Genomic DNA, 67,146 nt, shown 5'->3' on the forward strand with positions numbered 1-67,146 from the left:
TCATCAGAACATCCGTTGAAGCTTTCATCCGTTGATGCACTCATCCGTTGAAGGATGTTATCCGTTGAAGCTTTCATCCGTTGATGCACTCATCCGTTGAAGGATGTTATCCGTTGATGACTTTATCCGTTGAAGCTTTAGAGACATCCGTTGAAGCTTAGCTTCTCATCCGTTGAAGGTCTTTAAGTCATCCGTTGATACCACTTCACTTATACAAAATTACAAGGCATGAAGTATTTACAATTGGCCTTCCTATCTGCATATCATCTAGTAGTCAACATGACTCATAGTTTCTCTCAACTTCCAAGAATTACATTTTAAATACAGAGACTGAAATATGCTACAACACTAGACTTATTTCTAAGTAAAGCTACACCATCAACGGATAGCCAAAGTGGTCTTATCCGTTGAGGCTACAGACACTAAATTTCTACTTAAGTATTTTGTTAAACATATCATCAAACTAATGCACATACATTCCTAACAGTTCCTATGCTCAGGGTGTCTGAGTACCCTGTATGGAGTGTGAAGATGGCCATGTTTCTGGAAGCTATAGATCCAGAATATTTAGACAGAATTTATGATGGTCCACACAAGCCCATAAAGCTTTCTGTTGCATTTGGGAATGAGCCACAGAAGATGATTCCCAAAGAAAAGAGAGAACTCACCACTGAAGACATCTCTTCACTAGGAAATGATGCAAAAGTAAGACACTTGCTTCATAGTGCACTTGACAATGTCATGTCAAATAGGGTGATTGGATACAAGACTGCAAAAGAAATCTGGGATGCATTGGAAGTGAGATGTCAAGGAACCAATGCCATCAAAAAGAACGGGAAGACAATACTCACACAGGAGTATGAGCACTTTGACTCAAAATCTGATGAGCCACTAACTGATACATAAGACAGATTCATAAAGCTGTTGAATGATCTGTCACTAGTGAATAAGGAATATGATCCAGAAGATTAAAATATGAAATTCCTACTAGCTCTTCCTGAAAAGTGGGATTTGAAAGCTACTGCAATAAGAAGACAACTATGAACTTGCTAATATGTCTCTTGATGAAATCTATGGGATGCTCAAGACTCATGAACTTGAGATGGAGCAAAGAAAGAAGAGGCATGGAGGGAAGTCTAAGACAGTTGCTTTAAAGACTGAAGAAAAGCCAATTGTCTCTAGGAAGGCAAAAGGAAAGGCTCTCATCATACAGTCTGATTCAGAGTCATCAGATTCTGATGATGATGATTCAAAACCTGAAAATTTATCTGAAGTGGATATTGATGCAGAGATGATGCAACTGTGTGCTCTTATGGTGAAGGGTATCACAAAGATAGCCTACAAGAAATTCAGAAAGGGTAAGAACTTTTCCAGGAAAGGTGGAAGTTCTGAAAATAAAGGATTCAGAAAGACTGAAGGCAAAGGAGGAAAGTCTGATAGAGGAGAAAAATCAAATGTCAAATGCTACAATTGTGGTGAAAGAGGCCACATCTCTCCTGATTGCAAGAAAGGAAAAGGTGATAAAGGCCAGACACTTATCACAAAGAAGAAAAACTGGGCAGACACTTCAGAATCTGAAGAAGAGGTGAACTATGTCTTAATGGCAAATGCTGATAGCAGTTTCGATGCTGCTGAACTAAAGGTACCTCTATCAACTCTTGCTTTTGATACAGAAGATATTACTGAGTTGAGATTATTTTTGAAAAACATTTATATTAGCTATAGAGATCAGACTTTAGAGAATGAAAGATTAAAATCTAAAAATCTAAAGTATAAAAACAGAAATAGCTATCTTGAAGAAGAGTTAGTCAAGATGAACACTATTCAGACAGAGAGAGATAATGATGTGTATGTTAAGAATGAATTGCTTAAACATAATGATTATCTAAAAACTGAATTAGAAAAAAAAAGAAAAATCATCAGGACTTGGATTAACTCAGGCAGAATAACTCAGAATATTCTAAGTAGTGGAAACTGGAAAGAGGGGTTAGGTTATAAAGATGGTAAAAGTGAGAAAGGGACGTTGCCAATTAAGCCAATTGCTATCAAACAGACTGAAAAGCCAAAGGTAAATCCTATTAAATTTGTTGTAAAAACTGTTGTGTCTGATTCTGAAGAGATGAAAGACTCTAAAATAGAAGTCAAAGAAAAGTCAACTTCTGACAAATTAAAACAGGATAAACCAGCTTTGGTAAACTTTGGTTTAATGACAAAGAAGCAGCTTAAGTATAAGCTGAAAGAGATTAAAAATGTGAACAAGGTAAAGGAAGCTAGAAAAAATAGGAATGGAAAGGAAGGTGTGAATAAAAGTAATAATTGTATGCATGTTCCTAATGCTCCTAGAAAGAAATGCTATAATTGTGGAAACTCTAACCATTTTGCTTCTTTTTGTAGGAAAAATAAAGATATAAACACTTTACCTCCTAGATCAGGAGTTAAGAGTCAGTTTGTTAGGTTTAAACCTCAAAATCCTTGTTTTCATTGTGGTAGTTTATGGCATTCTATTTATACTTGTAAGGAATATCATAGTTTGTACTATGATTATTATGAAATAAAACCTTCTTTAAAGAAAATTAGTGTAATTCCTTCTAGTGTAAATTCTGATGCAAAGTCTGATATAAAGTCTGATAAAAAGCATGTTAGCATAAACTCTGAAACTATATCCGCTGCAAATGCTAACAAACTTAACAAGGCCAAAGGATCCAAGCAAGTCTGGGTCCTTAAAACTAATCAATAGTGGTCTTTGTGATTGCAGGGCAACAGGAAAAACATCCTGGTTCTGGACAGTGGATGTTTAGGACATATGACTGGCAATAAAGCCCTGCTATCAGACTTTGTGGAGAAAGCTGGCCCAGGAGTTTCTTATGGAGATGGAAACATGGGAAAGACTCTGGGATATGGCAATATCAATCTTGGGAATGTCATAATTGAATCAGTAGCTCTTGTCTCAGGACTTAAACACAATCTGCTAAGTGTGAGTCAAATATGTGACAGAGGTTATCATGTGGATTTCTTTGAAGAACACTATGAAGTTGTAAGTAATTCTACAGGCAAAGTGGTTCTGAAAGGTTACAGACATGGTAACATATATGAAGCTAGACTTTCAACAAATTCTGATGGTTCTACAATCTGTCTGTTAAGTAGAGTATCAATTGAAGAAAGCTGGAATTGGCACAAGAGACTCTCTCATTTAAATTTCAACAACATAAATGAGCTAGTAAAGGAAAATCTTGTGAGAGGACTACCAAAATCAATATTTGCTCCTGATGGTCTTTGTGACTCATGTCAAAAGGCAAAACAAAAAAAAATCTACATTCAAGAGCAAAACTGAATCCTCAATTCTTGAGCCTTATCACTTACTGCATGTTGATCTATTTGGTCCAGTCAATGTCATGTCCATTGCAAAGAAGAAATATGTTATGGTTATAGTAGATGAGTTCACAAGATACACTTGGGTGTATTTCTTGCACAAGAAGAATGAAACTGCATCTACTCTAACTAATCATGTAGTCAAAGATTCTGTTAAAATAATAAGAAGTGATAATGGCACTGAGTTCAAGAGTTCAATCATGGAAGCAGGAATTTTCTGCACCTGGAACTTCACAACAGAATGGAGTTGTAGAAAGAAAGAACATGACTCTTATTGAAGCTGCACGAACTATGCTTGATGAAGCAAAGCTACCAACCTATTTTTTGGTTGAAGCTGTGCAGACTGTTTGTTTTACCGAGAATGCTACACTCATAAACAAGCATGGAAAAACATCATATGAGATGGTGAATAAAAAGAAGCCAAATCTGAAATGCTTTCATGTATTTGGATGCAAGTGTTTTGTTCTTAAGACTCATCCTAAACAGCTATCAAAATTTGATCTAAAAGCTGATGAAGGAATTTTTGTTGGATATCCACTTTCCACAAAAGCCTTCAGAGTCTACAATTTAAGAACAAGGGTTGTCATGGAATCTATCAATGTATCTTTTGATGATAAAAAGATTACCGGACTTGAAGATTTCAATGATCATGATCAACTGAGATTTGAAAATGAAGATGTAAATTCTGATGACCTAAATCCTGATCCTGTAAGTTCTGACGGGTTAAATTCTGATGTCATTGAAACTGTGGTAACTGCTCCAAAGGAAATTGTACTTGTTCAGGGGGAGCAAGCTGATAATCATACCACATCTCAAGACTCTCAAGAAGCATCAGAACCAGTCACTAGCTCTTCAAGGTCTGATTCATCAAGTTCTGATGAGCCAAATTCTGACAATTTTGGAAACTCTAATTCTTCAATTCCTGAAGGATCCAACTCAAATTCTGGAATCTCAGAGAGCATAAATTCAGGGGGAGCATCAGAGAATGCTGATGGAGACAGCATGGATCATGGGGGAGGATCCAGTTCTAGAGATCAACTTCCATCTGCAAGGAAGTGGACTAAATCACACACACCTGACTTAATAATTGGAGATCCTGAAGCAGGTGTCAGAACTAGAACAACAACAACAAATGAATGTCTCTATCATTCCTTTCTATCTCAGACTGAACCAAAGAAAGTGGAAGAAGTTCTTCAAGATGCTGATTGGGTGCAAGCAATGCATGAAGAGTTAAATGAATTTGAAAGAAATAAAGTCTGGACCCTAGTACCAAGACCAAAGGACAGATCAATTATTGGTACAAAATGGGCGTTCAGAAATAAAACTGACAGTGATTGCATAATTACAAGAAACAAAGCAAGGCTGGTTGCTAAAGGTTACTCTCAATATGAGGGTATTGACTATGATGAAACATTTGCTCCAGTTGCTAGATTGGAAGCCATAAGAATCTTTTTGGCTTATGATGCTCACAAGAAGTTTAAAGTCTTTCAAATGGATGTGAAAAGTGTTTTTCTCAATGGAGAATTGGAAGAAGAGGTATATGTTGAACAACCACCAAGCTTTGTAGATCCAAAATTTCCAAATCATGTCTATAGGCTTGACAAAGCACTTTATGGCCTTAAGCAAGCTCCAAGAGCATGGTATGAGACTTTAACTCAATTTCTTCTGGAAAGTGGATTTCACAGAGGCACAATTGACAAGACTTTATTTTATCTCAACCATGGAAAGGACTTACTTTTGGTACAGATATATGTTGATGATATCATCTTTGGCTCTACAAATACAAAAATTTGTGAAAGATTTTCCAAGTTAATGCAGTCAAGATATCAAATGAGTATGATAGGAGAGTTGAGTTATTTTCTGGGACTTCAAGTCAAATAAATTGAAGAAGGTACTTTAATCAGTCAATCCAAGTACACCAGAAACTTACTCAAAAAATTTGGAATGCAAGACAGTTATACTGCATCAACTCCCATGGCCACTGCCACTAAGTTAGATAAAGATACTGGAGCATCAGTAGATATTACTAACTAAAGAGGTATGATTGGCTCTTTACTCTATTTAACTGCAAGTAGACCATATATCATGTATGCTACCTGTCTCTGTGCAAGATTTCAGGCTGATCCAAGAGAACCTCATCTAATAGTTGTGAAAAGAATTTTCAAGTATCTAAAGGGTACAGCTGATCTAGGATTGTGGTATCCTAGGGAATCAGATTTTAAGCTAATAGGTTACTCAGATGCAGATTTTGCAGGATGCAAAATAGACAGGAAAAACACTAGTGGAAGCTGCCAATTTCTTGGAGGCATATTGGTTTCTTGGTTTAGCAAGAAACATAAAATAATTTCCACATCAACTGCAGAAGCAGAATATATTGCTGCAGGAAGCTGTTGTGCACAGATTCTTTGGATGAAGAACCAGTTACTGGACTATGGGTTAGAATTTTCTAAAATACCTATTTACTGTGATAATCAAAGTGCTATTACTATGACAGGAAATCCAGTTCAACACTCAATGACAAAGCACATCAACATAAGGTACCATTTCATAAGGGAACATGTGATGGAAGGTACAGTGGAATTGCATTTTGTTCCAACAGATCAACAACTAGCAGATATCTTCACAAAACCACTATATGAAGCTACTTTTACAAGACTGGTAAATGAACTTGAAATGGTTTCAGGTTCTTTTTAAAATTTGTTTAGTTTTTGTTCTCATACATCAGACTTTATGATTAGTGCTTACAGATTTCTTATCTCAATGTAATCTGTGCTTAAATTGTAACATATTAAACACTGCTTATTATCTGATGTGATTCTATAAACTCTGAAAGTGTTTTGAATGTTCTGTGACTATTCAATCTAATGAGGATTATTTTGTGAGATGCTGACTTAGTAGTCTTTAACAAACTATGTATCCCATGTTTGAATTAGTTATTTATGTGGAAATCACTAACACAAGCAAATTCTGATTTTGATCTTAGTCAAACTTACTTCCTGTATCTTATTACTAAGTCACAAACTAGATTATTGCTTCTTATTTGTCAAATTCTGATGTCAGTAAATCTTAAGGATGAACTACATGCTTGATAAGCCTTACTTATCTGAAGAAAATAAAAGAAAAGAAAAATTGAAATCAGGTACTCCTTTGAGATCTAGAGTAAATGTGTGAAAGTGAAGATCCAAGTGCATTGCTGGTATTAAGTAATATGCATTAGAAAAGCAAATTAATTTTTCTTGGTGACTTTTCATATTCTCTAATTACTGGAGAAATATTCTGATAACAACATTAATTCTGATGGCAGTTGTAACTCATTTACAGTGAGAAGCCCTTGATAAAAGAATTTCAAAAGATGTATAAAATAAGCACAAACAGTTGAGGTGGATTCTTGCATAACTTTATTCTACAGTAGAATTCACAATTAAAGATTGATTTTAAGCATTTTTCTTAGTTATGCCTTATTTTTAAGATATACTGAAGTTTATCAGACTTTAATCTTTATCTGATCATTTGCAAATACATACACTCTCACTCCATATGAATGATGAAAATTACTGTGGTGATTAAGTTGTTTCTGATAAACGGTTAAGTATCATTTGCATAATTTCTGAGGACAAGTTCTGATTATGTTCTGATGACTACACTCTGAAGAAACCACAAACCAGTCAGTATTTATGTGAAGAAACACAGAAACAATCATTCACCTTTTGAGTACAGAAGCCATGTTCCGATGACCGTTAAATTCTGATAATAGTCAACTTCTGATGCAAATTGTGATGCTTACGTGGCATTATTTATTTACTTGACTTATTTTTAGTATTTATTGTAACAATTATATTTCATAGAAAAATAATTAGGTGAGATAAAAACAGTCATAATCATTTGTTAGTGGGCTGCGTGTTGGTTTTGGTATGTGCATGTGTGCAATAATTACAGCATGTTTATCGTGCCCACTATTTATGTTTTGACTGATTACACGCTGCCAAGTGTAAAAACTGCCGGTTCTAATCCAAAAGAGACGTTACCATGTGCAGAGTATAAATATCAGAGATAAAAGATTATTCAATCTTTTACCCACTCTTTTACTCTATTCTCTCTCTCTTTCTCTCTCTCTCTCTCTCTCTCTCTCTCTTATTTTCTTACTCTCTTATTTTCTGACGTTCTCTTACAGGCATTTTATCAAACACTTTGCAAACACAAAATTTTCACTTGATTTTTTAACAGAAATGGCACCAAAGGATGTTATTTTTAATGGAGCTAAGTTTGTCCCAAACAACAGACTCAGTTAAATGAGATCCAATCTTCAGTGGAACTCCTTCTTTCTCTACTCCTGACAGATGATGCCAAAAAGGGGGAGAAGGTAGTTAAGTCCAAATGCTCACCAAGCCAAACACTGAAGAAAAATGATGATCATGGAGATGACCAGGGAAACTCTGAAAAGAGTAGAGGTCAAAGTCAAGGGAAGCAGCTGAGCTGAATTCCCACTCAACAGACAAGTTCTCATCAGAGAATGTATGGTAGCAAGAACTCTGATAAATCTGCTATGCAAGGGAGGAATAAGGAAGGAAAGAAGCCAACAAATCAGGATGTTCCTTTGTTGATCACAAATGCTGATACTTCAAATACTGATGATCAAGTTCTGACAACTACTTCTGATGTGATAGTCCAAGCTGGAAGCCAAGAGTCACAGAAGTTTTTGCAGACTTTGAAATTCAAAGGAAAGAAAGCAACATTCTTCTACAAAGATCCCAAAATTCAATCTGTTGATGAAGAATTGGCCAAGAGACTATTCCTTAAGGATAATCCAGGAGTGGATTTAGAGGAATTAAGAGAAAAAGAAGCTAAATTTGCTGCTGAGAAGAGCAAACACAAGTCAAAAGCTTCTGATGCTAAAAAGCCACCAAGGCCAAAAGAAAAAGGGATTGTGATAAGAGAAATATCTGCCACAGAGATTTCTAGATCAAGGACTAGATCTCAAACTACTACTGATCCCAAAGACAAGGGAAAAGGAAAAGTTGGGGAGACAGTCAAGAAACAGAAGATGAAGATTCCTCAAATTCTGATGGATCTTGTGTGCAAGATGGTTCAAGTCTTTGATGATGCTGTTGCTGAAGATGAAACAGTTGAAACTCTGAAGAGAAAGAGGATGACAGAAGAATCTAAGACAACCTCTGACATAGCTCAAGTTGTTCAGAGTGAAGAAGTTGAGAACTTAATAAATCCTGAAGATATTTCAGAACAGCAAGCTACAGATGAAACTACAAATCCTGACCGATTCATCAAAACATCAACCTCTGACACTGCTCAAGTTGACATAGACAGCTTAACATTAGAAGATAAAAAGAAGCTACTATGAAACAAGTCTATTCCAGTTCAGCCTAAGACAAATCAGATGTTGAATCAACTTGTAGCATTTGGGGTAAAAGCCAAGCAAGCTAGAGACACTTCTGGATTAGGTTCTGACAGAGAGAAATTCCAGACTGGGATAAAAATTGATATTAGAGATCCATTCACATTGACTGACAATCCATATGAAGAGATCACACAGAAGCACCTTGACAAAGTGCTTTCTATTCAAGTAGTGATGGATACTCATGACGGTTATGAAGAAAAAGAGAGATTGGTCTTATTTCTGAATGATGGCAAAACTTATAGATTATCTGACTCTGATGTGCTGAAGAAATCTGTCAAAGAGCTCCAATATATTCATTATCTACTGGAGGTAAATTCTGATGTTACCAGGAAATGGTCAGAATATATTCCGAAGATAATAAGAGATTTACTCATAATTTTTGGTACAAGAATGACAGAGTATACTCCAATGATGACTGATGATGATGGAAGAGAAATTCCTATGAGGAAGAATTCTGCTATGGTAGAAGTAATTCTGAAAGGAAGATGCTTATGCTATAATGAAGATTCTACACATCCGAGGATAATCAAACTGGGATATGGACTTGAAAGAAATCCAATTTCTGCACTCAGAGCTGCCATATATCAGATTGGTGACAATGAAGATGAAGAACTGCAACAAGTCAAAGCTCAGTTACTTGAATGTTAAAAGAAATACGGTGACCAAGCTGGTATCAGAATTTGTAAGGAATCATTATGGATTCAGGCTGATTCAGTGATTTTGGTAAAAGCTGCATGGACTGTAAATTGTATTTAGTTGTACATATAAACTCTCATTGCATTTGTACTTAAATGTTTTTGACATCATCAAATCTATAAACTTGTATATTTTATAATTTACAAGTTGGGAGAGATTGTTAGATATATTTGTGATGTCATGTCTAATCTGATTTGTTTAGTTTCAGAACTTACTATCAGAACTTAACTGGAAATCAGAACTTACTGAAGACTGGAAGTTATCAGAACTTAAGCCATCAGGACTTATATCAGAACTTAAGTGCGGATACACTTCAGGGATGAAAAGCGGCTGATTTATAGGAGAGGGTCTGGATTAAACAAAAGAAGATATGCTTAGAGAGTTGTACATCTAAATGACTACAGTAGATAATCTCTGATTGATGTATTTTAGGAAACAAAACATATCATATCAATTAGGAGATATCTTGTAACTGTGTAGTATATAAACACAGATTAGGGTTTACACTATATACTATATGTGTTATCATTTAAGAGAATATTATTCATTGTAACCCTAGCAGCTCTTAGTGATATAATACATCACTGAGAGAGTAGATTAAACATACTGTAACAGAGTTTGATATATTGAATAAACTTATTTTCTGTTACATACTTGTGTTTATAATCGAATTGATTGTAGATACTATATTCAACCCACTTCTATAGTATCATTGAGGCCTAACAATATAATACATGAATACATATTGCATTTTACTTTTTCTAAAATGAAACTATTATCAAAATATGTATTATGGTTTAGATTTTACGATAATAAAATCTAGAGTAATTGACACTTTATAACCCAATTCCTTGGGCGTTTTTTCGATTCGGTTCTATATTTTGTTTTCTTACAAGTTGCACATTTAACTTTGAATTTTTGTTTTGTTTTGTACCCCCTGGACCGTTTTTAACTTTTATATTAGGGGTAAAATCAGAAATTTCTGGTATTCAAAAACAAATCGCCGGATCCTCCGATTTCTCCGTCCAAACCTACAAATAAATACATGAATCGATTGCAAATAACAAGCAAAAGCTATATGTAATATCAAATTTCATGAAAAATACCCGGAAATCAAACCCCCAATTCGAAGTAAGAACCCTACAATCGAGTTTAATTTTTATTTTTTACCTCTTTTAGTGATTTTAAGGCTATAATCTGTTAGGACTTGATTGAAACTTCGATTTGGGTACTCAAACTTGCGATTTTAGCTCAATAACATCTTTAAAATCGGTTTTTAATCTTTGAAATTTGAAATTATAAGGTGTATTTAAACTTGAATATTTTTTTCCGATTTTACCCCTGGTGAAACTAACAATTTCAACAGAATTTTGTTCCGGGAGTACAAAACGAAGCGAAATTCAAAGAGGATTAAAAGAGGTGCAACTTGCAAAGGTGCAACTTGCAACTTGCAAGAAAACATAATATAAATCCGAATTAAAAAAATGCCCAAAAAAGGGGTTATAAAGTATCAATTACTCTAAATCTATAATTTTACTAAAACTTATATACACAATACTAGCCTATACCCCGTGTCATGCACGGGCTACCTAGTCAAGTGTTAAATGATTTACTTTTTTATATATTTAATTTTTTTTTATTTCAATTTATTTATCTTTCAACTATAATGGCCTTTTGTGTTATTTTTGATTGAAAATTAATTTTTTTTATTCTATCTTGAGAGATTAAAAAAGTTAATAACAAAACTTTTTATTTTCTTAAAAGCTTTAGTTTCTTCCTGCTAAAAACTCCATTTAACAATTTTTATAGTTGTTATAGTTTTATAGAAGGCATATATATTCTCAACAGTTGAGTTTACTAAATTTGATTTTTTTTTTCATTTTCCCTTTAATTCGTATAGATGTACAATTCGTTTATATATCTCCACTTAATAAGTGTATTCATTTTTTTCTATATATCTCCACTTAATAAGTGTATTCATTTTTTTCTTTATGAATAACAACTATGTAGACATGTCTCCGACAAAATAAATATAAGAAATATAGTAAAGACTGAAGAGGTTGATAATAGTAATTTATTTGAATTATTATATATTAATTAATAACATTAATTAATAACATGCGAAATATATGGAGGGTTTTTGCAAAAACTTATTAGTAGAGTTTTGGCTATGATGGGAGTGTGCAAGTGTTGGTAGTTATGTAGGATATGTAAGTTTACCTTTAATTAAACGAAATTAACGTGTTTCTAAATTAATTATATGCATATTTTAATTTTTTTGGAAAGTGTTAATAATCTTTTTTGAAAAGTGTTAAACAACCAACCAAATTATCCTATGTTTTGTTTATAATAGTATAGTATATTATAGATAATTTAATATACGACCAACCATACATAAATTGATACAAATGAGACATTTTTCACATATAAATCTTGTACGAATTCGTGAACTGGTTTGTTCGTGTAGAGAAATTCATGAACAATATTTATGAGTTTTCCGTTTCTAACTTACGAAATATGTTCATGAGTTATTTGTTTCACCAACACATTTTTTGTTAGCAAGTCGGTACACAAAAATTTTATTTGATTGGATTTAAATTCGAATTCGACAAACTTTTAACAAGTTAAAATATGAATAATCGAAATTTCGGCTCATATACAACCCTATTAATCACACTATAATTTAATGTAGTTATCTGATGTCTTTCAAAATTCAACCCATCTTTCACAAAGAGTTTATTGAGTTTATATTAAAAATTAAGTTTATTACTCTGATAAACTTAAGATTCACAATTCGCACTTATGAAAGAGGGCAAAGGCCAAAGGCTAGAATTATGTTACGTGTACACAAACACAAGTGACCACCTTAAGAGATTGCATGGATCTTCTTTTGTAAGGGAAGACATAAAAATATAGTCCACGATAAACAAAAATTAAACTTAAACATGTAAAGTGTAGACTAATTAGTAGATGATTGCACCATTTTCTAAGGTAGAAAATGAGAAATGAATCTGGTTTATAGATATATACATGGCCTTGTCTTCCTCCTCTTTTTCTTCTGCTTTGGTGGCATCAGAACAACCTTTATGGCAGCATCAAACACTGCCTTCACATTCTGCAGAAAATGAAATTAAGCAGGTTATCTGAAAAGCTCCAGGCTACTGGATATCATGTGTTTGTGCGAGTACTTATAATTCTGCAATCGACCATTATCATGTGATAAAAATTCGAAAAACATTATCAGCATCTTTCGATCTTGCATTTACAAGCCAAATTTTGCTGGAAAAAGAATATACAGGTATGGTTTTAACCTGTTGAGTCTTGGAACTGCATTCTATGTAAACAGCTGCACCAATCAATTTCTTGAGTTCCTCTCCCTGCTCAAATTTCTCTATCATTAGTTTCAGCATTTTGACAAAAATGAGTTGCATTAGTACTGTAACTTACCTGAGCAGGTGTGATCGGAGTTGCATTGGGATGATCACTGAGAAACTGTCTGTCCTCGCGTAAATCTGCAAAAAATGTTCAAAAGCATCATACACTAGTCTATTAGTAGTCATAAATTTCTGAAACACTTTGGTTAATTAACACTATTAGATGGTTAATGCAGGTGATAATGTATTTACTTACCTACTTTAGTTCCCACTAAGATGATTGGCACAGTTGGAGCATAATGCCTCAGCTCAGGAATCCACTATGATCAGTAACCACTTGTGAGACAATTTAAAATTAAATATTCGGGGAAAAAAGAGAACAGAGTTGATCTGCAGACTTAAATACTTCTGAATTTCTAACCTTCTTCGCGATGTTCTCATAGCTGGCTTTACTAATGAGGGAGAAGGCTAAAATGAACACATCGGCACCTCTGTAACTGAGAGGCCTTAGCCTGTTATAGTCCTCCTGCCCTAAAATGTGAACACGGAAATTTAAAGAACTAAGATCAAAAAGGGGACATGATTCTTGATTCTCAATCTTTGGAAAGTCCATTGGAACACTATGGAAACTAGCTGTAACAATGTTGACAGAGAATAAATTGTGCTAATCACATTTGTGTTACCTGCAGTATCCCAAAGTCCAAGATTAACAGTGTTACCATCCACCACCACATTAGCACTAAAGTTGTCGAAGACTGTAGGCACGTAATCCTGTCAGATCGAATAATGAAAGAAAATTAAACTTAAGAAAGGTAACAGATCAGTAGTACTAATAAGCAGAGACTATGATCATAATTTTATCTGTAAGACTACAAGACTATAAAATTGGTCTGTTCCTACAGTTGGAAAGGTGTTGCTGGTATAAGATATCAGCATGCAAGTTTTCCCAACAGCTCCATCGCCTACGGTGACACACTTGATGAATCTGGTAGTGTTCATCCTTAAATGCCTGCTTTCTAATTTCAATCTCTTGCAATGAGGATCAAATAGACGAAAACCGAAACTTTACTTCCCAAATGCATAAACAGTTTCCTCTGGACTAAAACTGAAAAATGTGTCTGTGATCTACTTTAGGAACCAAGAAGTAATTCCAAAGTTTGAAATTTGAATAGACATGGAGGGGGGGATGGAAGGTATTATATTAACCAAAGCATGCAACAAATTACCCACTACTTTAAATTGAAATGTGGGCCTAGTTGTTCTTTTTATTGCCTTTAGAATGATTGTCAAAGGCTATCTGTTTCTTTAAGGAGAAGGACAAACTACATAGAGATATAGAATCTATCAAGCATCAAAGGTGGGGATGTTTGGTGATGGTGTAGTTAGTTGGTTAAGTGTACAACAAGGGACATTCTTTACAATGATGCAGATTAAGAAACAAAGCAATATCTTCATAATACATATCTTGCTTAATTTGGTCATAAAAATGATCATTACTTTTTTTTTAATTACAAGGATCTTGTCTTTTAATTTCTTTTTGTGAGCAACCTAAATATTATTTGACAAAGATGAACAATTAACCTAATTATATCCTAATCACATTTCTTCAATCATTTTTTTTTTTAAAAAAAATAAAGAGAAAAAATCTCCCTTGGTGTGGTGACCATCTTTTCATGCACTACCTCTCTGTTCAGCACTTTATTCATTAATCTTCTACTCCTCTTTACTATCCTATAATTTTGTTATGCCTAATATACATGTTTACTGTAAATCAATATCATTAGCTATAAATATAATGTATGTTCTTCTTCAACATCTTCCTCCTTTTTACTTTGATCTGGTATATACTAAAGGTAGTTTATGTACATTTACATCTAGTTTATATTTAACAATTTGCGGATTATGTTAGGTAAATTAAGTACTGAACATGTTGTTCTCACGCTAAAATGTTCAAATATGGACGTTATGCAAATAACATTTATTTACTAATATTATGATTAAAAACTTGAACTCTGTTCTTTTTTTTGTATAGGTTTTATTTAAGGTTAACAATGCAGAGGAACGGAGGAGGAGCTAACGGTGCAGGAGCATGCGCATCATGCAGGCACCAAAGGAAGAAATGCACAGAAAAGTGCACATTAGCACCGTTCTTCCCTGTAGATAAGAACCGAGAATTTCAGGCAGTGCACAGGGTTTTCGGTGTTAGTAACGTTACAAAGATTCTGAAACGTTTAAATTTTGAAGATCGAAAAAGAGCTGCAGATTCACTGGTCTGGGAAGCGTTTAGCAGACAAAGAGACCCAATATTAGGCCCATTTGGAGAGTACAGAAGAGTTTTAGAAGAGCTGAACTGGTATAAAAATGAATATCAGGCTTATAAATCATCATTAACAGCATCAGGCGGGTTGATTAATGGACTGAATGAGACTGTGATCAGTAATACTGGAGGAATGATTAATTATGATGCTAATAAGTACAACAATATGAATAATAAAGGGAATATGGCATCTGCAGGATTAATATATCCCAGCTACAATTATTATTCATGTGTACCCAACAATAAATTAAGTGAAGAGAGTGATAATAGTTGTGTAATTATGCCTCATCAGCCAGGGATGAATGGTAGTAGTATTAATCAACACTCCTACCCGTTACCAGGTATATATAAATTACATATCCTTTGCATGAATTTAGAATTTGCATATACCAAGTACGTACTTATTTGGATCATGAGATTTCAACTGGGTTAATGTGACGGGGTTGAAATCTCATGATCCAAACGTATGGTTTATGATTAGTATGCAATTTGTTAGTATTAATGATTATGAACAATGGACAGGTCAATATGGTGCAATTGATGCAAAGGAACTGGAATGGAATGGCAACTCATGACTTCATTGCTGCTTCACTTTATGATTTCTATTACACTAGTGCCCATCAAGGCCATAGTAGATATTAGGAAAATCTGGATTTTATTTATTATTTGATTCATAGATGCATATAATAAATCAAATATTGTATTTATTCAATTTATATACTCGTCCAAATGAAATATTACAATTCCTGTTATTAATACGTCCACTGTTCAAGTAAATGAGTGAAAAGCTTAGTTGAATGGTTTATTATCTTTTTACTAATTAGATATTTTATTTATCTTTTTCAAATATTGGTCAACAAGTCAACAACATTAGAGAGTTTTGTTAAAAAAATGACAAAATAATAATTTTCTAAAAGAACTTGACATGGGAGATTTGTCCAAAATACCCATCATTTGGGGAGATTTGTCCAAAATACCGACGAAATACACATTATCATCTTGCGTATTCTAATTTTCAAAATTTTTACAAAGAGTACGCATGTCTGATTACGCATGTCAGACATGCGTACTCTTTGTAAAAATTTTAAAAATTAGAATACGCAAGATGATAATGCGTATTGCGTCGGTATTTTGGGCATTTTTCCCGTCGGTGGGTATTTTGGACAGTTGAAACTGGAAAGTGGTGTATTTTGGACATTCTTTCTTTATAAATATGGATTAGTGTTTGGAATCGGAATAAATCGATAAAGTTATCTTATAGCGATTAATTGAATAGTCGTTGATTAACATGAATAATTAATCAGAATATTAATCGAATGTGTTTAATAAAATATAAAAATATTTAATTTATTAAACTAAATATATTAATTTAAGAAAAAATACAGTAATTAATCGATTGATAAAATCTAATCCACGAAATATCTTATAACGATTAATTAGGTAATAAAATCGGTGAATTTTAAAAGCGGGCTCAAAATTATTTAGGCCAAGCCCATGGTCATCACCCCAACCCCAACCCAACTATTATGAATTTTAGAAGTATCTATTTCACGGAATAAATCATAAACCAGAAAAAAATATATTAAAATTTCAAAACACTGTTTAATTTACTGTATATTCTCCCGGGTAAAATCATTCCTAGCTGTAATAAAGGGTCGTTAGTGGTTACCGTTATAGAATGACTCTCAATTCTCTAACCCTCCATTTAAGAGTTGCACATTACATGCTTGACAATTTTACTCTGTGAATTTATAAAGAGACTCTGTTCACTATATATACAGCTTGTTATGCTATTATTCATTTTTATATACTCTTAACAATGTTTAAGTTAGTTATTCCCAAAAGGCTTTGTGTCTCATTCCATTCTTCAGGATACTCTTTTGTTAGATTTTGTTCGGTTAATTCTGAATGTTTATCGCTTGAAGCATCCGTTAGGGCAGCTGTCGAGTCAAGAACCTACAGACAAATTCCTGATATTTTTATTGGTTCAAAAGAGTCTTGTCAGAACCCGAATCCGTTTTCGTTTCTTTCTGGTTTTTCGGTAGCTCGTAGGACGCAAGTGATTGATGAATTGTTGCAGGATTTTATTTCGATTAGACCTCGTTATCGCCCTTATGCTACTTATTCGTGTCTTCTTACTTATGTTCTCCAGAGTTCTGATCCTTTTCCGATTGCTCTTGCGATTGTCCAACGTGTGATTCGTTCTGGTTGTGTCCCTGTTCCCCAAACTCATCTTCTGCTTTCCAGTGCATGGATGGAAAGGCGACAACAATGTGAGTCAGTATCGAAAATGTTAATGGAGATGGAGTCGATTGGATATTGTCCTGACTGTGGCACGTGTAACTATCTTATTTCATCTCTTTGTAAAGTTGATCAGTCGAACGAGGCAGTTCTAGTTTTGAGGGGAATGTGTAAAGCAGGGTGCATTCCTGATTTAGATACGTATGGTACTGTTATTGGTGCAATGTGCAGAATTCGAAGGATCAATGTTGTGGTGGAGTTGATGAAGGAAATGGTCCAATTTGGGTTGACCCCGAGACAGGAAATAGTGGTAAAAGTAATCGTAGCAATGCGGGCGAGAAAAGACGTATGGAGGGCCGTTGAAATTATTGAGCTTCTGCAGAGTGAGGATATTCTTGTGGGATTCGAGATTTATGAGTCGGTGCTTGAGGGATGTCTAGGTTGCGGGGAATATGTTTTAGCTGGAAAGGTTGTGATGGGAATGACGAACAGAGGATTTATACCATATATTAGAGCAAGGCAGAAGGTGGTTGAAGGATTGGCTAATGCTGGTGATTGGGAACTTGCGTATGCTGTGCGCCAGAGATTTGCAGAGTTAAAGTCTTAGCATCTAAAAAACTGCTCACTTATTTTTTGGGAATGAGATTGGATCAGAATTTAATAAGTTTGTCTTTTCCCATGTGTCAAGTAGCTAATCATTCACTTCTTCTGCTACGACTCTTTGAAAACTTGACTACAATCATAACTTTAACAACTACGTGGAGGGTTGAGCCGTTGAGGTCACAATTTGACTGCAAACAGTGGTGACATGCTGCCATGTGTTCTTTAGCAACTTCTTAAAGTTTATCATAAACTTAATGTAAGCTGATGCTAATTTCTGAAAAATAGTTGCTTTATCTTCTAGACAAGCACAAAGCTTTTATCAGAATATTCATGTTTTTCTTGAAATAAATTTTTTGTGCTCGTCTTATTTCCAGCTACTCATCTTCTTCTTCACCGCTGTTGTGACTTGTGAAAAAGTACTATAGTAAAAAGATCAGTATGGGTGTTTGCTTTAGATTTCTCTTTAACATTTTACTTTGAGTTTCATTTAGTCATATTTGCAACTCTGGGATGCCTCAGCCAGTTCATATTTTGAAAGCTGTTGCACACGGTTTAATTGCATGTTCTTTACATCTCATCGTATTAGTAAAGTTTTCTTATAAGTTTAGAGTTATAGACATTGATCACTGATTCAATGATTATTCACAAGTCATACCATTGTCCTATATGAACTTGGAAATGGTAGTATGGCTGTATGGTTCACTGCTAAGATCAGCTACATGATACTGCCTGTGGTCATGGGGATGGTCATCATTATATATAATATGTCTAATTACTCTTCTAGTAGATGAAATATTACTCTGTCGAAAGAGAATATAAACTCGTATAGGGACACTTTGACAGAAGCTTTCTATCAGATGTAGAAATGAAGTTGAACCGGATTCTTTTAGCTGTAAAAGGGGAGGGAAGATCTCTAGTGATGCTACAACTTAACTCTCTTATACAAAGGCATGTTATATTTCCATGTTCGATACCATATGAAATTATCAGAAATCAGTGGTTGTCACCAATTCGTGCTCCACAGCCAATTAGTTGTACTCTATGATAAAAGCTATTTATTAGTAGCCTTATAAAACTTCTAAAGATGCATCGTGGAACTAGTCTATATCCTAATTCTCTATAATTTAGGAAAAGGAAAAAGGGGAACCTATTCCATGTAATAAGCAAAAAATCTATCTTTGGCACACTGCTACTGGCGGGAACTTTAAGGCTCCTTCATCTTCAGGAGGCACTTGTTTGTAGCTACCTACCATTAATGTTTGGTTTAACTTTTAACTCATGTTACATTTACCATTTTGTCATGTATGATGTCTTTCTGTGGTGATAAAACCTTCTTATAAGTGAATTTTGTATTTTTCAGCTGTGAGCTTCTGTTGATATTTCAGTAAACAACTGGCGTTACAGAAACCCGTTTTCTGTTTTTGATTGGTTGTGAAATCATCTATGTTGCTGGTGCGGAGAATTCATACAAGCTTCCTGTGATTAAAGGTATGTAAGGTCCAAAGCTATGTAGAATTTATCTCTAGCAAGTTTATAGGTATTCTGGTTACAACTGGCAGCACCTTGATCATTTGAAACCTGTATATGTGATTGCAAATATATTTTGGTGATAATAACTCTAATTTTGTGATTGTTTTGAAGTGGTGAATATTAGTTGCTGAATGTTATGTAGAGACAACAAAGTGAGTTATTGCTATTGGTCTCCTATGCTGAATTGTGGACATTTCATAGAATTTAATCCCTTTTTCTATATAGAGGTCTATGTATAATCACCAAGATGCACTCCCTTGTCCCGTAATATACTAGTTTGACTTTTATGGTTGAAATGACAATTCCACAGACCAAAGATCAAGCAGATTTATTTAAATTTGAATTTGTAAAAGGTGGGTTTCAAACAAAACTTGAAGTTTGCATCATGCACTCTTCCATGTTAATATATTATATGTTATGTTTATGAATAATACAATTATTGATTTTAGATCTGGTAAATAGACTGTGAAAATGTTTTTGGGAATATTTAACAATGACATGGAGGGAGTTGGTTCTTTCGGAAAACTTTATTATTGCATTTACAGCTCTTTCTCCAGTCCAAATCCAATTCATACCGGGTGGGCACGGCCTCATTACAGGTCAATAGAGACTTGTCAAACCTGTGCTTTAAAAGGTGGTTAAAACAAAAAAAAAGTTAATTTTTCTTGTGTGTCTATGTTGTCATTTTTTCATTTGTAAATTATTGCAACTGCTATATACTTTCAATGAAGTTTGTCCGAAAAGAGTAGGCAATGGTAATGCTGTTTTGCCCTCCAAACAGGAAAATAACAGTGACTTGAGAAAAAATGTTGGAATATTCCACTCATTATATCATATCAGCTGCAAATACATGGGCCAAACATCAATGTCAAATGGATCTAAAGGGACCTTATTTGATTAACCATAATTCGATACTTACTGGTAGCTCAGTAATAGCTTCTGTTCTTGTTGATAACTGTATCTTCCATTATTGACTTATTGTCATCGTACATGTACTATGTCACTAGTTCCTCCACATTACTCTGCAGCGAAATTAGATACCATGTTGATTTATGTTCCCTTTTCCGGTGAAATTTTGCAGGGTTTGCCAGTCCCAGTCTTGCCACAGGCCTGGGGACTTGTAGTTGAGGAACATTTCTCGGGGCAAATGCATAAAGATTAAGTTTGTTAGTCCCTTTCTGATAAATTAAACTGCTTTGTGATTACTGCCTAATTATATATTACCAATGGAAGTACTCTGCATGTTAGCACACACTAGAACAGAAGATTCACTTTCCAGAATTGCAAGGATTATTCATTATTACGCACTTTCAATGCTTAACTCCACTATTATTAAATCTAACAATGTAAACTGATCAAGCATGTCAGGAATTGAGAAAAACCTTAGCTGTACGATTTTGAACTTGTTAATAATTTCATTTCCATTGAGTTGAGTATTACAGCTAGGTTCTGAGAGGAGAATGTGCGTGTAAAAGTAGCAAAATAATATATTGGAAGATACTTGTACAGACCAATAAACATGAAGTTATAGAGGAGATGCCCTACATGTGGCTAATGGTTTGGAGACAAAGTAAAAGAAAGCTTAGAGAGTGCGCGTTCTAAACACTTATCCGGTACAATATTTCACATGGCATGACATGTTCTCTAATTCTCATAGTTTCTTCTGCTCCCGTACAACCTCCAATAATTCTCCCCTTATTATTTTCAAACATTTTTACAGACATCCTCATGTTTGTTTATATTTCTGATCCCAAAGTCATCACAAACATAAATTTCTTTTATTTTTATTATCATTTTAGTAATGATAGACATAAACAGTCGAGCTCTGACCCACTAAACTTTTAATGTTTCGGTTTTAGTAATATAACACTAATAGATTTGCTTGTGTTAATGTGTTTGTGTATATCTATGTATGTGGGTGTACAGAGAACTCTAAAATTTTCTGTATTTAATGTATATCTATTTTTCTCCAGACTTCAATAATTTTCTGTATGTGTATGTGTACAAAGATCTCTATAATATTATGGGTTTGATAAGAAAAACTTCAAAGGGAAGATAATAAAATATGTATGTACATCTAGTATATAAATCTGATAAAAGATGGAAGGATTCTATTCCAATAAGTCTGAGCACGTGGTCTCTGATTGCTCTTGTTATATATAATGGAATTAACTAGTGCACATATGCTACTTTCCCAGTAATACAGTTGAGATTCAACCTTCTTATATACCAGCTGTTGATAGCTGTCCCAATCTGCCCATGTGACCCCACTATCCATCTATCTATCTATATATCTATCACAAGTTAAGATTATGATGATGTTCTGATGTCTATATAATATACTATATACATATGCACACTGTTTAATTACTTATACAATCTCTTTAGCTACATTGCATTGAGTTGTGACCAAAGAAATACTAATGGCACAATTGCCTCCTAAAGTCCCAAACATGACACAGAACTGGCATGATGCTTCCCACCACCAAAGAATGCCGTCCATGGATAGTTTGGGATTGGCCGCCTCCAATGGCGGCCCTTCATGGGCTGATGAGTTCCTCGATTTCTCGTTGACAAAGCGCGGTTCCCATCGGAGGTCTGTCAGCACTGACTCAATTGCATTTCTTGATCAAATTCCAATGGCGCAGATGGAACAAAAGGAATCCAGAAGGTCCTCTGCACCAGGGTCCAGGAGGAGTGCGACCGAGTTCGATGGGTTTGATGAAGAGCAGTTCATGGCTATGTTTATTGATGATACAACTGCCGTTCCAACAGTCTCTTGCTCCAATCCATCGTCACCTTCTGATCACAGTAGCATGGATGACGATAAACATAATAATCTTGTGCCGCTCAATTATGATCAGCAGATGAAGAAGCAGCAGAAGACACCAGTTGAATCTGAGGAAATGGAGAGTGCATCTGACGGTCAGCATGAAGCCACTGGCAATGCAAGTACAGACAATTACAATGATAAAATCTTTGATCCAAAAAGAATTAAGAGGTACACATTCGTTAATCATGCAACTCTTTACTAACTGATTGCCAACTCAATCATTTAGTTTAATTAATGCAGTAACGCCCGTCTTTCTTGTTCATAAACATTCTAGGATAGAAGTTGTATCCCTTATTCAACACTGATTGATACAATGTGTGTTTTGAATTTTGATGTAGCCAGAACTCCGTACTTCTTCTTAATCTATCTTTTCCTTATGCGTATACTCCATCTTATTGGTATTTATTATTCATCGACCAAATTAACTGTACTGAGAATCCTAAGAACATGCATTCTATAGTGTTTCGCTAATTAATTTACATTTCTTTTTGTGTCCACCACCAGAATATTGGCCAACAGACAATCTGCACAGAGGTCACGGGTGAAGAAACTGCATTACATATCCGAGCTAGAGCTTGGCGTTAATTCATTACAAGTACGTACACAATTTAGAAACGAATCCAATCATGTGACCAGGAAAAAACTGTCACTGCCTTCGTAATTTGTTTTTTTAACAATAGTTGGTACATATTTTTATGTCAAATTATTAAATAAGACTATATATTTACACTGAATTAATTTCTTGGAATAGGCTGAGGTCTCAGTGTTATCCCCAAGGGTTGCATATCTCGACCATCAAAGACTGGTTCTAAATGTGGACAATAGTGTTCTTAAACAAAGACTTGCAGCTCTCGCTCAGGATAAGCTCTTCAAAGATGGTAACTATACTAAACTGCTCAGAACTCAAAATTTTAACAGTATTAGTGCTTCCACCATTCACAATATAATTTTAGTAACTTAATGTCTAAATTGCTACAGTCTGCAAAATCATTCTTTTGGAAAATAATTTAAATGAAGATTTAGTTTAAAGAATTTTATCAGGCTATCATTCTTTAAACCATATAACACTTTTAAGGATTTACCATTTAACAGATGGAAGCATTTTGTTGTATAGGAGTCCAACCTAGTATCTTCTAGTTCTACTTTGTTGGTTAACTGATAATTATATGCTTATATGATTTGTTTGAACACTCCACTTTGCCTTGTATAATCGGACTTCATCCTACATACATGGGCTTTAGCTGTCAGGCTGATGCTATCTTCATGTTTTCCTGCTATAACTGCGATTCATAACGCTATTCGAAGTATAGATGAATTCTTGGTGGGGGTGGGGGGGGGGATGTACAAATTGAACCCGAAAATGATAGTTGTTAGCTTCTTGATTAACTCCCTCTTCCACATTATGGTCCTACTGTGCTTGGCTGCCTGTTGTGAATTACATACTATGGGATGCATTTATTGATAATTAATAAAAGGAAAACCAAAAATTTGAGTTTTGTACCTGCACCTGGATATTAACCAAGTATCCTAACTTTATCACATTACATATTCCGTCTATTAGGATCACAAGAAGTATGATTGAAAATTACGGTGTTCTGTTGCAGCTCATCAAGAAGCACTGAAAAGGGAAATCGAGAGACTGAGGCAGGTGTATTACCAACAGAACCTGAAGAAGATGGAGAACGATGACTCAACACCAAAATCTGCTAAATCACTACTACAATCTCCAGAGAATATTTCTAATCCTGCCAATGGCTCTGCACACAGTGAACAAATTATGATCAGCTGATCATATATTCAAGGTAACTCTCAGCCTACTATTGCCAGTTAAATCAATATTCCACATCTGAAAGCTAGTAAAACGCGTACCCCTTGATAAGGCCAGTCCCATCATACCGCGATTAAGAATGTTTGCAACCTGATACGATTTGCAAATTGATTCTCCTAGTAGCAAAATTGTGGCGTTATGTAACAATTAAGATCTCGTGCAGGGATAAAATGAAGGAACCTCTCTATCTGCAATGAAAGGCCCGACATGGATTCCAGCTACTGCTGCTTTAATGTTTTTCTTCTCTCAAATTAGTTGCACATGCAATAAGAATTATTCATGTGAACATAACTCTCTCTTCCCATGCTAGAGGAGCCCACTGTTTTATTTACATGTTTTATGGCAAAATGACCACTTGTACTGGTACCTCACCAAGGAATGGGGGCAATTGTGCCTGCTGTAATATTGTTAATTAGTACTACTGTTTATTTAATTACTTTAATTCAACTGTTAATAAATTTCTGATTCCTCTTAATGTCCAATTAGTCTTTCTTTTGTTCAAGGTTACATTACTGATTACATCGCTTTTTATAAATAAACTTTTATACGGGGGTATAAGTTGAACATGATTTTTCATCAACACACTGCACAATAAAAGTTAACAGGGGTTTTTTCATAAATAAGGAAAATTTATAATTTTTTTGTAAAAATACTATTACTTTTTAAAAATATTTGTAAAAATAAGTTGTGCAATTTTGGAACCATTTTTTAACCACATCTGCAACTTGAATTTAAAAAAATATTTGTGAAAATACGTTGTGCAAATTTGTAATAATATATGCAACATAATTTGTAACCGAAAATGTAACATACACTCTAATCTGAAATGCAACCTAAGACAGTTGCACAATTCAAAATAAATGCAATATATTATACAACATTATATTTTTGCAAATATTTTTAAGTAAAATAGTATTTTTGCAAATCTTTTCGGGAATCGATAAAATCGTAAATAATTGTACAAAGTATTTTTGATAAATTCCCTATATATTTTTACTTACAAAAAGAGTAATTTTTCTAAGCAAAGCAAATTATTGTGTCAACGTATATGAAAAGTAGCCACGTCATATATCATAAAAAGGAATGATCAATAAATTAACAAATATTAAATACTAAAAAAATATCCGACATTAAATTTTACTGGTAAAGAAAGAAGATTAAAACATTTTGGTATGCATAACAAAAACTTGCATAGCGGTCCACTAACAAACACAGACAGGCCCAGGTCCAGGCCCAGGTCCCGGCCCAGGCCCATTCGATGCAGATCGAGCTGGATTTATAGAAGGAACAGTCAAAATATTTGACGTACCCGCGCAAAATTTGATTTAAGCTCGGCCAAAACTCAAAGGCCCAAAAAAAGCGCGCCACGAAACTCAAATTCAATTGATGCTCTTAGTTTCCAAAAATTCAATCCGCTCCAAAAATTTCCATATCAAACAAATGAATCTCCAGTTCAAAGTCTTTCAAAAAAGACATGAAATATTGAAATCTACTTATCCCTCCCTTCCCAAATAATATCTCAATTTCAAAATTCACAACCCAAGTGAGTAAAAAATTCAATTCATCCCTCCAAAACCAAAACAAAACACTCCCTCTAAACAAACAGTTAGTAGTATATATTTGCACAAGCATATGTTCAGTTCAGTTCATCTCAATCTCTCCTCTTACCTCTTTTCGCGTGTTGTTCGAGTACATATTAGAGCATAGAAATGGAGAATGTTCCTGCGGTTTGCGAGGTAGTATACAACAACAACGAGAACATAGTTCCAGCATCAACAACAGTACTAAAGCCTATACCGAAAATTAAGAAGAAAAGAAAGTTTACGAGGCAGCCTCTGAGGGACATTACACACCTCTTCGAAAATCAATTATCTACAAGTACTACTTCAATTGCGGATCTCCGCAATTTTCACCCTGCTGCTCCATCTCAGCTAGCAGGTTCTTCTGAATTCAGTTATCGGAAACGAAAGGCGTCTGATTCGACACAGGACACAGTTTCGAAGTCCTTGAGGATGAATTTTCGATAGTCCTTTTTTTTATTGAATTATTTGCATATACATTTTGGTATCAAGATCTTCCTGTACCAAACATATGTTCTGTTGGGTATCCGAATTTTATAGAAGTAATTGAAAAAATGTTAAAAAATTTAACATAAATTCCGAATTGGTTCCTAAATCCTAAATGTGAAGTTAGTTCGTACCATGAACTTGTTACACGTCTTTTATTTCTTTTTTACGTTTTTTAAACAATGGTATAGTTGATTGATAAATCATCAATAAAATTTTAAAATCGATATCTTTCGGTACAAAATTGATCTCTAACATAAGATTTTTACGTATTGATATTTTTAATCTAGTTAAACATGCTCGCGTCGAAACAATTATAAAAACCGCGCTTCTTCCTTGGTTCTTTTATTTTGTTTGGTTCATTTTGCACTGCATGAGAAAAGCAACTCGTGTATCTTCATTGTGCACTTGTTTGTATACCTGCAATTTTCACCTCAGCTCTGTCTTAAATCTTTTACTTAAAACTCGAAACTATCATCATAAATCTCAACATCATTCTAAAAATGGTCAACTCAATCACGACACTCTCGTCACGCTTCTTCCAAATATCTCAAATCTCGAAGGCACCAAGTCTCTGCACGCACTCAGCATCACATTGGGCTCAAATCACACCCAATCGATCTTCCTTAACAACAATATCATCTCATTGTATGCTTCAATGGGGTTTTTGTGCAATGCACGCAAGGTGTTTGATGAAATGCCTGGGAGAAATACTGTTTCGTTTAATACGATCATTGGGTGTTATAGCCGAAATGGGTTTTTGGGTGATGCTTGGGGTGTTTTTTATGAGATGAGGAGATGTGGGGTTGTGTTTACGCAGTTTACGTTTGGCGGGCTTTTGTCGTGTGATTGTTTGGAGCTTTGGAGAGGAATGTATTTGTATGGGTTGATTGTAAAGAGTGGGTTGCTTTATGTTGATGCGTTTGCGGGGACTGCATTGTTGGGATGTTTTGGGAGGAATGGGTGTTTAGATGAGGTTATTCGGGTTTTTGAAGACATGCCGAAGAAGAGTTTAGTGACTTGGAATTCGGTGATATCGTTGTTTGGCCATCACGGGTTTGGGGAGGAATGTATAGTTATGTTTCGTGAGCTTATGAGAATTGAAATGCCACTTTCCTTGTATTCTTTTGTGGGTGTTTTATCTGGATTTGTTGGGGAAGAAGACTTGGAATCAGGAGAACAAATACACGGTTTAATGATAAAATGTGGGTTATGTAATGAGGTTTCAGTAGTTAATGCTTTACTTAACATGTATGTGAAGTGTTCCAGCATAGATACGGCTGAGATGATGTTTGAACAGATGCAAGTTCGTGATATAGTGTCTTGGAACACTATCGTAGTGGTGCTTGCAAGAAGTGATAGGCCAGGGAAGGCATTAGAGTGCTTTAAAAGTATGAATAAGGATGAGATCATTCCTAGTCAGACTACATTTGTCAGTGTCATCAATTCATGTACTGTACTAAAGATCCTACATTGTGGAGAGTCGATTCATGCCTTATTGATCATGAAAAGATTCGAAGTTGATGTTTTTGTTGGTAGCTCGCTGGTTGACTTTTATGCCAAATGTGGTAGAATAGGAGATGCTCATCAGTGTTTTGATGAAATACAAGATAAAAATGTGGTTTCGTGGAATTCTTTGATGCTTGGTTATTCAAATACAAGTTCTTCAACTTCTGTATATTTACTGAGAAAAATGATTCGAATGGGTTACCAGCCCAATGAGGGTTCTTTTTCTACTGTCCTTAGAGTGTCCTTCAACACAGAGTTGCAGCAGCTTCATTCGTTGCTGATAAAAATGGGTTATGATGACAATGAGTATGTGTTGAGCTCACTTATTAGCTCATATGCTAAAAATGGTCTCGTAGACGATGCCTTGGCCTTTTCTGCTGAGGCAAACATGAAGCTCCCAGTTGTGCCCTCTAATGTCATTGCCGGTATTTTTAACAGAACTGGCCAATATCACCTGACTCAAAAGTTGTATTCTTTACTTGAGGAACCAGACAATGTATCTTGGAATATATTGATTACAGCTTGTTCACGCAATGGTGATTACAAGGAGGTTTTTGAGCTTTTTGGCCAAATGAAGATATATCAAGTCCATCCAGACAAGTATACTTATATTAGCCTCTTAAGCGTCTGTACTAGAATTTGTAACCTAGATTTAGGCAGATCACTTCATGGCCTTATCATTCAAACTGATTATGACACATTTGTGGGTAACATACTAATAGACATGTACGGAAAATGTGGAAGCCTTGATAGTTCGATAAAAATCTTTGATGAAATGAAAGACAAAAATGTGATCTCGTGGACAACTTTAATGTCTTCACTTGAATTGCACGGTCATGCCTACGAGGCAGTAAAAAAATTCAGAGAAATGGAGATGATGGGGTTTCTGCCAGATGAGGTTGCTTTTGTTGCAGTGCTTTCAGCATGCAGGCGCATAGGATTAGTGAAAGAGGGATTGGAATTGTTTGAGCAGATGAAATCGAAGTACAAGATAAAACCGAAAATGGACCATTATATACTCGTGGTCGACTTATTGGCTAGATATGGCCACCTGAAAGAAGCAGAGCAGTTGATTACTAGAATGCCTTTTCCCCCAAATGCACGAATATGGCGAATTTTCCTCGAAGGTTGCCAGAGACAGAGACATGCAGAGGACCTTGCTCTATGTATCTAAACTAATAATTCAGGTTGTGAAACAATTTATCATGTAACTGTTCCTCACTTTTTACCGGATATTAATTCTGATTGTTATTAGTTTGAAATGCTTATAGTTACCGTATAAAGAGGTTGGTACCATTTTTCACAACAATTTGTCTTGCCTGTATCCAATTACAGATGTGTTAAGCATCTGATAGACGATAGCTTATGATCGAAAAATTAGCTCAGACTGCTATCATCAGGTCAGGTGCTTTGTAATGAACTCTATGACCTGTAGTAATCTACACTATAATAAAACAAAATACTTGTGTCATTATTAATGACGTGTCATTCTATTATTCAATAATAATGTCATATTTTGCTTATGCGTCAATTTCTCATTTAATCTCATTTTTTATATTGCTTTAAAATTTTCTCTATCAAATCCTCTACTTCTCTCTCTCTTTTCGTTAATTTTAATTCTCCATTTCTCACTCATTAATCTCCACTAATTCTCTTTCCATTTTTCATCCTCTTTAATTCTAATTATTTACTCATTTTTTTGACTGTTTCACAATACTGTAAAATATTTTAATGAATCCTAACTATTGACATTTTTCATTGTGTAATAGAAATGTGTGTAGAAGAAATAATATATTGATAAAAAAAATTCAAAATCAAAAGAGTAATTCTCCACGAGCATATGAAAAACTGGAACGAGATCCAAAAAAAAAAATCCCATAAAAGAAGCCGAGGAATACAAATTGAATTTTGAGAAATCTGAACGAAAAAGTAAAAGTGAACGAGATGCGAGGGGAAAATTTTTGTTTAACATTTCCGGAAAGACCACCTATTTGTTCGTTTACCGGGTTCAGCCTTGGCTTTTTGTGGCATCTTCTACCCACATCTCTATGTGTCCGCAGCTGCTTCCATATGGAGAAAGATAGATTAACAACATCTCTATCTCTATCTCTATATGGTGACTATCACCTAACGTCTTACACTCAACAGCTTATCACTGTTACCGCGAGAAATGACTTGGTCGAAACCCAAGTGTGGGAGAACATGTTATCTTTCATGCGGACGAGACTTAGTCAATGTCAGAAAAGGGCCAAGCCAAAACAAACGCGACGCTATACCACTTAACTCTTCCGGTTTTGGTGGACAACCTGGTAAACAAACATCTACAAGAATTAACTTATTAACTCCCCCGAACAGTACTATAAGAATCAGTAATGAAAATCCCCCTGAAGGTGATGGTGGTAAGAAATTAAAAGAAATAGGCTCTCTCGACTATAGGGACTTCATCGAAATACAACTGGTTATAGAAAAAAATAGAGAGTTTGCTTTACGCAGCACGACCGCTATTTGAATATGGAACATCATAACAACGAATGGGAATGAAACGTTTATAGCTCCTATATAAACTACTAGGAAGATCATAGCGAAAAAGTCGAGACCTAACAAAAGAAGTAGACCTGAAGTGTTGCGAAAGACTTGGATGGAAAATGAAACTAAATGTAGTAAACTGATGGGGTGCGGAGCAATAGGTCGAATTACTATACAAAGAAGAGTTGTAAACTATATGACTTCTTGTTCGGGTAGGAAGATATCGGTATTTTCTTGTTCCTTCTCTTCGATTTCATTGCGAAGGATAGGAACCTCGTTTAATTACCATATAAGCAGTAGTGTTGAGTGAATCATTTTTCTTAATACTACGGTACGATTTAGTGCGCTACCTGTTCAACGAAGCAGTAGCAAGAAAAGGGTACCAAGCAATCTCGAAAGCTTCCGTTTCCAGTTCAGAATCCTATGTGAGGAAATAATCCTAGGTCAAGACAGTAGCATGGTCAACTTTTCCAAATGAACATTCAGTACATGTATCAGTCCGTGGAAGAGTGAAAGGGTCACCACTACCGGTGATCTCCCCCTAATCTTAGATAGGTCATTATTCTTTTTGTACCTCGAAAGGGTCCTCCTCCTTATGATGTTATGGACGGCTGCCCGAAGTGCGTGCAAGGGGTAAACTTGGATTCAGATTGTGCGTGCCCGGCCCTTCGGGTGTTATATTTTGGCTGAGTTTATCGTACCTACGACCCCATGTTAGGCGGCATGCAGGATACCAGGCTGAGAAACCGGGGCAATCCACTATGTGTCAATCGCTAGTGCATCTAGAGCTCGGCGCCCAGCTAAGCTGGAGAGGCCTAGCCTGATTAGAGAAGTGCTAATTGAGTTTGGATAGACTTCATTCAAGAATGCCGCTCATCTGACCCCAAGGTGGTCCGTATCCTATAAAAGCTGTCACAATCATTAATAGGAAGATTACAACTCCGCTATACCGAACAAATTCCCTAGGACTGCTATAACTCCGATAATATAGACTTTAAGTAAAATTTATAAAAAACCTTTATATGATCTTTATACAACATACACAAAAAATTATTTTTACCATATTATGAAATATAAATATATAACCTATTCTTTAATATATATTTTAAAATTTAAAATATTTTTTTTACTAAATTAACACATTAATTTCAAATAAACTAAATATTAATCAGGTATCGGCCCGCGAACTAATCTAGTACTAATATATACTACTACTCTAAAAATCCTGAGGACACCTACCGCTTCCCCTTTCTCTTATTCATGTTATATAAGTTTTTCAACTTCACTCTTCCTCAAGCATTAGTTAACCACTCACCTGCCCATCATATGCCTAATTATGACTTGTGTTTGGGCGCATCAAGGATAGCAAACGGCTCGGTCGGTTCGGGTTTTGTGAAAATCAGACCCGGATTCAAACATGTATGTTGGGTCTGGACCCGGACCCGTTACTATCCGAATATTTATATCTAGACCCGATCCATCGAGTTTCGGTTTGGTTCCGATTTTTATCGGGTCTCAATTTATTTATACCATTATTTATCGAATCTTAATTTATATTCTCTCTGTCCCACCGGGGGACGGTGAGTTCGACACACATTTTAATGCTCCTCTAAAATATAGTTATATAATTATTTTAATTTTTTTTGAACAAAAATTTGATATTCAAAGTTTAATACAGAAAAAAAAAATAAAAAAAAAATTACGGAAGTATATTTTATATTCACCTTAAGATATGTGTCGATTGTTGAAAAAAACATATAGCGAATCGAATGGGATAGAGGGAGCATATACCCGTATTTATGTAACATAAGAAAAAAATGTATATTCATTGTTTAGTTAAGATATTTAAATTGACTAAATGCCTAGCAAAAACTTTAGCGTACTAAATTCATAAATTGAACTCTAATTAAGTCAACAAGCTTTATAAGCTAAGTATATTAAATCACACAAAAATATATAAATTTAAAGATGAATAAATAGTAATTATAGATACTAGTATGCAACATCCATATATTAAAAATATAGTTTTAATACTTTATGAGTAGTATTTCTACCTGATTCTGTTACAAGTAAGCTAAATTAAAATTATTCAAAATTTTAATATTTAAGATATAATATTATACTAGCTTAAAACCCGTGGGATGCACGAATTATTTTTAATATTATATTTTTTTTAATTTAGTTTGAATTGAAAAATTTAAGCTCTGAAATTTATTTATAATAAATTTTTGAGAATATGATTTGATAATTATTTTAAATATGCATGTGTGAAATTTTAGTTTTTAAAAAAATATCACTAATTTCAAGATTTAATTTTGTTGAAATTCATAGGTGCGTTTACAAAAAATAATTATGTTTTAATTAAAAGATAAATTTTAGCTCAAATTATCTTTACTTTGATATACCGAACAAATGTAACTAATTATATTGAAATCTATTTTGGTTTAATTTGTTTAAACCCGGATCAATGATAAAAAGTTAATGTATCAATAAAAAAAAATTGTTAACCCGAATAAAAGTACATATTATTTTATTTTATCCGTTACAGTTATTTTCTTATTTTAATTTTGATTTATCATGAATCATTTGTATAATTTTTTTAGCCCAGATGAATAATAGGTATTTATTTATATTAGTCCTACACAATTATCTTGACTAAGGAATCATCTATATTTTCATTTTATTAAAATAATTTTGAATATTACAGAAATTGAAAAAACTTTTATTATTTCAGGTAGGATCTTAATTATCCCACAATCCTAAGTCTACATTATACCTAACAACAAATTAGGTTGACTTTAATTTTATTTTAACACTAATCAATAATATAAAAGTTACATTTAGTTTGAATTTAATTTTAGTTTTAGTGTAGGTCAATAATATACATTATTTTGTTTTTAATTTTATTTTAGCTCCGGTTAAATATTATTTTGTTCTAAGCCGAATAGATAACATATTTTGTTTTATTCTGATGACATTATAGCGACCAATACATTATGTTGTAGCCCGGTTTGATAATATTATTTTTAGATAGATGAGTAGTATTTATTATATTGTTTTATTCTAAGGTAGCAAATCTTGGTTTTAGTCTCAGACCAGTTATGTCAACCAAATCCAACTAATTATATTTAGTTTTTGTTTAATTTCATTTTAGTCCCAAATGAATATTATTATATTTTAGACCAAATTGATAATCACTATAATTTTATTATAGACAAATGTCATTATACCTGCCAAACGAATTTACTTTAAATTTAATTTATTTTAGCTCGTTTTTTTGTTTTAGTCTGATATTATATTGACCAAACGAATTTATATTCAAAATTTTATCAGTCTTGATTATTTCTATTTTAATCTGAGACTACAAATCCAACTAATTGTACGTAATTTATTTTGATATTTTTATTTAGGTTTAGATCAATAGTATAATTTTTTAATAATATATTTTTTTTTAAATCAAAACTATTATACATATTACAATTTTATTTATATTTATATAATTAAATTATGAATGGTAATCTATTTATGAGAGTGTTTTATTTTAAACATTACTATAATTACCATGATCAGGCCGACTACCAATCAAACTTTCATTATTTTAAATTTAATTTTAGTTCTGGTTAAATATTATTTTATTTTAAGCCGAATAGATAACATATTTTATTTTTTTATAATGACATTATATCGACCAACGCATTATGTTGTAACCCGGTTTGATAAAATATATTTTAGCTAGATTAGTAGTATTTATTATATTATTTTACCTTGAGGTAGCAAATGTTGAATATAGTGTTAGACCGTTATGTCAACCAAATGCAGCTAATTATATTTAGTTTTTGTTTAATTTAAGTTAGCCCGAAATGAATATTATTATGTTTTAGATCGAATTAATAATATGTATAATTTTATTTTAGCTTGATGATGTTATATCTGTCAAACGAATTTACTTACAATTTATTTTGTTTTGACTCGTCTATTTTTTTGTTTTAGCCTAACGATATTATATTGACCAAAAGAATTTGCTTTCAATTTTTTATCAGTCTTTTTTATTTTATTTTAATCTGAGACTGCAAATCCAACCAATTGTACGTTATTTATTTATATTTTTTATTTAGGATTGGATCAATAGTATAATTTTATTTAAAATTATATATTATTTTGTTTAAATCAAAATCATTAGACATATTATAATTCTATTTGTAAACAATATTTAAATAAAATAAATAATTAAGTAGCTGAAAAGTGTAATTTAATAGTTATTAGTGGTTATAATATTATTATTCTATTTTATTAAATAAACCTGTATGTGATATTTAAAAGAAGTTGTTTTAATTGAGAGGAATAAAAAAGGTAACGTGTTATAGTTGAAAACGATTTTTATTTCTTTTTCTATTATAATTACATTACTAAAAGAAGTCGTTTTAATTGAAAGTAATAAAAAAGATAACGTGTTATAGTTGAAAAAGATTTTTATTTCTTTTTCTATTCTAATTCGATTACTAAGGTTAATAAATTTTTTAAGTAACATAAGGGTAATTCAGTAAATTCAACATGTACCAAAAAATAGGTACCGTACTAAAACTTTCAATGTTTCGTCTTTTATATAATAGTAATAGATATATATAATTGATATTTTATCCGGGTTTCGAATCGGTTCAGGGTTCGGTAGTGGTTCGGTTTGGGTTTCGGGGTCGGTTAGGTTCGGTTAGGAAAGATCCAAACTCGACCCGAAATTTACTCAGGTCTATATATGAAAACCAAACTCATACCCGATTTTTTTTTTAATTTTATTTCTCAACTTATCTTATTTTTTCATTTTTATTAACTTTAATTTTAAAAAATATTTTTAAATGTTAATCTAATATAAAATACATGAATAAATTTAATTATATTTAAAAAGTATTTATATTAGTTTATTTAAATAAAAACATTATTGTAAAAAAATTATCCAAACACTTATGTAATTTAGAAGTTTACTTATTCATTTTAAATTAAAAATTACTAATTTTAAAATTCCCCAAACTGACACATAATCTTTCTATAAATTAAGAGAATTGTGGTCGTACTTTACATTTATTTTTCAAATAGTGGCCAAATTTTAAAATTTCAAAATTATGTCCAACCTTTCTTTCCGCCTTTCAAAAAAATGATGGCCTTCAAATCCCATTAAATTTTCTTCTTTAACTATTATATTTTTAAAGAATAAATTACAAAGTGGTGGTTTTATCGTAAATATATTTTCTTCGATTTCAACTTAATTAAATATGTTAGATATCACATGTATTTAACAATATGTTTAATATAAGTTGACTACATACCATATATTACTAATATATATATTATAGACTAATTTGCACTTTGTATACCAAAACTTTGACTGAATTTCACTTCAGGTTTAATATTTTAAACTAAAACAGTTTGCACCCCAAAGTTTAGAAACACCGTCAATAAGCATCCCTTTAACGTTTCTGACGTTAAGTCAGACGTTAACACTATTGTTAGAGGGGTATTTCTGATAATGTATATTTTCAAAAAAATTATGCAAACATAAATTACAGTGTGCATCCCATATTTTATCTTGAATCTCATTTTAGATCTATAACTTTATAGTATAACAATTTGCATCCCATAATAAATTTATCTAAAATAATTCAATTTTCTTTTTTATAGTTTTGATTATTTTTAATAGTTTTGATATAATTTAAAATGAAATATAATAAGTCGAAGTATAATATTCCCTCTATCCCACCAAATTCTTTACATTGGGGGATGTAGGCTCGACACACAATTTAAAACTCTTATTAAATGTAGTTGCCTCAATTTTTTTTAAAATTCTTTTCTTTTAAATAAAAATTTAATGTTCAATTTTTTTGTACAAAAAAAATAAAATTTTAAAAATCAACTATGGTACTATAATTTGTAGTAGCCTCAGTTATTGTACGGATGGAGTATAATATTAGGAAAAAAAGTAAATAATCATTAGCTAAATATAATAGGATAATGAGAATAATTAAAGATAGTCTGATCCTAATACTTAAAAATTAATTTTAAATGGTCAAGATTATAATATTATATGATATATACTTGTATAATACTAAAAATATATACTTAAATTCATAAATAACTTATGCTTTTATGATTTGTAAATTTTATAAATAAAGTAATATCGTATTATAAAATTCTTAATCCTCTTTGTCTCTATTTTCTTTCTGATTTCAGTTATATTATAATTGTGAAAATAACACTGAATTAATTATAATTTTGTGAGTTTCGTGTCATTCATAAAATTTTATACATTGACTTTTAAAACTTAATATACAACCAAAATAGTAAAAATTTCGCGTTAAAAAATTATATAAACTAGACCAAATTAACTAATGGTCCAGTTTTAAAATCATAAAGTGAACATAAAAAATAATATAACTCGATTATTTTTTGATAATCTGAAATTACCATTATTTTTTGATAACTGAATTACAAAACTCTAGGATGCAAAGTAAGATTGGAGGAAAATTCTAGGATGCAAACTGAAATATAAAAATGTTACCAAAAATGTCTTTCTGACAATTAACGTTAACGTCTGAGTTAATGTCAAAACTACCAAAGGGATGAAAAAGTCACCATTTTTTAAGTTTATGATGCAAACTGTTAATGTTAAAAGTAATAGTACCAAAGTGAGATTAACCAAAGTTTTGGGATACAAAGTGCTAATTGTTAAGTGACATTTATGTCCACTTAGAACATCCTATATAGGCTTGAATTGGTGTCTTATACTCAAGTTATTTGTGTATTTGATGTGTTTTGTAGTGTTTTTGCATTTCAGGCATAGTTGAAAGAATCAGGAGATTTAACATTGCTTTGGTGCTAAATTGGTGTTAGGAATGTGTCCAGGAAGTTAGCTCGTGGAATGCCATCTCGAACCAGCAAAGAAAATAAAAAATGAGAAGTTTTTCCAGAAGGTCAGCGCGCCCGCGCTGTGAAGCGCGCGCCCGCGCCGGGTTGTCAGAGTTGCAGCGCACCCGCGCTGGTGAAGCGCGAGCTCGCGCTGTTGCAAGTAGAAGATGGATTTTCTGGGCTTCTGGATTGATTGGGCTGCTATATAATGACAACTTAAGGTCGTTTTTAATAAGAAACACGTACCAGAGCTTAAGGAGAAGACATCAAGAAGTCCTAGGAGCACAAATACAACCAAGGCGAAGAGGATTTAGTTTATTCTTGTGATTCTTTGTTTAAGTTGTAATATTGGATGCTAGTTTTCTTGTTTGTTGAACCTATTACTCTTGTTTAACGTACTTTGGTTTTATATTCAGTTTTATAAAGACTTAGTTTATTATACCATGCTTTCATCGGAACCAACGGTGATGATGAGTTCGGCTATGGACTAATCGTTATCGTGGGGTTCTAACGGATTTATTTATGGATTTCTTTAGTTAATTTGTCTCGATACCTTAGTGTGTGGTGATTGTATGATATCCTAGTATTAGTTGAACTTATTCATCTTATGAGCGTTGCGAACTTATAAGATAGCGTGTTAATCTCTGTTGAAGCGAAAGTGAATATAGGGGTTTAGAACTTGTCATGCTAGCACAGGTTCATGTATTTGATATGCATGATTCATAGGTAATTTTAACCATCTTGCTTGCCCTATGTAATCATGATAGATAACTTGCGCATTAAACCGTTATGTTGTCAAATTCTATAGACATATAGGGTCTCAATATAATTGGTGTCTATTCAGCTTCTATCACTTTTGTGGATGTCTGGTAGTAGGGTATTCGTGCAACGAAAGTTGGCATTTACTAGGTTCGTGTTATCTGATTAGTGTCATCACCATTGCATGCTAAGGTTAAGAACAAAAAGACTATTGAATGAAGTATCTAATGATGTTAGAATCATATATTTGTGTCATATAAGTAAATCAACCTTAATTATCTTAGTAATATTAATTAGTATAGTCTCTTAGTTAATCGTAGTTATAAACAATCTCAACTTGTTATCATCTTAACATTGAATAATAATCATACCATTGTTGCATAAGTACATTGATTGAAATTAATCTAAACCAGTCTTTATGGGAATGAACTAGAATTAATTCTATATTACTTGCAATCGCGTATACTTGCTTGAATATTAGCGCGTGTTTTCGTCCTAACAAGTTTTTGGCGCCGCTGCCGGGGACTCGGTGTTAATTTTTAGTTTATGTGCTTGACATCAGTGGTCGTTAAAGTTCACTGACTCAGATATTTTACTTGTTTTCGTGTTGCTTTGTCAGGTACTCTAGAGAGCGTGTATTCTAACGCGTTCTCAATCTTGCAAGAGAACACTGGATAAAGTAGAGAAAGAAGTTCTTGTTGAGGAGAAAGTTACAAAAGAAGCTCTTGTTGCAATGGGTGAACTAGAAGCGAATACAAAAGCTTTGATGGAATATTCTCAGCGAAAGATCAATGATATTCAGTCTAGCATTGTCAGACCAGCCATCGTGGCTAACATTTTTGAAATCAAGGCTAGCACGATTCAGATGGTGCAGAACTCAGTTCAGTTTGGGGGTTCTCCGACAGAAGATCCCAACATGCATATTAGAGATTTCATCGAGATCTGCGACACTTTCAAATTCAATCATGTGTCTGAAGATGCTATAAAGCTAAGGCTTTTCCTATTCTCTTTGAGGGATAAAGCTAAGTGTTGGTTGCATTCTCTACCACCAGGCTCTATCACTAAGTGGGAAGATCTTGCTCCAAAATTTCTTACTAAGTTCTTTCCTATGGCGAAGACTGCTGCAATCAGGAATGCTCTTACTCAATTTGCACATCAATCAGGAGAGTCTTTGTGTGAAGATTAGGATCATTACAAGGAGATTCTTAGAAAGTGTCCTCATCATGGGATGCCTGACTGGATGATTATCAACTATTTTTATAATGGCTTGGGAGCACAGTCTAGACCCATGCTCGATGTAGCATCAGGTGGAGCCTTATGGGCCAAAAGCTACGATAAAGCTTATGAGTTGATTGAACTGTTGGTTGTTAATGAATACTAGAACCCTTCTCAAAGACTAAAATAGCAGGAATTCTGGAGGTAGATGTAGCTACTGCTGTAGCTGCTCAGCTTAAGCCTTTGACGATGAAGGTGGATTCTTTGGCTAATTATAGGGTTAATCAGATCACTAGTGTCTGTGAGCTTTGTGCTGGTGTGCATGAGACGGAGCAGTGTGCTATTTCTAGTGAATCAGCTCAGTTCGTGAGCAACTTTCAGAGGTCGCAGCACCCAGTTCCAGCCAATTATCATCCTAAAAACCGCAATCATCCTAACTTCAGCTGGAGCAATACTCAGAATGCGGTTGAACAACCTTATCAGCGGTATTCAGCAAAACAGTATAACCCTCATGGTTTTCAGCAACCGTAATATGCACCAAGACAACAACTCCAGCTGCAACAGTCTAATGAAAAATCTGAATTGGAGGAGTTGAGGCTCATGTGCAAGAGCCAAGCGGTTTCTATTAAGACCTTGGAAAATTAAATTGGGCAGATTGCCAAAGCCTTGCTGAATCGACAACCTAGGACTCTCTTTAGTGACACAGAAGTTCAAGGCAATAAGGAAGCTAAAGAGCAGGTTAAGACAATTACATTGAGGTCCGGGAAGGTTGCAAGCCAAGAAAAAGCTCAGGTTTCAGAATCTGAAGATGTGGCTGAAGAAGAAGTGCATAAGGAAGCAGAAGTGGAACCAAGGAAGAAAACTGTGGAACACACTCCTCCTGAGGTTAATACAGGGGAGAAGCAGATCTATCCTCCATAACCTTTTCCTAAGAGGTTGTAGAAGCAAAAGTTGGATAAGCAGTATGCGAAGTTTCTGGAGGTGTTCAAGAAACTTCATATCAATATACTTTTGGTTGAAGCTCTTGAACAGATGCCTAGCTATGTGAAGTTTATAAAAGGTATTCTCTCTCGGAAAGCGAAGCTCGATGACTTAGAGACTGTTGCTCTAACGGAGGAATGCAGTGCTGTGATGCAACGGAAGTAGCCTCCGAAGCTTAAAAATCCTGAAAGCTTCACTATTCCTTGTACTATTGGAAACTTATCGTTTGACAAGTGTTTATGTGATTTGGGAGCTAGCATCAATCTGATGCCTTTGTCTTTCTTCAAGAAGTTGGATTTACCTGATCCAAAGCCTACTTATATGTCCTTACAGTTGGACAATCGTTCTATTACATATCCACGAGGCATTGTGAAGGATGTCTTAGTCAAAGTGGACAAACTTATCTTTCCTACTGATTTTGTAATTCTTGATTTCGAGGAGGATAAAAAGATTCCCATAATCTTGGGAAGACCATTCTTGGCTACTGGCCGAACCTTGATTGATGTGCAGAAGGGTGAGCTCATTATGCGAGTGCTGGATCAGGATGTGACGTTCAATGTTTTCAATGCCATGAAATTCCCTACTGATAATGAGGAGTGCTTAAAAGTGGAGTTGGTCGATTCTGTGGTTACTTCAGAACTTGATCAAATGCTAAGGTTTGATGCCTTAGATAAGGCCTTGTTGGGGAATTCAGATAGTGAAGACGATGAAGGTGATGATCAGTTGCAGTATTTGAATGCTTCTCCTTGGAAGTGAAGGCTGGATATGCCTTTTGAATCTCCTGGAATGGAAGAGCTGAAAAATGCTTAGGGGCGCCTCAAGCCATCTATCGAGGAAGCTCCTACACTCGAGCTTAAACCATTGCCTGAACACTTAAGGTATGTTTTTTTAGGTGATGCATCTACTTTGCCTGTTATTATTGCATCTGACCTTTTAGGTAGTGATGGGGAAAAGTTGTTGAGAATTCTGTGAGAATTCAAATCGGCAATTGGATGGACTATAGCAGATATCAAGGGAATCAACCCTTCGTATTGCATGCATAAAATTCTGCTAGAGGAAGGAAGCAAGCCAACTGTTGAGCAACATAGAAGGCTAAATCCGATAATAAAAGAAGTTGTGAATAAGGAAATTCTCAAGTAGCTAGATGCATGTATCATCTATCCTATTTCTGACAGTTCTTGGGTGAGTCCAGTTCAGTGTGTGTCGAAGAAAAGAGGCATCACAGTTGTTACAAATGAGAAGAATGAGCTCATTTCTACTCGAACAGTCACGGGGTGAAGAGTTTGCATGGATTATAAGAAGCTGAACAAGGTCACTAGGAAGGATTACTTCCCTCTTCCTTTTATTAATAAGATGTTTGACAGGTTGGCTGAGCATGAGTACTACTGTCTTTTGGATGGCTATTCGGGTTATAATCAGATTTGTATCGCTCCAGAGATCAGGAAAAGACTACCTTCACTTGTCCGTTTGGTACTTTTGCTTTCAGGAGAGTTTCTTTTGGGTTGTGTGGTGTACCTGTCACATTTCAGAGATGCATGATGGCTATCTTCTTTGACATGATTGGTCAGAATATGGAGGTGTTTATGGATGAATTCTCTGTGTTTGGTGATTCTTTCGATGAGTGCTTGCAAAATCTTGGCGCCGTTCTTAAAAGGTGTGTTGAGACCAATCTGGTTCTCAATTGGGAGAAATATCCCTTTATGGTGCAATAGGGCATCATTTTTTGGCACAAGGTCTCTAGTAAAGGTCTTGAGGTGGACAAAGCCAAGGTGGGGGTCAGTGAAAACCTGCCTCCACCAATTTCCATTAAGGGAGTCCGCAGCTTTCTATGTCATGCGGGTTTCTATAGGCGGTTCATCAAGGACTTCTCTAAACCATTGTGCAATCTTTTAAAGGAAGATGTTCCTTTCAAATTTGATGACGAGTGTCGAGCTGCTTTTGAGATCTTAAAGAAGAGTTTGATCACGACACCTGTCATAACTGCACCTGATTGGAATGAGCCTTTTGAAATGATGTGTGATGCAAGTGACTATGTAGTTGGAGCATTTCTTGGGAAAAGGAAGAAAAACATATTTCATGTGGTCTACTATGCTAGTAAGACCCTTAATGGTGCTCAAGTGAATTATACTACTACTGAGAAAGAACTCTTAGCCATTGTCTACGGTTTTGAGAAGTTTCGGTCTTATTTGCTCGGGACAAAGGTGACAGTTTTCACTGATCACGCTGTTATTCATTATCTCGTCTCAAAGAAGGACTCGAAGCCTAGATTAATTTGATGGGTTCTTTTACTTCAGAAATTTGAATTGGAGATCAAGGATAGGAAATGTACTGAGAATCAAGTTGTAAATCATCTCTCTCGGTTAGAAGATCCCTGTACAACTTTCCAGGATAAGACATTGATTAATGAGTCTTTTCCCGATGAGCAGTTGTTTGGGGTGCAAGAAGAAGAACCGTGGTTCACGGACATTATGAACTACCTTGTGAGCAATATTATGCCTCCAGACTTGTCTTCTACTCAAAGGAAGAAGTTTCTTCATGAGGTGAAGTGGTACATGTGGGATGAGCCATTTTTGTTTAGGCAAGGAGCTGACCAAATCATCAGGAGATGGATTTCATATAGCGAGACAGAGGGTATCTTGCGAGACTGTCATTCAACTGTTTATGGAGGTCACTATGGCGGAGAGAAGACAACAGCTCGTATCCTTCAAGCAAGATTCTTCTGGCCTACTTTGTTTAAGGATACACATCAGTTTGTTTTGAAGTGTGATCGTTGCCAGCATGTGGGTAATATGTCTAAAAGGGATGAGATGCCTCTTAATGTGCTTCTTGAGGTTGAAGTCTTCGATGTTTGGGGAATTGACTTCATTAGGCCATTTGTCTCATCTTGCAATAATCAGTATATCTTGTTGGCTGTTGATTATGTCTCGAAATGGGTTGAAGACAAAGCTTTGTCGATGAATGATGCGAAGGTAGTGCTTAATTTTCTTCATAAGCAGATATTCACAAGATTTGGGACTGCAAGAGTCATAATCAGTGACAAGGGATCGCAATTCTGCAATCGCAAGTTCACTGCTATGATGCAGCGATATAATGCGAATCATCGCATTGCTACAGCCTACCATCCTTAGACAAATGGTCAAGCTGAGGTGTCTAACAGAGAGATCAAGCGTATTCTAGAGAAAGTTGTGTGTCCATCAAGGAAGGACTGGTCTTTAAAGCTAGATGACGCTGTTTGGGCATATCGAACAGCATACAAGACTCCGCTAGGCATGTTTCCGTTTCAGTTGGTTTATGGTAAGGGATGTCATTTGCCTGTGGAGCTAGAGCACAAAGCGTATTGGGCTTTGAAAAAACTGAACCTTGATTTGGATGCAGCTGGTAAGAAAAGGATGCTTCAATTAAATGAACTAGATGAGTTTCGACTTCAAGCGTATGAGAATAACAAAATGTATAAGGAGAAAGTCAAGAGGTGGCATGATAGGGGTCTAGTGCTCAAATCATTTATGTCGGGGAAACAAGTTCTTTTGTTCAACTCTCGTCTCCGTCTTTTTCCTGGGAAGTTGAAGTCGAGGTGGTCAGGGCCATTTGTTATCAAAAATGTGTTTCCACATGGAGCGGTGGAGATTTTTGATAATGATCCGGGCCAAGCATTCAAGGTGAATGGATAGAGGTTGAAGCATTAATATGGGAATACAGAAAACCGTGAGTTGGTTAGTGCCGTTTTATTGTCCACTTGATCTCGGGATTTTACGTCAAGCTAGTGTTATTCCTAGAGGACTAACAATGAGATTTACAGAAGGGGGGTTGAATGTAAATCTCAAAACTTTTTCAGGTTTTGAGAAGTTTATTAAAGCAGTGTGTTCTAGATGAACAAGTGTATGAATTGCTTTGAGCTAATGCAGACAGATATATATTCAAACACAAAATGTAAAGAACACAACAAACTTTAAAAACTTTTCTGGTGGATTTGTTGTTCCACCAGAGATGGTATATTAGAAAATCTGTGTTCAACAATGTTGATCACAGCTGCATCCTAGTACAAACTAGATGAATTTTCTCTCAAGATATTTCTTAACAGCTCTGGAAAATCTCTATCTAATTACTAGCTTCTTCTTGGTTTATATATTACCAAGTGTACAAGTGAAAAACAATATAAAATTACAATAGTAAAATAAGTTCTTCACTTGCTTCTTTTCCTGTTCACTCAAGTACTTTGTTGACTATTGCATCTTTGTACTAAAGAAGAACGGCTGCTTTTTCTGTTGATCCTGAAATTCGGCTACCACATCTCACTTTTCTCTGTCAACCCATGTGCCTCTGTTTGTAGGTACAACTACCACTTATCAACGGGTAATTAGCAGAACATCCGTTGAAGCTTTCATCCGTTGATGACTTCATCCGTTGAAGGATGTTATCCGTTGAAGCTTTCATCCGTTGATGCTCTCATCCGTTGAAGGATGTTATCCGTTGAAGCTTTAGAGACATCCGTTGAAGCTTAGCTTCTCATCCGTTGAAGGTCTTTAAGTCATCCGTTGATACCACTTCATTTATACAAAATTACAAGGCATGAAATATTTACAATTGTCCTTCCTATCTGCATATCATCTAGTAGTCAACATGACTCATAGTTTCTCTCAACTTCTAAGAATTACATTTTAAATACAGAGACTGAAATATGCTACAATACTAGACTTATTTCTAAGTAAAGCTACACCATCAACGGATAGCCAAAGTGGTCTTATCCGTTGAGGCTACTGACACTAAATTTCTACTTAAGTGTTTTGTTAAACATATCATCAAACTAATGCACATATATTCCTAACAATCTCCCCCTATTTATGTCTATAAGAATTGTAGGCATAAATTCAGGGTTAACTTGATGATAACAAAACACTTAACAAATATTTGAATTGAAACTAAGTAGAAATATAAAAGTGCTGCAAAAGTGTATGTACTAGGAGGTAATTGAAGATTTACAGTATTTCCAAGGGTGCTCCTCTAGCCTGAGCAAATCATCATTTTCTTCTTTGTTCCCTGGTTTTCTTTCCTAGCCCTTTGTCATTTTCCTCAAATTGGAGTTGGAGTTGTCTGAAGAATTCAGCTTCATCTTCATCACTGATATCCAACTTAGATTGCATTTCCTTGAGAGTTTCATTGCTGGCAATCTTGAGTTGGTCTTCAAGTCTGAAAAATCTTCTGACTCCTTTGTCATCTCTAAATTCCATCAACCAATGAGGTGATTTGTGAATTTTAGTTCCCCTTTCTTGTATGAGTAAGGTTCTGGGCAAAGCATTTGGTTCCCTCCAAGTCTTCCTTATGTTGGCAATCTTGTTGAGAATTTCAGTCTTGGCTGTTCTGGTAAAGCCAGAATCCTTTTTGATGGCTGAAAAGACTCTGATCAAGGTAGAGTAGCCTTCATTTAGAATCCTGTAGAGAGGCCATGTTCTTTCCCCAGCTCCCTTATATCTGAACACCAATCTCTCTGGTAGCTGTCTGTAGGCAGCTATTCCCCTTACTTCCTCCAGCTCATCCAGATAGAGATTAATGTCTGAAGCTTCTTTTATGTCACAGATGTGAACATAATCATCTTTAGAAATGGGTGGCTTAGGGTTAGGTTTTTGTTTTTGAGTGAATTTCTTAGAGGTTAGGGGAGGTGTAGATTTAGATTTTCTTTTCTGTTTCTTTGGTAGTGGTAGATTGGTTAAAAAGGTAGGCAATGTGATGTTGTCCCAATCAATAGGTTCCTCTTTTGGAATGATTGGTTCACCATGGATATTTATAGAGGGATCAGCAACAAAAGGTTCAGGTATGGAAGGTAGTGGTTTAGATATAGATTTGGTATCTTCAGGGTTATCTTCACTCCTTCTGTATGCCTTGGCTTTTCTTCTGTTTCCCTTCTGCCATTCCTCTCTTTCTTCCACACTCTCACCAAATATACTCCCTAAAACCTCATCTAGGTTTGTAGTCTTGTCTTCACCCCTGACTTCAATCCCTTCTTCTTTTTCAACTAGACTTGACTTTAGCTGTTGTTCAAGCTTTGCTTGTGCTCTTTTGTCAGCCTTTAATTGCTTGTCTTCTTCCTTCTTGGCTATTGAGAATTTGGGATGTCCTTGCATCACACATATGCTCTTTCCCTCTCTAATGATAATAGCTCTATTTCTCCTTACAGCCTCATCCATGGTCTTTTTGAGATAAGCAATACTCCTGCTTAAAATCTTGTTCTCATCAGCTTTTGGAGGAGGAAAGTCCACTTCTTTTAAAGGATTCTTTGTTGAGTCCTTATTGGATCTTTCATTGGGCTTGAGAATTATAGCTTGTAGTTCTTTGGAAGAAGCTTCTCCATCCTTATGACTCCCTACTGGCTTGAGCTCCATGTTGATTGGTTCAATCTTTGTGCTAAATTTCACAGATGTTGATTTATTTTGTGTAGAACCAAACACCAATTGCAACCTTTCATCAATTCTCCTCCATTGTTCTTTCATTTGTATTTCAGCTGCTGCTAGCTGAATCAAATCAATTCCATCAGGTTTTCCCTTGATTTGAATGATTGGAGAGGTAGTGATGGCAGGAACTAGCACTTTAGATATCTGAATCTTTGTAGAGGGCTCTCCTTCCCCTTCCCTTTTATTCTCCCCCTTTTTGTTATCATCAAGGAGAGGGGTCAAGCCTTGTGCTTTTGCCAGCTGCATTAGGAGATTGGTTTGAGATTGTTGGTTGAGAAGAAGGGTGGCCACAGAGTCTTCAATTCCTTGAACTCTGTCTTCCAACTTGGCCAGCCTTTGTTCAGTAACTGAGTCCTTTTTCAATCTCGAAACCAAGTCCTGCAAAGTACCATAGGGCATGACTGAATCCAATTTTTCTGAAGTGAAGGATTTCAAGTCAGCAATATCTTTCCTGAGATCATCTAGACTCATATTTTGCTTTACTTTCTGCAACTTCATGAGATGCAGTGAGTCCAGGTGAGCTTGGAGGATAGCCTTGATATTTGCATTTGAAGTGTTCAGAATGGCCTGTTGAATAGTGATGATTTGTTTGACCAAGTGGACATTGAATGCACCTGTTCTATGCTCCTTAGTCAGGGCCCATTCAGGTAGATTAGGAATGGAACTAGGGTCTTCATCTCCCCCTATGTTCATGCTTCCATCAGAAAAAATAGAGTCATCATCATCAGAATTTACTCCAAATTCCTCAGATGGCTCACCAGCTGTAGAAGGCATCCTGTTAATAGCAGCTTTATCCCTTTGAAGAGATTCTGTTGAGTGCACTAGATGTAGTGTCCTTTCTGCCTCCTCATTGCCCTGAGCAGCCAACAGTTGATAGGCTGTCACAGGATGAGTAAAAGTGTCAGCATCCAAGGAAATGTTATCAATTACAGCTTTGTAATGTTGCTGAAATTGTCTTTCCTTTTCAGCATCATCCACCATCATTGACTCATGAGCAATGGCTGGTTCCACCCTTGTATCAACTGTACCTGCTTTTCTCTCTTTTTCTCTATGTTCTTGCATCAGGGGCTCCCCCTGGCTCACACATCTCACTCCCTCACCTTCACCTTCTAAGGTGGTACTCCACTCACTGACTTTTGCCATGCTGGAAGAAATAGCATGCATTTTTGTGCTCTCAATCTCTCCTTTTGCCTGGGAGCAACCCAGCCTCTCACTCAAATTTTCACTCCCTGCCCTCAATCCTAAAAGTGATTGCACAGTATTCATGTCTTCTACACTTGGAATCATTTCAGTTATTTGTGTAGAGACTATCAACGGATGTGGAATATCCGTTGAAGTTGAAACTGTTGTTATCAACGGATAACTGCTGTTAAGCTTATCCGTTGAAGAGCAACCACTTGTCAACGGATGAGTGATATCCGTTGAAGAAGGAAAAGAAGATGAAATTGAAAGTGATATAACTGTTGAATCTGTATAGATTGATTTGATATGTGTTGATACAGATCCTTCAATTATATCTGAAAGAATTTGCGGGTGATCCAACAAATCATCTAAAAGATGATGATCACCTGTATTTGAGTGGGGCTCCTCCCTGAGTTGTAAAGAAGGAGAATCAGGAATTGATGGGAATAACATATCCACATCCAGAGATGGTGAAGAAGTATTTGGTGATTGATGTGTAGTTATTGTGAGAGAATGGGGCTGTGACTCCACATTTATTGGAGTCACATCAAACTGAGTTTGAGAAGGCACAGAGACAGATGGATGTATCTGTGCAGTGTGTGCACCCTGTGTAGAAGATTGGGTTCTAGCCTTCTTTCTTCTAATAAAAGCTTTTGTAGGTGAGTGTTTGGCTTTAGTGTCCCTCCCTCTTTTGTTCTGTGTTCCTGGTTGGGAACTCTTTTCAATAGTAACATCCTTTTGGGAGGATGCTACTAGGGATGTGCTAGAAACCTTTTTAACCACCACAGCTTTTTGAGAAACTGGGGCTTGGCTAGCTTGGGAAGCACTCAACTCTCCTTCCTTATCCTGGGGGTTTCTTTGATGTTCACCCCTCCCCTCACCACTCACACCCTGTTCACTTCCCTCAGGGTTAATGGTTGTTGTTACAACTGTTGTCTTTTGAGAAACAACAGAGGTGGTTTTCTTTGTCTTGGATTTTGAAAGTTTAGATTTGGTGACCTTGGTAGAAATCTGTTGGGGCATTGACACAGATTTCATGGCCACACTAGAAGATAAAGAAATAGAGGGGTTGGAAGAAGTAGGAGTTGTAGAAGCAATTACCTCACCTACCTGGGGTGCATTCATGATTGGTAAATATACCAATTGCACACTGCTGTTAAGATCCATTCTCTTCAAGTCTGCAAGAACTCTTTTCTCTTGTGCCCAGCACTTGAGTTTATTATTCTCATTGATTATGACTAAACCTTCAGCAACATGGTTAGCCAATAACATAAAGAATCTAGCATAATAGATGTTATTAGGTCTATTAGCTTTGTTACCCAATCTAGTACCTAATTCTAGCATCACATAGTTGCTAAAGTTAAAGTACCTATCAGAAACAAGCATATAGAACATATTAACAAGAGATGAAGTTATGGCATCAAAATTACTAATTTTCCCAGAGAAAACCTTTATGAAGGCATCCCCAAGAAAACTCCATTCTTTCCTAAGGCCTTTTCGTCTAATACCCCCTAAATTAGCAGAGTTAAGAGAGTAACCTATGGAATCTAACATGCTGGATACATCACTATCAGTGTGTGGTGTCATGGCATTGTTCTCAGGTAATTTAAAACATGCTTGTAAGTCATCACAGTTAATACAGTGATTTTTACCTTTGAGAGTGAAGGAGATAGTCATATCCATGGAGTTGAACTCAGCAGTTGTCCAAATCTCCTCAACTACTTCACAGAAAATCGTTGGGGCTTCCAGCATTGCATAGCTAAGTTTACAGTTTTTGATGAAGTCCATCATTTTGTGATAATCTGAGTGGGCTTCATTCTTTTCTACCAGAGCTATGAAATTGTTCTTCTCGTAGATGAACCCAGATTGAGACATAATCTTCACGACTGGTGCCATTGTTGTGAGTAGAAATTACAGAGAATAACTTGAAGGTTTTGCAGAGAGAAAATGGTAAATGCTTGAAATTCTAAGAAAGCGTAAAGTAATAATGAACAATCAGAAGGGCTTATATGCTTTCAAAGAAAAAGAAATAAATAAAGGATTAATCAATAAATAGGTGTTAGTGAATTTCAGCCGTTTAAGAATAAACTGTAAGTATTCTAATAACTACCTTTAAAACCAATACATACAGATGTATGTATGGTATCAACGGTTAAGAAAATAGAATCAACGGCTGTGAAACACCTCAAACGTCTGATGTGACATTTCAACGGATAATGTAAATTGTCATCCGTTGAAAGGTACTTCAGCTTTATCCGTTGACAGATAAAAGTTCCAGAGATATACTTGTCTTTCAACGGATAATGAATATCCGTTGATAGAGCAATTTTGACTTTCAACGGATAGGGAACATCCGTTGATGGAATAAACTTTGTTAAAAGTCAAATTTGTTCTAGCAACTAATATATTTCAGGCTTCTCATCAAATTGCAAAGAAGACATGAATTTTAAGAGTAATTAAGCATACCTAGCTCACTTACCAATCTTGTGAATGTTGATTCATCAAGTGGCTTGGTAAATATGTCAGCAATTTGTTGTTCACTTGGAACAAAATGTAGTTCCACTGTACCATTCATGACATGCTCCCTAATGAAGTGGTACTTGATATCAATGTGCTTGGTCCTTGAGTGCTGTACAGGATTCTCTGTTATGGCTATGGCACTTGTGTTGTCACAAAAGATAGGTATTCTATCAACATGAAGTCCATAATCAAGGAGTTGATTCCTCATCCATAACATTTGAGAACAGCAACTTCCAGCAGCAATGTATTCAGCCTCAGCTGTAGAAGTAGAGACTGAATTTTGCTTTTTGCTAAACCATGATACAAGCTTGTTTCCCAGGAATTGGCAGGAGCCTGTTGTACTTTTCCTGTCTATTTTGCAACCTGCATAGTCTGCATCTGAATAACCAATTAGATCAAAGCCAGATTCTCTAGGATACCAAATTCCTAAATTTGGTGTACCCTTGAGATATCTGAAAATTCTCTTGATAGCAATTAAGTGAGACTCCCTAGGATCAGCTTGAAATCTAGCACACAGACATGTAGCAAACATTATATCTGGTCTGCTAGCAGTTAAATATAAAAGTGAACCAACCATGCCTCTATAACTTGTAATGTCCACAGACCTTTCAGTCTTATTTAATTCAAGTTTGGTGGCAGTGGCCATGGGAGTTTTTGCAGATGAGCATTCCATTAAGTCAAACTTCTTTAAAAGATCATAAATATATTTAGTTTGACTAATGAAAATTCCATCACTAACTTGTTTAACTTGTAAACCAAGAAAATAGGTTAGTTCTCCCATTAGGCTCATTTCATATTTACTTTGCATTAGCTTAGCAAACTTTTTGCAAAGTTTATCATCTATAGAGCCAAATATTATGTCATCTACATAAATTTGAACAAGTATACTAGAGCCATTAACATCCCTAAAGAAGAGAGTTTTATCAACAGTACCTCTAGTGAAGTGATTCTCCAAAAGAAATTTTGATAAGGTTTCATACCAGGCTCTAGGTGCTTGCTTCAGTCCATAGAGTGCTTTCAACAGATAATACACATAGTCTGGAAAATTTGGATCTTCAAATCCTGGAGGTTGACTTACATAGACTTCTTCCTCTAATTTCCCATTTAGAAATGCACTCTTGACATCCATTTGATAGACTTTGAAATTGGCATGGGCTGCATGGGCTAGAAATATTCTGATGGCTTCAAGTCTTGCAACAGGAGCATATGTTTCATCAAAATCTATTCCCTCTTGCTGAGAATAGCCTTTAGCAACCAGTCTGGCTTTATTCTTTATGATAATGCCATTTTCATCCATCTTGTTTCTGAATACCCACTTTGTGTCAATAGGACTCTTGTTCTTTGGTTTGGGTACCAGCTTCCAAACTTGGTTTCTCTCAAATTGGTTTAGCTCTTCCTGCATAGCTAATATCCAATCTGGATCCAATACAGCTTCTTCCACTTTCTTAGGTTCCTCCTGAGATAGAAAACTACTATACAGACATTCATCTTGAGTAGCTCTTCTTGTTTGCACTTTAGATGATGCATCACCAATGATCAGTTCAAAGGGATGATTCTTGGTCCATTTCCTTTGTGGTGGAAGATGTGCTCTAGATGAGGTGGCCTCAGTATTGTCATGATGTGAGACATAGTGTTGACTAGTTGAAACTCCCCCTGAGTTGTTGGTCCTTTGCAGGGAACTTGGAGTTCTATCAACTGATGATGTAAATCGATTATCCGTTGATGAACTATGATCAACGGATGCTTCATTTTGTACTTCAACGGATGATGCACTATGTCTTTCAACGGATACTGCATTGCTTCTATCAATGGATGCAGTATTTTGTGCATTATCCAGGGGCATGTTTTGAATCCCTTTTGAAGTGTCATCTCCATCAGTCTCCTCTTCACTATCATCACAATATATCTCAATGTTGTCAAATTTGAGTCTCTCATTATGTCCCTCATCTGTTAGTCCATCAATCTTTTTATCATCAAACACAACATGCACAGATTCCATAACAATGTTGGTTCTTAGATTGTAGACCCTATAAGATTTTCCAGCTGAATAACCAACAAATATTCCTTCATCAGCCTTTGCATCAAACTTCCCTTTATGGTCAGATTGATTCCTCAGTATAAAGCATTTACATCCAAAGACATGAAGAAAGTTTAGAGTTGGTTTTCTTCTCTTGAACAACTGATAAGGAGTCATGCCTTTAGCTTGATTGATCAAAGAAATATTCTGAGTGAAGCAGGCACAATTAACAGCTTCAGCCCAGAAATATGTTGGTAACTTTGATTCTTCAAGCATTGTTCTGGCAGCTTCAATTAAAGATCTGTTCTTTCTTTCAACAACCCCATTTTGCTGAGGTGTTCTTGGAGCTGAGAACTCATGCATGATTCCATTTTCTTCACAGAACAGCCTTAATGTCAAATTCTTGAACTCAGTTCCATTGTCACTCCTGATATTTCTAACCTTCAAGTCAGGATGATTGTTGACTTGCCTGATGTGATTGATAATGACTTCACTTGCTTCATCCTTTGATCCAAGAAAACAGACCCATGAGAACTTTGAGAAATCATCTACAATCACTAAGCAATATCTTTTTCTTGCTATTGACAATACATTGACTGGTCCAAACAAATCCATATGTAGCAGCTGTAATGGTTCATCAATTGTTGTTTCAAGCTTCTTCTGAAATGATGCTTTCCTTTGTTTGCCTTTCTGACAAGCATCACACAGACCATCCCTTGAGAATTCAACAAGAGGAATTCCTCTTACTAAGTCCTTTTTGACTAGATCATTCATTATTTTGAAATTCAAATGGGATAACTTCTTGTGCCATAGCCAACTCTCAACTGAACTTGCTTTGCTGAAGAGACAAGTAATAGATTCTGCATCTGTAGAGTTGAAGTCAGCTAAGTACACATTTCCTTTTCTAACTCCAGTTAGAACCACTTTGTTGTCTTCCTTACTAGTGACAACACAGGCTTCAGAATTGAAGGAAACTGTATTCCCTCTATCACATAGTTGACTGATACTCAGTAAGTTGTGCTTGAGACCATCAACTAATGCAACTTCTTCAATGATGACATTCCTTGTTGAAATCAAGCCATATCCCATAGTAAACCCTTTGCTGTCATCTCCAAAGGTTATGCTGGGGCCAGCTCTCTCTTTAAACTCTGTGAGCAGGGAGAAATCTCCAGTCATGTGTCTTGAACAGCCACTGTCCAAGTACCATAGATTTCTTCTATTTTCCTGCACACCACAAAATCAATCAATTTGATTTTGGTACCCAAGTTTCCTTGGGTCCATTCTTGTTAGCCTTTCTCCTAGACTTCATTCCTCCTGCATCTTTAGACTTAGGTGAGTTTGAGTCAACCTTGGTCTTAGATGTGGTTGGTTGAGGTGTAGGGTTAGTCACAACATTATCCAGCACATTTATAGAATTATTAGGCATGGATTGTGCATACATGTTATTCCACATTGGCATATTGTATGGCATTTGAGGCATACTGAATGCAGCAAGATAAGGATTGTTAAAATATGGCATGTTTGCAAAATGTGCATAAGGATTTTGTTGAGACATAACAGGCATAGCATGTAGAGGTGATACAGACATGTTAGGCATGGAAGAGAGTACAGTTATGGGAGATTTCTTAATAGATTTACAATTAGCAGATAGATGATTAACACTACTACAATGCACACAGCTTTTTCTAGGAGCATACTTGTCAGGTGTGTAATTGTTATGTTTGTTAACTCCTACCTTCCCATTTCTGTTGGACTTCCTTTTGGATTCCTTTTTATCCTCAACCATCTTGAGCCTATTGTTTAACTGTTCTAAGGTCATGTGCCCTACATTCACCTTTCTGACATCTTTGGATGTGCTTGCTCCTTCTTTGACAAAGTTCTTTGAAGTTGAACCAAACTTTTTGTTGAGTTTCTTTAGATTTTCTCTTTTAGAAACATCTGCCTGTTTTAATTGAGGAACCTTCAACGGATGTTCCTTTTCCTCCTTCAACGGATAACTTTCATCATCCGTTGATTCCACATCCGTTGACAGTCCATCAATTAATTCCAGTTTCTTTTTATTTTTATCCCAGGCAGTTTCACAGAATGATTCAATTCCTTGGACTTTGGCAATTTGAGCACTTACATCCCTAGATGTTTTCCAGGCTTTAATCACCTCTTGCTCTTTCTCTAATTGATTGGAAAGTATTTCTACTTTCTTAACAGATTCAGCTAGTTCATTTTCAACAGATATACAATGCAATTTGGTTTTTTCTAGGTCAATCAACTTATTTTCTAACACAGTATTTCTATTACTTAAAAACAGATTGTTCTCTTTGATCCTACTATTTTCTTTAGCAAGAGATTTAAGAGACACACGCAAATGATACAATTCAGTAGACATGTCATTGAAAGCATCATTGCACTCTTCTTTAGTAAGCTGTGTTAAATCAGTAGTGATTACCTGATTGCTTGATGAACTAACTTCGTTTTCTTCAGAATCAGCCATGAGAGCAAGGTTGACATAATCCACATCTTCATCCTCTTCATCTCCATCAGCTGCCCAGTCCTTTTCTTGAGTAATAAAAGCCCTTTCCTTCTGTTTGAGTAGATCAAAATATTTCTTTTTGTAATCTACTTGTTCAAATTTCTTCTTTTCAGAGGTTGGCTTTCTGCACTCACTTGCAAAGTGTCCACTTATACCACAATTAAAACACTTGAACTTGGATTTGTCCACCATGTTCTTATAGGGTTTAGTGGCTCTAGTGTTTTTCCTGAACTTCATCTTTGCAAATCTCCTGGACAGAAATGCAAGATGCTCATCAATACCATCAGAGTCATCTTGACTGGAGTTGTCTTCATTTTCAGCAACTTGCTCTTTACCCTTGTCTGATTCTGGATTTCTTACACCATCTTTGGAGCTTGATGTAGATCTCACAGTTTCTTTTCTGCATTCTTTCTCATTTTCAGCTACCAATGCAACTGAACCTCCTTTCTTTCTCCCCCTCTCCAATACCTCATCCTGTTCCAACTCTAGTTCATAAGTCTTCAAGATTCCATATAATCTTTCAAGAGTAAAGTCCTTATAATCCTGAGAGTTTCTTAAGGAAACAGTCATGGGTTTCCATTCCTTTGGTAAGGATCTCAAAAATTTAAGATTTGAATCCTTCACCTGGTACACTCTACCATACAGCTTCAGTCCATTCAACAGCTTTTGGAATCTATTAAATGTGTCATTTAAAGATTCATTCTCTTCAAAATGAAAGTACTCATACTGTTGAATGAGAAGCTGCATTTTGTTCTCTTTTACTTGTTCTGTACCTTCACACAGCAACTGAACTGTGTCCCAAACCTCTTTGGCAGTTGAACAATTTATCACATTATCAAACATATCCTTGTCAAGACCATTAAACAAAATGTTCATAGCCTTCTTATCCTTGTGGACTTCTTCTGTGTCTTCCATTGTCCATTCTGCTCTAGGTTTTGGAATGGATTGACCAACAGCAATTGTGGCCGTAGCAACTGTGGCTACTTTGTGGGGAATGTGAGGACCATTCTCAATGCAGTTTACATAACCTTCATCTTGGGAGAGTAGATGAAGGTGCATTTTCACCTTCCAGTGGTGATAACTGTCTTTGTCAAGAACTGGGATCTTTACTCCAATATCCTTCTTACTCATCTTTGTTAGATTCCAAGATCTTTAAACTCTTTGTGTGTCAAGAGCCTGCTCTGATACCAATTGTTATTCCTAGAGGACTAACAATGAGATTTACAGAAGGGGGGTTGAATGTAAATCTCAAAACTTTTTTCAGGTTTTGAGAAGTTTATTAAAGCAGTGTGTTCTAGATGAACAAGTGTATGAATTGCTTTGAGCTAATGCAGACAGATATATATTCAAACACAAAATGTAAAGAACACAACAAACTTTAAAAACTTTTCTGGTGGATTTGTTGTTCCACCAGAGATGGTATATTAGAAAATCTGTGTTCAACAATGTTGATCACAGCTGCATCCTAGTACAAACTAGATGAATTTTCTCTCAAGATATTTCTTAACAGCTCTGGAAAATCTCTATCTAATTACTAGCTTCTTCTTGGTTTATATATTACCAAGTGTACAAGTGAAAAACAATATAAAATTACAATAGTAAAATAAGTTCTTCACTTGCTTCTTTTCCTGTTCACTCAAGTACTTTGTTGACTATTGCATCTTTGTACTAAAGAAGAACGGCTGCTTTTTCTGTTGATCCTGAAATTCGGCTACCACATCTCACTTTTCTCTGTCAACCCATGTGCCTCTGTTTGTAGGTACAACTACCACTTATCAACGGCGTAATTAGCAGAACATCCGTTGAAGCTTTCATCCGTTGATGACTTCATCCGTTGAAGGATGTTATCCGTTGAAGCTTTCATCCATTGATGCTCTCATCCGTTGAAGGATGTTATCCGTTGAAGCTTTAGAGACATCCGTTGAAGCTTAGCTTCTCATCCGTTGAAGGTCTTTAAGTCATCCGTTGATACCACTTCATTTATACAAAATTACAAGGCATGAAATATTTACAATTGGCCTTCCTATCTGCATATCATCTAGTAGTCAACATGACTCATAGTTTCTCTCAACTTCTAAGAATTACATTTTAAATACAGAGACTGAAATATGCTACAATACTAGACTTATTTCTAAGTAAAGCTACACCATCAACGGATAGCCAAAGTGGTCTTATCCGTTGAGGCTACTGACACTAAATTTCTACTTAAGTGTTTTGTTAAACATATCATCAAACTAATGCACATATATTCCTAACAGTATCTGTGCAGTGTGTGCACCCTGTGTAGAAGATTGGGTTCTAGCCTTCTTTCTTCTAATAAAGGCTTTTGTTGGTGAGTGTTTGGCTTTAGTGTCCCTCCCTCGTTTGTTCTGTGTTCCTGGTTTGGAACTATTTTCAATAGTAACATCCTTTTGGGAGGATGCTACTAGGGATGTGCTAGATACCTTTTCAACCACCACAGCTTTTTGAGAAACTGTGGCTTGGCTAGCTTGGGAAGCACTCAACTTTCCTTCCTTATCCTGGGGGTTTCTTTGATGTTCACCCCTCCCCTCACCACTCACACCCTGTTCACTCACCTCAGGGTTAATAGTTGGTGTTACAACTGTTGTCTTTTGAGAAACAACAGAGGTGGATTTCTTTGTCTTGATTTTGAAAGTTTAGTTTTGGTGACCTTGGTAGAAATCTGTTGGGGCATCACAGATTTCATGGCCACACTAGAAGATAAAGAAATAGAGGGGTTGGAAGAAGTAGGAGTTGTAGAAGCAATTACCTCACCTACCTGAGGTGCATTCATGATTGGTAAATATACCAATGCACACTGCTGTTAAGATCCATTCTCTCAAGTCTGCAAGAACTCTTTTCTCTTGTGCCCAGCACTTGAGTTTATTATTCTCATTGATTATGACTAAACCTTCAGCAACATGGTTAGCCAATAACATAAAGAATCTAGCATAATAGATGTTATTAGGTCTATTAGCTTTGTTACCTAATCTAGTACCTAATTCTAGCATCACATAGTTGCTAAAGTTAAAATACCTATCAGAAACAAGCATATAGAGCATATTAACCAGAGATGAAGTTATGGCATCAAAATTACTAATTTTCCCAGAGAAAACCTTTATAAAGGCATCCCCAAGGAAACTCCATTCTTTCCTAAGGCCTTTTCTTCTAATACTCCCTAAATTAGCAGAGTTAAGAGAATAACCTATGGAATCTAACATGCTGGATACATCACTATCAGTGTGTGGTGTCATGGCATTGTTCTCAGGCAATTTAAAACATGCTTGTAAATCATCACAGTTAATACAGTGAGTTTTACCTTTGAGAGTGAAGGAGATAGTCATATCCATGGAGTTGAACTCAGCAGTTGTCCAAATCTCCTCAACTACTTCACAGAAAATTGTTGGGGCTTCCAGCATTGCATAGCTAAGTTTACAGTTTTTGATGAAGTCCATCATTTTGTGATAGTCTGAGTGGGCTTCATTCTTTTCTACCAAAGCTATGAAATTGTTCTTTTCATAGATGAACCCAGATTGAGACATAATCTTCACGACTGGTGCCATTGTTGTGAGTAGAAATTGCAGAGAATAACTTGAAGTTTTTGCAGAGAGAAAATGGTAAATGCTTGAAATTTTAAGAAAGCGTAAAGTAAAAATGAACAATCAGAAGGACTTATATGCTTTCTCAAATTAATAAACAAAAATATAAAAAAAGATTTATCAATAATATGCGTTAGTGAATTTCAGCCGTTTAAGAATAAACTGTAAGTATTCTAAAAACTACCTTTAAAACCAATACATACAGATGTATGTATGAGTATCAACGGTTAAGAGAATAGAATCAACGGCTGTTAAACACCTGAATCGATTGATGTGACATTTCAACGGATAAGGCAAATTGTCATCCGTTGAAAGGTACTTCAGTTTTATCCGTTGACGGATAAAAATTCCAGAAATGTATTTGTCTTTCAACGGATAATGATATCCGTTGATAGAGCAATTTTGACTTTCAACGGATAGGGAACATCCGTTGATGGAATAAACTATGTTAAAAGTCAAATTTGTTCTTAGCAACTAATATATTTCAGGCTTCAATTCAAATTGCAATAAAGACATGAATTTTAAGAGTAATTAAGCATACCTAGCTCACTTACCAATCTTGTGAATGTTGATTCATCAAGTGGCTTGGTAAATATGTCAGCAATTTGTTGTTCACTTGGAACAAAATGTAGTTCCACTGTACCATTCATGACATGCTCCCTAATGAAGTGGTACTTGATATCAATGTGCTTGGTCCTTGAGTGCTGCACAGGATTCTCTGTTATGGCTATGGCACTTGTGTTGTCACAAAAGATAGGAATTCTATCAACATGAAGTCCATAGTCAAGGAGTTGGTTCCTCATCCATAACACTTGAGAACAGCAACTTCCAGCAGCAATGTATTCAGCCTCAGCTGTAGAAGTAGAGACTGAATTTTGCTTTTTGCTAAACCATGATACAAGCTTGTTTCCCAGGAATTGGCAGGAGCCTGTTGTACTTTTCCTATCTATTTTGCAACCTGCATAGTCTGCATCTGAATAACCAATTAGATCAAAGCCAGATTCTCTAGGATACCAAATACCTAAATTTGGTGTACCCTTGAGATATCTGAAAATCCTTTTGATAGCAATTAAGTGAGACTCCCTAGGATCAGCTTGGAATCTAGCACATAGACATGTAGCAAACATTATATCTGGTCTGCTAGCAGTTAAATATAAAAGTGAACCAACCATGCCTCTATAACTTGTAATATCCACAGACCTTTCAGTCTTATTTAATTCAAGTTTGGTGGCAGTGGCCATGGGAGTTTTTGCAGATGAACATTCCATTAAGTCAAACTTCTTTAAAAGATCATAAATATATTTAGTTTGACTAATGAAAATTCCATCACTAACTTGTTTAACTTGTAAACCAAGAAAATAGGTTAGTTCTCCCATTAGGCTCATTTCATAATTACTTTGCATTAGCTTAGCAAACTTTTTGCAAAGTTTATCATCTATAGAGCCAAATATTATGTCATCTACATAAATTTGAACAAGTATACTAGAGCCATTAACATCCCTAAAGAAGAGAGTTTTATCAACAGTACCTCTAGTGAAGTGATTCTCCAAAAGAAATTTTGATAAGGTTTCATACCAGGCTCTAGGTGCTTGCTTCAGTCCATAGAGTGCTTTCAACAGATAATACACATAGTCTGGAAAATTTGGATCTTCAAATCCTGGAGGTTGACTTACATAGACTTCTTCCTCTAATTTCCCATTTAGAAATGCACTCTTGACATCCATTTGATAGACTTTGAAATTGGCATGGGCTGCATGGGCTAGAAATATTCTGATGGCTTCAAGTCTTGCAACAGGAGCATATGTTTCATCAAAATCTATTCCCTCTTGCTGAGAATAGCCTTTAGCAACCAGTCTGGCTTTATTCCTTATGATAATGCCATTTTCATCCATCTTGTTTCTGAATACCCACTTTGTGTCAATAGGACTCTTGTTCTTTGGTTTGGGTACCAGCTTCCATACTTGGTTTCTCTCAAATTGGTTCAGCTCTTCCTGCATAGCTAATATCCAATCTGGATCCAATAGAGCTTCTTCCACTTTCTTAGGTTCCTCCTGAGACAGAAAACCTATACAGACATTCATCTTGAGTGGCTTTTCTTGTTTGCACTTTAGATGATGCATCACCAATGATCAGTTCAAAGGGATGATTCTTGGTCCATTTCCTTTGTGGTGGAAGATGTGCTCTAGATGAGGTGGCCTCAGTATTGTCATGATGTGAGACAGAGTGTTGACTAGTTGAAACTCCCCCTGAGTTGTTGGTCCTTTGCAGGGAACTTGGAGTTCTATCAACTGATGATGTAAATCGATTATCCGTTGATGAACTATGATCAACGGATGCTTCATTTTGTACTTCAACGGATGATGCACTATGTCTTTCAACGGATACTGCATTGCCTCTATCAACGGATGCAGTATTTTGTGCATTATCCAAGGGCATGTTTTGAATCCCTTTTGAAGTGTCATCTCCATCAGTCTCCTCTTCACTATCATCACAATATATCTCAATGTTGTCAAATTTGAGTCTCTCATTATGTCCCTCATCTGTTAGTCCATCAATCTTTTTATCATCAAACACAACATGCACAGATTCCATAACAATGTTGGTTCTTAGATTGTAGACCCTATAAGATTTTCCAGCTGAGTAACCAACAAATATCCCTTCATCAGCCTTTGCATCAAACTTCCCTTTATGGTCAGATTGATTCCTCAGTATAAAGCATTTACATCCAAAGACATGAAGAAAGTTTAGAGTTGGTTTTCTTCTCTTGAACAACTGATAAGGAGTCATGCCTTTAGCTTGATTGATCAAAGAAATATTCTGAGTGAAGCAGGCACAATTAACAGCTTCAGCCCAGAAATATGTTGGTAACTTTGATTCTTCAAGCATTGTTCTGGCAGCTTCAATTAAAGATCTGTTCTTTCTTTCAACAACCCCATTTTGCTGAGGTGTTCTTGGAGCTGAGAACTCATGCATGATTCCATTTTCTTCACAGAACAGCCTTAATGTCAAATTCTTGAATCAGTTCCATTGTCACTCCTGATATTTCTAACCTTCAAGTCAGGATGATTGTTGACTTGCCTGATGTGATTGATAATGATTTCACTTGCTTCATCCTTTGATCCAAGAAAATAGACCCATGAGAACTTTGAGAAATCATCTACAATCACTAAGCAATATCTTTTTCTTGCAATAGACAATACATTGACTGGTCCAAACAAATCCATATGTAGCAGCTGTAATGGTTCATCAATTGTTGTTTCAAGCTTCTTTTTGAATGATGCTTTCCTTTGTTTGCCTTTCTGACAAGCATCACACAAACCATCCCTTGAGAATTCAACTAGAGGGATTCCTCTAACTAAGTCCTTTTTGACTAGATCATTCATTGTCTTGAAATTCAAGTGAGATAGCTTCTTGTGCCATAGCCAACTTTCAACTGTGCTTGCTTTGCTGAAGAGACAAGTAATGGATTCTGCATCTGTAGAGTTGAAGTCAGCTATGTACACATTTCCTTTTCTAACTCCAGTTAGAACCACTTTGTTGTCTTTCTTACTAGTGACAACACAGGCTTCAGAATTGAAGGAAACTGTATTCCCTCTATCACATAGTTGACTGATGCTCAGTAAATTGTGCTTGAGACCATCAACTAATGCAACTTCATTAATGATGACATTCCTTGTTGAAATCAAGCCATATCCCATAGTAAACCCTTTGCTGTCATCTCCAAAGGTTATGCTAGGGCCAGCTCTCTCCTTGAACTCTGTGAGCAGGGAGAAATCTCCTGTCATGTGTCTTGAACAACCACTGTCCAAGTACCATAGATTTCTTCCATTTCCCTGCACACCATAAAATCAATCAATTTGATTTTGGTACCCAAGTTTCCTTGGGTCCATTCTTGTTAGCCTTTCTCCTAGACTTCATTCCTCCTGCATCTTTAGACTTAGGTAGTTTGAGTCAACCTTGGTCTTAGATGTAGTTGGTTGAGGTGTAGGGTTAGTCACAGAATCATTTAGCACATTTGTAAAATTATTAGGCATTGATTGTGCAAACATGTTATTCCATATGGGCATATTGTATGGCATTTGAGGCATACTAATGCAGCAAGATAAGGATTGTTAAAATATGGCATGTTTACAAAATGTGCATAAGGATTTTGTTGAGACATAACAGGCATAGCATGAGGTGATGCAGACATATTAGGCATAGAAGAGGGTACATTATGGGAGTCTTCTTAATGGATTTACAATAGCAGATAGATGATTAACACTACTACAATGCACACAGCTTTTTCTAGGAGCATACCTATCAGGTGTGTAATTGTTGTGTTTATTAACTCCTACCTTCCCATTTCTGTTGGATTTTCTTTTAGATTCCTTTTTATCCTCAACCATCTTGAGCCTATTATTTAACTGTTCTAAGGTCATGTGCCCTACATTCACCTTACTGACATCTTTGGATGTGCTTGCTTCTTCTTTGACAAAGTTCTTTGAAGTTGAACCAAACTTTTTGTTGAGTTTCTTTAGATTCTCTCTTTTAGAAACATCTGCCTGTTTTGATTGAGGAACCTTCAACGGATGCTCCTTTTCTTCCTTCAACGGATAACTTTCATCATCCGTTGATTCCACATCCGTTGACAGCCCATCAATTAATTCCAGTTTCTTTTTATTTTTATCCCAGGCAGTTTCACAGAATGATTCAATTCCTTGGACCTTAGCAATTTGAGCACTTACATCCCTAGATGTCTTCCAGGCTTTAATCACCTCTTGCTCTTTCTCTAATTGATTGGAAAGTATTTCTACTTTCTTAACAGATTCAGCTAGTTCATTTTCAACAGATATACAATGCAACTTTGTTTTCTCTAGGTCAATCATCTTATCTTCTAACAAAGCATTTCTATTACTTAAAAACAGATTGTTCTCTCTAATCCTACTATTTTCTTTAGCAAGAGATTTAAGAGACACACGCAAATGATACAATTCGTAGACATGTCATTAAAGCATCATTGCACTCTTCTTTAGTAAGCTGTGTTAAGTCAGTAGTGATTACCTGATTGCTTGATGAACTAACTTCATTTTCTTCAGAATCAGCCATGAGAGCAAGGTTGACATACTCCACATCTTCATCCTCTTCATCTCCATTAGCTGCCCAGTCCCTTTCTTGAGTAATGAAAGCCCTCTCCTTTTGCTTGAGTAGATCAAAATATTTCTTTTTGTAATCTACTTGTTCAAATTTCTTCTTTTCAGAAGTTGGCTTTCTGCACTCACCTGCAAAGTGTCCACTTATACCACAATTGAAACACTTGAACTTGGATTTGTCCACAGTGTTTTTGTGAGGTTTAGTGGCTCTAGTGTTTTTCTTGAATTTCATCTTTGCAAATCTTCTGGACAGAAATGCAAGATGCTCATCAATACCATCTGAGTCATCTTGGCTGGAGTTGTCTTCATTTTCAGCAACTTGCTCTTTCCCCTTGCTTGATTCCTGATTTCTTATACCATCTTTGGAGTTTGATGTAGATCTCGCAGTTTCTTGTCTGCATTTCCTCTCATCTTCAGCTACCAATGCAACTGAACTTCCTTTCTTTCTCCCCTTCTCCAATACCTCATCCTGTTCCAGCTCTAGTTCATAAGTCTTCAAGATTCCATACAATCTTTCAAGAGTGAAGTCCTTATAATCTTGAGAGTTTCTTAAGGAGACAGTCATGGGTTTCCATTCCTTTGGCAAGGATCTTAAAAATTTAAGATTTGAATCCTTCACCTGGTACACTCTTCCATACAGCTTCAGTCCATTCAACAGCTTTTGGAACCTATTGAATGTTTCATTTAAAGATTCATTTTCTTCAAAATGAAAGTATTCATACTGTTGAATGAGAAGCTGCATTTTGTTTTCTTTCACTTGTTCTGTACCTTCACACAGTAGTTGAACTGTGTCCCAAACCTCTTTGGCAGTTGTGCAATTTATCACATTATCAAACATATCCATGTTAAGACCATTAAACAAAATGTTCATAGCCTTCTTATCCTTGTGGACTTCTTCTGTGTCTTCCATTGTCCATTCTGCTCTAGGTTTTGGAATGGATTGACCAACAGCAACTGTGGCTGTAGCAACTGTTGCTACTTTGTGGGGAATGTGAGGACCATTCTCAATGCAGTTTACATAACCTTCATCTTGGGAGAGTAGATGAAGGTGCATTTTCACCTTCCAATGGTGATAACTGTCTTTGTCAAGAACTGGGATCTTTACTCCAATATCCTTCTTACTCATCTTTGTTAGATTCCAAGATCTTTAAACTCTTTGTATGTCAAGAGCCTGCTCTGATACCAATTGTTATTCCTAGTGGACTAACAATGAGATTTACAGAAGGGGGGTTGAATGTAAATCTCAAAACTTTTTCAAGTTTTGAGCAGTTTATGAAAGTTTGTGTTCAAGAAGAACAAGTGTGTGAATTGCTTTAAGCTAATACAGACAGAATATATTCAAGCACAAATGTAAAGAACACAACAGACCTTAAAAACTTTTCTGGTGGATTTGTTGTTCCACCAGAGATGGTATTTTAGAAAATCTGTGATTAAACAATGTTGATCACAGCTGCATCCTAGTACAAACTAGATGAATTTTCTCTCAATATTTTTCTAAACAGCTCTGGAAAATCTCTCTCTAATTACTAGCTTCTACTTGGTTTATATATTACCAAGTGTACAAGTGAAGAACAATATAAAACAGTAATAAAATAAGATCTTCACTTGCTTCTTTTCCTGTTCACTCCAGTACTTTGTTGACTATTGCATCTTTGTACTAGAGAAGAACGGCTGCTTTTTCTGTTGTTCCTGAAATTCGGCTACCACATCTCAGTTGTCTCTATCAACCCATGTGCCTCTGTTTGTAGGTACAACTACCCCTTATCAACGGCTAATCATCAGAACATCCGTTGAAGCTTTCATCCGTTGATGCACTCATCCGTTGAAGGATGTTATCCGTTGAAGCTTTCATCCGTTGATGCACTCATCCGTTGAAGGATGTTATCCGTTGATGACTTTATCCGTTGAAGCTTTAGAGACATCCGTTGAAGCTTAGCTTCTCATCCGTTGAAGGTCTTTAAGTCATCCGTTGATACCACTTCACTTATACAAAATTACAAGGCATGAAGTATTTACAATTGGCCTTCCTATCTGCATATCATCTAGTAGTCAACATGACTCATAGTTTCTCTCAACTTCCAAGAATTACATTTTAAATACAGAGACTGAAATATGCTACAACACTAGACTTATTTCTAAGTAAAGCTACACCATCAACGGATAGCCAAAGTGGTCTTATCCGTTGAGGCTACAGACACTAAATTTCTACTTAAGTATTTTGTTAAACATATCATCAAACTATGCACATACATTCCTAAAGGATAATGCAATCAAACATTGAATGATTCTTTTTGAAAGCTCAAAGTCTACTTCTATAACTTTTGTGAAAAAAATTACCCAACATTGCTTGGGTAGTTAAACACACTTAATTCTCATTGTGTGCAGGGTAAGAAGAATAAAGTCATATGGATCATTGAAATGGATGTTCCATGATATGACAGGTGATAAAGCTCAGCTATCATAATTTGAGGATGGCTGGCCCATTGGGACTTTTGGAGACAACAATAAAGGATTCACAATGGGATATGGCAAGTTAATTTATGGGCATATTGTCATTGAAGATGTAGCACTATTGCTGGTCTTGAAGTAAATCTTCTAAGTGTCATGCAATTACAAACAAAGGTTCAAGGTGATATTTGACAAAGAAGACTGATCAATCACTAGGAAGAAAACTGGTGAAGTTACTCTGAAAGGAGCAAGGAAAGGAAGCCTGTTTGTTGCAGACCTAAATTCAGCAAACAAGGATGGAATATGTTGTTTCTATACCAAGGCATCCATTGAGCAAAGAAAGTTGTGGCACGAGAAACTCTCTCACCTGAATTACAAAGCAATTAATACCTTGGTGAAAGGAATTAGTGAGAGACATGCCAAATCTGGAATTTTCTCAAGATGAAGTTTGTGAGTCTTTCCAGAAGGTAAAATGAAGAGTCCAGTTATAAGAGCAAGACTGTAAATTCAATAAGTGCACCATTGCAGCTTCACATGGACCTGTTTGGACCTATTAATGTCTTGTCTATTTCAAGAAAAAAATATGCACGGTGATGGTGGATGACTACTCAAGATACACTTGGGTGGAATTTATGCATTCAAAAGATGAAACTCCGCACATCATCATTGAACATATAAAGAAAGTTGAGAAGCAGTTAAGGATCAAATTGTGTTAAAATATTGAGGAGTGATAATGGCACAGAATTCAGGAATGCAGCTTTAAGTGAATTCTGCTAAACAAGGGCCTTGTTCAAGAGTTCTCAGCTATAAGAACACCCCAGAAAAATGTGTGGTTGTGAAAGGAAAAATAGAACTCTAGTTGAAGCTGCAAGAACAATGCTCGCAAGATGCCAATTTTGTCAACAAGTTTTTAGGAAGCGGTCAATACTGCATGCTACACTAAAAATAGATATCTAATCACAAAAACCTTGGCAAATCACTTTAATCATTTTTTCAAAAAGAAGCCTACTGTGAAGCATCTGCATGTGTTTGGAAGCAAATGCTTGTGCTTAAAGACAACTCTGAATATGTTGGAAATTTTGACTCTAAAGTTTTTGAAGTTAGTTTTCTGGGATATTCATTGA

At 35.4% G+C, this 67,146-nt stretch overlaps 5 protein-coding genes and 1 non-coding gene across 8 annotated transcripts; 4 read left to right on the forward strand and 2 right to left on the reverse strand.

The window, feature by feature from the left end:
* Window positions 1-12,278: 12,278 nt before the first annotated feature.
* On the reverse strand, window positions 12,279-14,266 carry LOC141710561 (rac-like GTP-binding protein RAC2). Its single transcript, XM_074513125.1, has 7 exons — window positions 13,753-14,266; window positions 13,536-13,623; window positions 13,274-13,383; window positions 13,109-13,172; window positions 12,926-12,990; window positions 12,790-12,855; window positions 12,279-12,593 (listed from the first exon to the last, which is right to left on the reverse strand). Exons 1-7 carry the CDS (start codon window positions 13,849-13,851, stop codon window positions 12,495-12,497), a joined length of 591 nt encoding a protein of 196 aa, XP_074369226.1. The 5' UTR covers window positions 13,852-14,266; the 3' UTR covers window positions 12,279-12,494.
* A 354-nt stretch (window positions 14,267-14,620) lies between these two features.
* On the forward strand, window positions 14,621-15,934 carry LOC141710562 (LOB domain-containing protein 36-like). Of its 2 annotated transcripts, none has more exons than XM_074513126.1 (3): window positions 14,621-14,705; window positions 14,885-15,510; window positions 15,692-15,934. In XM_074513126.1, exons 2-3 carry the CDS (start codon window positions 14,904-14,906, stop codon window positions 15,742-15,744), a joined length of 660 nt encoding a protein of 219 aa, XP_074369227.1. In that variant the 5' UTR covers window positions 14,621-14,705; window positions 14,885-14,903; the 3' UTR covers window positions 15,745-15,934. The 2 variants fall into 2 exon arrangements, with proteins under 2 accessions (XP_074369227.1, XP_074369228.1); XM_074513127.1 differs by having other exon boundaries at window positions 14,700-14,761.
* A 747-nt stretch (window positions 15,935-16,681) lies between these two features.
* On the forward strand, window positions 16,682-18,017 carry LOC141711579 (pentatricopeptide repeat-containing protein At1g06270). The gene has a single exon (XM_074514122.1). It carries the CDS (start codon window positions 16,989-16,991, stop codon window positions 18,015-18,017), a length of 1,029 nt encoding a protein of 342 aa, XP_074370223.1. The 5' UTR covers window positions 16,682-16,988.
* A 1,437-nt stretch (window positions 18,018-19,454) lies between these two features.
* Window positions 19,455-24,672, forward strand: LOC141711580 (basic leucine zipper 34-like). 2 transcript variants are annotated; one of them, XM_074514124.1, is made up of 7 exons: window positions 19,455-19,501; window positions 20,625-20,709; window positions 22,006-22,544; window positions 22,881-22,971; window positions 23,128-23,254; window positions 23,981-24,178; window positions 24,368-24,672. In XM_074514124.1, the coding sequence occupies exons 3-6, from the start codon at window positions 22,036-22,038 to the stop codon at window positions 24,163-24,165; spliced, it is 912 nt and encodes a 303-aa protein (XP_074370225.1). In that variant the 5' UTR covers window positions 19,455-19,501; window positions 20,625-20,709; window positions 22,006-22,035; the 3' UTR covers window positions 24,166-24,178; window positions 24,368-24,672. The 2 variants fall into 2 exon arrangements, with proteins under 2 accessions (XP_074370225.1, XP_074370224.1); XM_074514123.1 differs by lacking the exons at window positions 19,455-19,501; window positions 20,625-20,709 and having other exon boundaries at window positions 21,208-22,544.
* A 1,893-nt stretch (window positions 24,673-26,565) lies between these two features.
* Window positions 26,566-29,227, forward strand: LOC141711581 (pentatricopeptide repeat-containing protein At3g58590). The gene has a single exon (XM_074514125.1). The coding sequence runs from the start codon at window positions 26,644-26,646 to the stop codon at window positions 28,951-28,953; it is 2,310 nt and encodes a 769-aa protein (XP_074370226.1). The 5' UTR covers window positions 26,566-26,643; the 3' UTR covers window positions 28,954-29,227.
* Window positions 29,228-39,081: 9,854 nt separating this feature from the next.
* Window positions 39,082-39,188, reverse strand: LOC141715305 (small nucleolar RNA R71). Its single transcript, XR_012572072.1, has one exon. It is a non-coding gene; the product is annotated as a small nucleolar RNA R71 (small nucleolar RNA).
* Between the last annotated feature and the right edge of the window lie 27,958 nt (window positions 39,189-67,146).

This window comes from Apium graveolens, chromosome 3 (genome assembly GCF_009905375.1).
Source record: "Apium graveolens cultivar Ventura chromosome 3, ASM990537v1, whole genome shotgun sequence".
In the NCBI taxonomy this organism is placed as follows: Eukaryota; Viridiplantae; Streptophyta; class Magnoliopsida; order Apiales; family Apiaceae; genus Apium; species Apium graveolens.

Coding starts and splice junctions, on each gene's coding strand:
- LOC141710562 (XM_074513126.1), top strand. CDS start 14,904: ATGCAGAGGAACGGAGGAGGAGCTAACGGTGCAGGAGCATGCGCATCA. Junction 15,511..15,691: donor ACACTCCTACCCGTTACCAG/GTATATATAAAT, acceptor AACAATGGACAG/GTCAATATGGTGCAATTGAT.
- LOC141710561 (XM_074513125.1), bottom strand. CDS start 13,851: ATGAACACTACCAGATTCATCAAGTGTGTCACCGTAGGCGATGGAGCT. Junction 13,173..13,273: donor ATGAGAACATCGCGAAGAAG/GTTAGAAATTCA, acceptor TACTGATCATAG/TGGATTCCTGAGCTGAGGCA. Junction 12,991..13,108: donor CTTAGTGGGAACTAAAGTAG/GTAAGTAAATAC, acceptor CATTTTTTGCAG/ATTTACGCGAGGACAGACAG.
- LOC141711580 (XM_074514123.1), top strand. CDS start 21,967: ATGGCACAATTGCCTCCTAAAGTCCCAAACATGACACAGAACTGGCAT. Junction 22,545..22,880: donor GATCCAAAAAGAATTAAGAG/GTACACATTCGT, acceptor GTCCACCACCAG/AATATTGGCCAACAGACAAT. Junction 23,255..23,980: donor GGATAAGCTCTTCAAAGATG/GTAACTATACTA, acceptor GTTCTGTTGCAG/CTCATCAAGAAGCACTGAAA.
- LOC141711579 (XM_074514122.1), top strand. CDS start 16,989: ATGTTTAAGTTAGTTATTCCCAAAAGGCTTTGTGTCTCATTCCATTCT.
- LOC141711581 (XM_074514125.1), top strand. CDS start 26,644: ATGAGAAAAGCAACTCGTGTATCTTCATTGTGCACTTGTTTGTATACC.